General features: G+C 38.2%; 3 protein-coding genes across 3 annotated transcripts; 1 reads left to right on the plus strand and 2 right to left on the minus strand.

Annotated features, from left to right (window-relative positions):
• Window positions 1–3,026: 3,026 nt before the first annotated feature.
• On the minus strand, window positions 3,027–13,400 carry LOC140238460 (TAR DNA-binding protein 43-like). The gene is made up of 6 exons (XM_072318362.1): window positions 13,006–13,400; window positions 12,043–12,209; window positions 11,452–11,589; window positions 10,387–10,581; window positions 9,534–9,639; window positions 3,027–6,504 (listed from the first exon to the last, which is right to left on the minus strand). The coding sequence occupies exons 1-6, from the start codon at window positions 13,259–13,261 to the stop codon at window positions 5,963–5,965; spliced, it is 1,404 nt and encodes a 467-aa protein (XP_072174463.1). The 5' UTR covers window positions 13,262–13,400; the 3' UTR covers window positions 3,027–5,962.
• A 6,092-nt stretch (window positions 13,401–19,492) lies between these two features.
• On the minus strand, window positions 19,493–39,122 carry LOC140238439 (uncharacterized). The gene is made up of 14 exons (XM_072318343.1): window positions 39,107–39,122; window positions 36,029–36,147; window positions 34,658–34,804; window positions 33,830–34,024; window positions 32,659–33,541; window positions 30,916–31,074; window positions 29,707–29,848; window positions 28,798–28,964; window positions 27,885–28,061; window positions 26,776–26,915; window positions 26,304–26,435; window positions 24,776–24,859; window positions 22,657–22,956; window positions 19,493–22,295 (listed from the first exon to the last, which is right to left on the minus strand). Exons 1-14 carry the CDS (start codon window positions 39,120–39,122, stop codon window positions 21,873–21,875), a joined length of 3,084 nt encoding a protein of 1,027 aa, XP_072174444.1. The 3' UTR covers window positions 19,493–21,872.
• Window positions 39,123–39,420: 298 nt separating this feature from the next.
• Window positions 39,421–52,076, plus strand: LOC140239313 (proteasome subunit beta type-6-like). The gene is made up of 6 exons (XM_072319185.1): window positions 39,421–39,528; window positions 43,755–43,822; window positions 44,993–45,124; window positions 46,600–46,729; window positions 47,374–47,518; window positions 49,058–52,076. The coding sequence occupies exons 1-6, from the start codon at window positions 39,430–39,432 to the stop codon at window positions 49,183–49,185; spliced, it is 702 nt and encodes a 233-aa protein (XP_072175286.1). The 5' UTR covers window positions 39,421–39,429; the 3' UTR covers window positions 49,186–52,076.
• Window positions 52,077–52,437: the final 361 nt, after the last annotated feature.

Consider the following 52,437-nt stretch of genomic DNA (forward strand, 5'->3'; position numbering starts at 1 on the left):
AAAAGACCCAATTTCTGAAACGTGCAAGCAAGTGTGTGTGTGTGTATGTGTGTGTGTGTGTGTGTGTAAGAATGTGTATGTATCGGTATGTCAGATGGGCATGTCTGCTGCAGTGAGAAAACACAGTGACCTTACACATGTTCCACTTCAATCCTGCCATTGAGGCTACATGCACTTGTATCTATATCGAAATTTCCAGTTCGACGAGAGGTGGCGCTCTTCGTGTTCAGCCTAGTCAAAGCTTCTTCTTTCTTTCTTTTTTTATTTTTTTTTATTGAAGAATAGTTTGATATTTGAATGTCATACAAATTGTGTGACTTAAAGTCAAGACGGTTATATGACTACAATCGATTATCCAGAAAATAAAATCAACAATCATTACATTTTACACATTCAAGGACACTGTCCATTATACATGTACAGGAATTGGAAATTGTGAAGAGTTTTAATGGGGGATATCCAGTCCAAATATAAGTTAGTCTGATAAGAAAGGGTGAAGTATTACGAGTTCAACAGTATAATTTTGATCAAAATCGGATGAAAATAAGGAAGTTAGGACATTATGAAGTTTCGCTATTTTGGGGAAACAGTTCTTGAACAGTCAACGTGAATAGTTATTATGCAAATGGCAAAGTGAGCATGTCATTCCCTCACAACTTACCACAGTTTGTACATAAAATTTTGAAAGATACAATCTGAGGCATTTTGTATCAATGATCTTGTTCTACGTGATATAATTATTTCATGTATTGTAAATGATTGGTGAGAGGAAGGAAATCGAATACTATTTGAAACAAAAAATGAACACATGAAAATGTTCTATAGATTATTTTGTAGGCTTATTTTGTAAATACAGCTGAATGGGCAAGGTGAATCTATTTGAATACGGAAACAAAACAAAAAATAACCGATTAAAAGCTAACAAACGTGCGACAGAAATTACCCAAGACGTTCTTCACACCCGAAGTACCGGTAACAATGAGGGCGATGACGTTTCCTTCATTTTCTGTAGGCTTGGAAAAGGGTCTAAAATTAAGACTATTTGAGACTGCTGCATTTCGGCCATTTTGTTATAATCCCGTCGACGTTGAGGGCAGCAGTCCCTCCTGCTGCTGCTCACAAGCGTACAACGGTCCTGGCTCTGTACAGTTGGCGCATTGCAGTGAATTTCGCACCTGCCAAGTGAACCGATCGGCACGACGAAACCCTGATTGTTCGTCACATTACTATGATAAATAAGGAAAAAAAAACACCTTTACATGAAAATAATATAGAGTGATTAAAAACTAATTTTGTGTCGTCGATAAGAGTGAATCCTTCTACAAAATATTGCACCTCTTTGCGGGGCGAACACGCTTTTAGAGGGATTTGCTTTTTCATGAACCGCGTGGATTTTTTTTTTCTGTCACGAAACCGCAGTCTTTCTAAAGTAAGGACCTCTCTGAACGTGACTGATGACGAGACTGAGAGGAGCTTTTGAGCGACGAAAAAAAAAAAAAAAAAAAAAATCCGTCAACACTTCACGACCTGATTGTACTTTGGCAAGTTCGTATTAAAATTTTCAACAAAAAGATCTGAATCTTGGGTATGTACATGTAACGTGTTATACATGTGTATGTGCATATTATTAAAACGTGTACTCTGGAGAATTATTAACAGGTGTGAGTAGACTGGGAATTTCTTCTGAAGCGCAAAACGGGAAAATCCCCGATGATCTTGAAACGGGTTTGCTTGCGATAACATCTTACATTAGCTGTACATGTACATAAGTTCAGTGGTGGTTACACGTCTCTCTCTCTCTCCCTCTCTCTTCAAAGACCACAAGATCAAAATATCATGATAAGTGTATTGTACAACGTACATAATAGCCCTACGTATTTGCATCCTGTCATTTATGGACTGGGTATAAATACAGTAAAGGTATGACTTTGGGCTCCAATTTCTTTGATTTCTTTTGTGATTGTGAGTTATTTCTATACATCTTTAGATCTAGTGATGAGTTTTTCAGCACACCTGTACAGTGTAGTCGTATTGCATCATGATTTTGTGTGTGTGTGTGTGTGCGTATGTGTGTGTGTGTGTGTGTAAAAATTCCTGACAATTCATATTGTAATTCTTGCTAAATTATATAAAGTGTATGTAGCATTTGGCCTGCCTCTCACAAGAAGTCGAAATGTTCAAATTACACGAAGGATTTCATAAACAGTCATGATAAACTTTGAAATAAAATCTCGACAGCAAGTACATGTCCATCTCGATGTAAAAACATGATTATCATGACAAGTGAAATTTGATCTTCTGTACTGCTCTGCACTGAACAGATAATTGTGAGCCACAGAACAGTATGAATGTTGTGATCTGTACATTGTGTGACTACATTGATCTATGCTCAAGTACACAAGAAAACAACTCGGGCATTTACCGGAGCACGCATGAAACAATTCACCATAATTTGATCACATCTACTCAGATGAATTTACTGGAATAACAGTCCCACACCCAAACTGCCTTCTTTGCAGTAAAACATTGTTCATCAATTACACAAAGTCAAATACACAGCATCTACAAATAACATCATTGACATCCAAACACAACAAAATCACAACCAATACAAATATCATTAAAATCACACCAAATGTTATATACAGCCCGTTTTTCTGTTCTCCCCTGTAGTTCACTCCCCTACCCACGTCTTCAACAAAAACTCCACACATTCTGACCAACAACCATATATACTTAGACAAAGTCATACATATGTTAATCTGTTACAAAATTGGAACATCAGCATTTACCATCCAACCATATTCACACGTCCTCCAAATGTACTGTTTGAAACCAAACTGTGGTAAGTTGATCATCAGACACTCGGTCTAGGTCACATCACATTACTCCCAGGTCCCCCCCCCCCCCCCCCCCGCCCCATCACTTCTAAACTTTGCAGCTATGAAAAAAAAAAAAAAACCAACCAAAACTGGTCCTATTTTAGGAAAATTTATCATCCATTCCCCCCCCCCCCCCATCTTGAGTAGAAGAGATTGTAATGTAATGTTTACAATGTTCTCGAACTGATACTGATTCGCTGTAATAACAAGTTCCAAAAAGCTGGTATCTATGTACAGGCATCACATAAATGATGTATTCCAACTATGTGTGGGGAAGATCTTTTCTGTTAAAAAATACTTTCAAGAGAAATTTGCTACCTTACTACTAAGTGGGTTCTATCACAATCGGTCCCGTATCACTCGGTTTGGAATCAAGTTTACTGTGGCATTTGAATGTTCATTTGACTTTATTCATTCATTATTTCTTTATTTCTTTATTTTTATTTGAGGAGAGAAAAAACAAGGTTCCTGGAGAGAGAGTTTTTGTAACTAAGGGGTAAGGTGGTGTTTTCTCTTTTCTTGCAAGACTTTTAAGTGCACACAGCTCGGTTATGTTCTATAAATCTTAACCGCACGGTTTAAGACAGACATGAATTACAGCAGTAATGTGTTGTAAACCTTTGTATATATACCACACATGTTATGTACATTGCACTCATGGTAAACACCTCTACACTTAGAAATGCTACTAAATGTTGTCACATTATGTGATCACCACTTCATTACAAATACAGACTCAAATATTGAACATCATGTTACACGGAACTCTTTTTTCCTGTTCACAATCGTCAACATCATCTCCACAGCCTGTACAGTGGGTCCAGTTTATCATTTTCACACAGTATTATGTTGTATAACAATGCAGTTACCACTAGGTCTTCAAAGTTATGGCATCAATACTGTAAAATCATCACATCATATGGAATTGATTTTCTCTCAGGAACATGGCAAGGAAAAACACTTCAAACTTGGGGATCTCATGTTTGCCAATCCAATCAAAGATTACTTGTTGGTAAAAACAGATTCTCAGTCTTATAGAATATTTTCAAAGAGCTTTTATTTGGATTCTACCTATTTTGTGTCGATACCACAATATGCAAATCTTTGCTCCAATATAAGCTAAAATGTTACTCAAGTGAAACACTGGACATGAGATCCCAAGGTCACCCAGCATCAATGCATAGAGAGCATTTCCAATCAAAGATAAGAGAAACACTCACTGTCAGGCTTTACAAATCACTCCAAAACACAGTATCTGTAGCCCTAATTTTGTTTACAGGTCCACCACAATGACACATAGAAGCATCATGGTATCAAATCTGTCAGAAGTTTGTGTAACAAACACTTAACTGCCTTGCCAATCATCTCACGTATCCAATGCAGTCAGAAACATCGACTGTTGAGAACACTTTACAATTCAAATCCACAAGCTTCCTGTATCCAAACTTCATTTCATTTTTTACACAAATTTCACCCGACTAACTGAACAGAGTAATATAATTTCACAGAGCAGCTCGCTAGTATATGGCTGTCTCTTCACCAAACAGCATCACAAGTACTTGACATTCTGTATGCTTTGAACTGGGTTAATGGGTCTATTCAAAATGGGATTTGGATCAGCAATGCTACATTTTCAGACAGCAAGCTATAATGCACAAACACTGACACTCCTCAATGTCAATTACCAACCATCTTCAAAACATATTCTAAATTTAAAATTCACCACAACAGGCATGAAGCATGTCATGTAGCTGCTTGCAACAACACTTTCTGGAGTACTATATAAAACACATCATCATTTAGATAACACTATACAGATCATATGACAACACAGTCAAAATTACACGAGCAAAAACATTTTCACTTCATTCCAGAAGCATGACCAGTGATATGTCCCAGATTTAGAATTCCACTCATGCATGAAACCCACACAATGTGTTCTACACACTGTCATCTCATCAAAACTTGAAATCAAAATGTGGAAGGGATACAAACACCATCCAGTCAAATTTCCCCTCAGACACTTCAATTGTGCACGGATGCAGAACACTTTGTCTGGTTGGATTCATATTGTTTATTTAGAAAAATATATATCACTGTTTGAATAACATGGCATTATAATCATGCAATACTGACAGCAGCTTGAAGTACCATGCAAACAGTTTATTCTGGTCAAAGAATTCATAAATTTCTCTTGGCACTATGTTAGAAAAGAGCTGAAATTGAAAGAGTATTCCTCATAACACAATGGTTTTCTGTGTTATGGAGGAAATTTATAAACTCCTACTTCACTGGTATACTTACCTCTGTGTAATATGAAACAAAAAAACAAACAAAAACATTTTGCTTCAGTATAGAATGCTTATTATCATCTATATTTTGTGAACTCTCTATGCTAATGAAAACATTTAGTAAGCAAGCTAGTCAGTTTCATATCATGAATGGAAATGGTCATGCATGATACAGAAGTGTCTGTAAAAACTTACTCACAGGCTGCTGAAGATAGATGCTGAAGCTTCACAGAACTCCAATGCAGAAATTCTGATCAATTGCCTAACATCTTTTGCTACAGAAGGCTTGTGGAAATGGTCATCAGCAACCGGACACACTATTTGGGGAAGGTTCTTTTGCTTTTTGATGTCACATCACACTTGACTACTCTATGACCACACGTGTGAGATGAAATGGTACAATTTCAATATGATTTCAAAGGAATATCACTGGTATACCAATTACCTACATGTATATGTGATGAACACATGATCTGTCACGGCCGACAAGTAAGCAGGTGCTTAAGATCAATATACACAGTGAATACGGTTTGAACATGGATGCTTTGGTTACCTTCAGAAATTTAAACCATAACCACCTACCAAACCATTAGAAGCCCCCCTCACATAAGGAACCATAGAAAATGAAAGGATGGTTGTTAGGTAGATGCCACTGACAAAACGCTGGGATGCAATCTAACCAACTATAAATCCTTATGACACTGGGTAGTAAAGAAAAGAAGAAAACCCTAAGACTGAGGTCAGCTGAGTGTGTGTGTGTGTGTGTGTGTGACTTATTTGATGTATCCCTCACCATCCTGACTGCTGTTTGTTGGTACTCCCATAAAACTGTCCGCCTGAACCATCCCCACCTGCCTGGGAGGGGTTCCCTGTGCTACCCCACCCTAGGGCAGCCTGTTGCTGTGCCTGAAAGGCTGTAGCATCTGTCTGCATGGCCTGGTTCCCTGGGGTCTGGCCTGTGACTGCCTGTGGAGTGCCAGCATTTGGCTGTGTCATTCCAGCCTGGGCCTGTAGGGCCGCACCCATGTTTCCCCCACCTCCCATTAAAAGGCTGCCTACCATACCAAGCCCGGCTTGGTTCAGGGCAGCTGCTAGCACTGCCTGGTTGAGTTGGTTTTGGTTCATATTACCCCCCTGCCCAATCATTCCCATGGTCTGTCCCATGTTACCCCCCTGAGGGTTATTGGGCATCATCTGCCCCTGTCCCTGATTCATGCTACCAAATCCCCCACCCCCATAGCCCCCACCTCCACCATCATTACCACCTCCACCACCTTGCTTGTTCCTGAAGAAATCATTCTGGAAGCCACCTCGTCCACCTTGGTTGAAGCCTATGCACACATAAACAGATTTTTGTTACAATATTTGTCATCATCATGAAAACTTTCAGCTTCTTAAAGAATCACTCCTACTACTATAAGGGTATTTATAGATCAAAGAGTGCATATCACATCAACAATTCTGTTTCACTCAATCCCAACATGTAGGAAAAAAAAAGAAGAAGTACACAAAGTATCTCTGTCAATGAATTCAGTAATCAACAAATGTAATGAATCAATCATTTTGACAATTTTTCTGTCAATCATTGGTAAATCCTTCTTTATTGCTTCTACATTACAAAATGACTTACAGGACAGAAATCAAGTTTCATTCATCTGCACATGTCTGTATGAAAACAATCATAAAACTAAAAGTTACTTAGAAATTACTTGGATGAAAGAACCCAGTAATGTCCATGTCTAAAAACAGCAGTTAACATAAAATATCCTTGGGAATGATAATAATAGTAACAAGGAAAAGTAGAAATTACGCGGTGCGTAATATATGTCCCCGCCGGAAGTAGCATTATGTAACAAAATGTGCAATATATGTAAAAAATCAAGGTCAAAGGTCAAAGAAGTCAAAGGTCAAAATTCTGTGTAAAAGTTTTGAAGCCTCACCTAGTGCCATCACATAAAGCAAACGGAATCGAAATCGGGTTAGAAATGGCGAAGGAGTAGCATTTTGAAGCAAAATGTACAATATAGGTCAAAGGTCAAGGTCAAAGGTCACAACTGAAATTCTGTGTAGAAGTTTCAAAGCTCCCATGTAGTGCTATCATATAAAGCAAACAGAATCAAAATTGGCTCATAAATGACAGAGAAGTAGCAAATTGAACATTTTGATCACACACGGACGCAGACAGACGGACGGACGGACGGACACACGGACACACACACGTACGGAGCCCGTTTCATAGTCCCCTGCTCGAACTCGTTCGGCGGGGACAAAAATATTGGTCACCTTACAACTGTAGCTAGGACATTTGTTCAATGGAAAGTGCAGATTCAAATGCAATGAAAATATCATGTAGACTGAACTTCAAGGCAACAAGTCCATAGCAAAAACAAAATTTGTCACAGACATAAAACACGCATGCAGTGGCATGCCCACATCATACATGTAAGAATCTGGCAAGAAACAAGCTGCGTGGCATTCATCAAATTGCATCTAGTTTTAAGAATCGAGCCAAAATCTGAACACTGGGGCCATCGTATCAGAGTGTCTTGCACGTTCAACAGGGACTTGCAACAGAAACCAGCTAGTCTCAGGAGTGTCTGAAGCTGGAGAAGTTTCTGCCTACCCAATGTTCTGTAATACACTCAAGGCATGGTATGCTCTGATCTACATTCCTGACAATATAAATCCATTCACTATATTGACGTTGTAGCTTATAAATATCAATGAAAATATAGGCCAGCTGCTGACATCATACTCCTAAGCTGGCTAAGAAGATTTTGTCTGACATGTGGTACTGTATATTTGAAGAATTGGCGAACCAATAAAGAAGGGAAAAAAAAAAAAAAAAAAACTCAAGAGACAGGATTGATTACATGTAAAGCCAAATATCTGCTTTATTAGAATGGGTGGATGAAGATTTGTCTAATTCTTGTTTGTAATTTTTAATTTTCCTTAGATTAACCCTAAAAGGGCCGGGGGGGGGGGGGGGCGGAATCCGCCCCCCCTCGACGTTTCACGCTATAATTCTGTCACGCGAGAAGGCCTCGTCGCGAGGCTTCTTGACTTTCTTCGTTCAAGTCTCGCGCAACTTTTGAGACCAAATTTGCAACGTCCGCGCATATTTTTGCGAAGCCACGCCCATTTTTGTAACGGAATGTCGCCCCAAAACGGGCAAAATTTTGTGATTTTGTGTACATTTCCTATGGAAAACAGTGCTCTGTCATGAAAGTCATAAAAACCTGATTATTTTTACAATTAATCACTTTCATTGATTAATTTTGTGCTAATTATGGTAGAAAAGTGGTCAGTGACAATTTCCAATGAAAAAACAAAGGAAAAGCAAAAGTTGAAAAACAAAGAAATACGTAAGAAATTCTGAAAACAATAAAATACATAAGAATTGAAATGAGTTTTGGAAGTTTTTGTGATGTACAATTCTTGAATATGCTAAAACAGATTTACAGATCAAAAATTAGACCCTCAATGCTGTTGATTAGGCTAAAATATCACCTTGAGCTTAATTTGCATAATTAATTAATCAAAATTAGAAATTGATTGTTTCAAAAAATCTTGCGACACAATCTTGTAGATTATGACGCGGGTCTCACGCATGCAAAATTTAATCGCGATCGCACCACCGATGGCCGAGATCTCGGGGGGGGGGGGGGGGGGGGAATGGATTCCGCCCCCCCCCCCCCCGGGCCTAAAATATAGTAACAGCTTTGCTTTATAATCAATGATTACCAGTATATGACTGAAATGTTTACTAGGTACTGTACTACAAAGATGTTATGTACACAAGTACCTATCCAAAACAATTCTTACTTTGGCTTTCTGAGAACAAGCCATAAATTGTAAATTTTATAATTCATGCAAAGGTTCAAATCTTTATTGAAGACTTACGTTTTTTCAGAAGCCTTTGATTAATTTGTTATCTATTTTTCGTGTGTCTAATCAGTAACAATATCAGGAGCTCTGTTACAGGAATCTGTATGTCAAGTGTGATCTATAAAAGTCCAGGTATAGTAAATTACAATGTAGTACCAGTCTGATGTAAGAGAATATACAGGGGAATCCATAACAATGAGGTTGTTGAGTCTGGCTCTAATTTACCTCGTTATATCTAAGCCTCTCATATCTGTATACTTGGAACACACCCATAAATATGTACACTCTATCAATATTCCCTACTTTGATAGGGTTACATGCATAGTACAATGCAATACTCATAAATATTGATGAATACATCACCTCCACTCAGCCCTTTACCAAACATCCTAAGTTAGTGCAGAAAGGAGACGGGAAAAGAAAATTAAATATTAGGTTCGAAATCAAAATACACACATATCTCCCTACTCACCACCTCCATCATTTCTGCCACCAAACCCAGGCCTGCCTCCCCGCTGATTTGGGTTTTGACCAGCCTTGTTCTTGGGGTCTGCATAATTGATTAAAACGCTGTTGCCCTGCAAGTTGAACACAGAATTTTCATTTCAAATATCTGCGGAACAGCAAGTAATCAAAGTCATACAGAGTTGTCTAGGTCTGTTCATGAGCATGTGAGGAAATGAACTTACCACATGACAAGGCTCATGCCTGAACATTTCATAGAAATATATGAAACTAGAAAAGCACTCTGAGAGCGCAGACCTCCGCCAAGCAGGCAGCTCATTTCCATCACTGATCTTGTTCTTCCATAGAGATATCTGTGATTTCCACCCATACGTACTTATAGCATGCTGGAAGTGTTAATAGTGTGCTGAAAGTCGCCTGATTTCCCAATATAGAAGCCTTTGTTACGTCATAAACCCTCAGCTGCACGGCGCGCCTCACCCTAGCAGAAACTAGAGCACGCACTTTAGTGCACGCATGCAAACCTCAAATACGGTAACGTGCAGCCTGAACTCCCAAGTTCATTGACCCTACCTGGCAAAATATCAAAAATCCTTCATTAATTCCCAAAAAAATTCTCGGATCACTACCAAAAGTTAATTGTTTGTTACTTGTGTCATTCTCAACCTTTCCTGCAAGTTTCATTCCAATCCGTTCACTACTTTTTGAGTTATTTTGCACATGGACAAACTAACTAACTAACAAATGAACAAACAAACCAACAGTAACGAAAACATAACCTCTTCCCTTGGCGGAGGTAACAATGTCATTCCTCTGATACAAGGCAAAAGTGATAAAGAAAGAAAATGAGTGATACTTACTTGAATGATGTGGTCTTGTCCAATCAGGCTCGCAGCAATTTGTGCATTTTCTAATGTCACAAAGGCAAAGCCCCTGAACTCTTTGGGAATGAATACGTCGGTGACCTCGCCAAGCTTGCTGAAGTACTGATAGAGGTCATCCTCTTTTATGTCTGGTGTTAACCGCCCAACAAAGAGTTTCCTCTTTTCAGGATGCTATAAAGACAAAAAAAAATAAAATAAAATAAATAAATAAATAAAAATTAATAGTTCATTATTTTGTATGCTTTTTTTTTCTTATGGAGGTTATAATTGGTTGAATTTTCTCATTAATCAAAGGCAAACTTTGTAAATTGACTCAATAGCTAATATTGCCTACTGGTTTCCATACTGATATGTCCATCAAATAATGATTCCAGTAAATTCTAAAAAGGTTTTATCTCCCACTGAATAGGTATACTCCTGTATCACAATGTCATAGAATGTATGACTCCAAGGGTAAATATTAATTACTTTCTCAATTGCTTTTGGGGGTTTTTAATCAACTTTTGGTTGAAAAGATCATATATCACTCATAAGTATCTTGTTTTACTTTGAAAATAACTACAACAAAAACTATACACTGACACAAAAATTCACGAGTCACAACATCACCAGGCATAGAAACATCAACTGTGCTTACTGGTCTCTAAAGATATGTGTACGTAACACACAGAGGGAGAGAAATGAAAACGCAGTGAATTCCTTGCCATTTTTTTTTTTATAACTTCATTGGTAATTAAACAAGACACTGTATTGGCTGTGGTCACAGTCGACTCCAATTATAACGAATATGGTCATAACAAAAATCTTGCTGCAAAGAAGAAAACTTCAGGGCCCTACATTATCATCATTGTCTTTACACATTCTATTGTTCTGCTTTAAGAAAACTTAAATCTAACAAACCAAAGCTGCTGGTTCAGATGCTCTGTTGTAACGGAAGTCACCTGTACATCATTAAATGCTTTGAATCAAGGAAATTACTGCAACTATCTCGAAGGAAACCAGCAATCAACAGCAAAGTACTGCATGCAAGTTTGTGGTTACCTGTGAATCAGGAAACTTGACTTCACACCATCTGTGATCAATCTCATGCCTCTTGTTGTTTACCGCATTCTGTGCCTCCAAATCTCTGAACCTGATGAACCCAAAACCTTTGGATTTACCTTTGGGATCTGTCTTCAGCTGTGCGAGGAAATAAAATAGAAGAGAAAAAGCAAAGATCGATGGGTTAAACTTGAAGAGTTAACTGGATGGGAGTCATCCAAGACCCAATGAAGAAAGTACATGCAAAGAAAAAATGAGAAAAAAAAATGTATTCTAATGCTACTGAAAATTTAAAGAATTACTTTAATTGTAGAATGCTGTAGTTTTTTTGATGCTTTAAATGAGAAGACTTAAAACTTCATTTGAATTTCTTCATTCTTGAGAAAGCTTAACCCGTTGAGGACGAATCCCGAGTATACTCGGGCAGGTGTCTATAGGAAATGCCCGTTGTAGCAAAATCAAACCGTCCTCAACGGGTTAATACATTCCACTATTTGGTGTAATGCATCCGACTTTAAACTTCTATAGAAAAGTGCAATGCATTTTTTTGTACATATAATTACAACACACAATGAGACAGGACTCCCTTACCTGTGCCATGACCAGTTCTCCATACTGTGAGAAATATTCTTTCATTCCCTCCACTGTCGTGCCAAAGTCCAGGCCCAGGACGATCAAATCTGACGTTCTCTTGTCATCCGTCTTTCTGGTTTTCCCAAGAGGCAACTCTCTCGTGTCATCACCTTTTCTCTTGTTTTCTTATCACAGAAAAAACGAAAGATTTCGAAGAAAATAAAATGCTTTCTGTGATGTTCACTTGTACATGCAAATGCATTTATTTTAGCTCGAGGCTTAAGAATAGCATGAGGGAAATGAAAAGAAAAATTGCTATGAAGAGTACAATGTCTGATCTTGATGATATGCATAAAAAACTTTTTTAATAAAGAACCACAACTTGTCTATGTCAGTATACAAGAGAATGAGATCTGAAACAAGACAAAAGTAGATCTATCAAAATAAAACAATCTCTCAAACTACAAACTCAGTCTGTGTGATTTTCCTACCCTAAAAATGACATACAAACTGACTGTACATTGTAAATGAGATAGGCCTACATAAATTGTACAAGAAGAGAAGGCATAGTTATTAGAATCTATGTTGGTATGTGTACTATAGACTCTATCATAATACTATAACTGTTAGATTAAAATGTCAGCCACTTTCTGGAAAATATGAGACCATCTGTATTTTGTAAACTTTTCATGTTTGTAACAATAAAACCATTACAAAATAGACTGAACAATACAAAAATCCTTAAAATTGGTTTAACAACCCGTGCCATGCCGTGTGGTTATTATGTGGGCCTTGTACCATGTGTACAGTAGCGTCGCATTGCCATTTGCATTGTTCACTTCTCACATGGACTCTACAACAATTTCTAGAAATGAAACATGTCATCGATAATCAAGACTAATTGTAGGCTACTAATTGCACACTTGATTTGTAAGCTGGCAACTTCAAGTCCTACATTTCCTATATTTGGAATTTTAGTACCTTTCGGAAATGTGACAACATAGAGGTAGTTTTGCCATACACCGTCAGGGGCCATGACCCGGCCGTCAACAACTCTCAAACCTCGCATTGTACCAGATTCAGGATTGCGGTATTTCAGTCCAGTGGCCCCGGGAAACTGGGCGACAATAGTGGAGAGGAGTATGGACGCGCCTTCAGGGCTCAAGGGCTCTGCTGGCAGTTCTATGGTGGCATCTGGATCATTTTCGTCCTCTGTAACTTGGATATACTCAGCCATGTTGCCGATGCAAACTTTCTCTGCAGATCTCGAAGATATTCTTAACTGCCAATTCTTACAAAGTATATCAGTATTTCAGTCAAATTCGTCGTGGCAAATTGTAGAATTCACAGATCGAATATCATCCTCTCACACCACGCCGTCATTGCATGCATAAGATTATTCTGAGCATGCGCCAACGGGCGTTCGAATAGATGCGTTTTCCAGACCCTTTAGAGGAGTTACAGGATGCTACCGGATGCGATACCCAATCAGTTACTAGTATTTACAATCGTCCTATTACAGAACATTTGGAAAAGTAGGTCTTCATCTGATCAAAATCATATTTCGAAAATAATGCCGTCGTCGAACAAAATGAAGAGTGCATAATAAAGGAAAACTACCTTTCACTAGTTTTCATTCACTACACCCCTACACCATTTCTTCTTCTGAATACATGCATCTCTACATCTGCTCCTCTTTCCCCTTTACTCCCCCCCCCCCCCATCACCGGATTATTCCCTTCCTTTAAAGAGCCACTCCACAGTATTTTCAAGTTGATTTTAAGCTTTTGGCTAAATCAAATAAACAGAATAGTAGAGGATACATGAAACTTTGAGAAGGAAAATATGAAAAGGATTTCAACAATCTATAAATGTAATTCACCAATACAGTGGAAGATGTCGTGACCGCACATTATGCAAATTAGCCGAAGAGACAGTAACACCATCTTTTCCAATGGCTTGCACACACACTCACACACACACACACACTCACACACACACACACACACACACACACACACACACACACACACACACACACACACACTCACATACACACACGCACACACACACACACACACAGTGACACACACACGCACAAATAGAAAAAAAGAGCATGCAATGGTTGATGACAACTGTTAAACCCATGTACACTTCCTCAGGGTTATTGATATTCGGAGATAAGAAGAAATTGAGGTGTGAATTGTTCTTTTTTTTTGGGGGGGGGGGGGCTCGACAATACAGTGCATGCATTCCCATAATAACAAACAGGGTTACAACGACACTCTCGTTACAACGAAATAAGAAATCAGGTCCGAAATTATAATCTGTATGTTTATATACTTTGCTGTTCAACTATAATGATATTTTGATACAGGCCTAATGAAAGAAAACTGACGGTCCCATTGATTTCGTTGTAACGGAAGTTGCCTGTAAAAACATGTAGCAAAGATTGGTGTGAAGATTGAAAAAAGATTCGTGAGGTACGTAATGACATCAAGACTGGTTACTCCTATTGTTTTATGAAAATTCAAGTGAATGACATTTCATGACTTTCTTGTTGAAAGTATGATTTTGATGAACTTCTCAGGCTGTTTATGTCACTTTACTCTTTTTTTTTGTGGTTATAAGTCAATTTAAACAGGATTAAATGGCACAGCAACAGCACAGTGATTACATTGTGCGGGAACTCTAATATAATAATACAAAATTACTGTTTAACCATTATGTAAGGTGGGGGGGGGGGGGGAGGCTAAAAAAGCCACCCTCGACATTTTCACCATCATTTTAAACCACATATTTTTTTTTTTCTGTTGATGAAATATCACTTTTTTTTTCACATCTTGTGCACACTTTGAGACCCTACTTGCAAAAACAGGAGTACATTTGCAGAGATATATCAAATTTTCATGTCCAATGTAACCAAAAATTGTATAGTTCCAGTGACTTTTGTGTGTAGGCCTACAATGTACAGGTTTTACAAGAAGTATAAGTTGAATGTTTTTTACAATTTTTTTCTCAGATAATATCCCTTTTGGTAATCATGAACAGAAACAATGAAAAACAAACAAACAAAAACAAACAAAACAAAACAAAGAAGCACATAACAAATTAGAAACAAAGAAATACATGTCAAATTTCTAAAAACCAATAATATACATTAAAAAATTCATTTCGATACGGTAACCTTTTTTTTTTTTTAGTTCACGTAAATTAGTTAGTAGGCCTAAATACACCTTGTACAAGAGTTTGTATTTCCCAAAGATCCCCTCCCGGCCTAAAAAATAATAATAAAAAATAAAACAATAAAAAATAATAATCATGATGATGATGATAAAAAATGATGACAATAATAATAATAATAATAACAAGGAAAAGTAGAAATTACGCGGTGCGTAATATATGTCCCCGCCGGAAGTAGCATTTTGTAACAAAATGTGCAATATCTATATAAAAAATCAAGGTCAAAGGTCAAAGAAGTCAAAGGTCAAAATTCTGTGTAGGAGTTTTGAAGCCCTCACCTAGTGCCATCACATAAAGCAAATGGAATCGAAATTGGGTTAGAAATGGCGAAGGAGTAGCATTTTGTAGCCAATGTACAATATAGGTCAAAAATCAAGGTCAAAGGTCAAAGAAGACAAAGGTCAAAATTCTGTGTAGCAGTTTTGAAGCCCTCACCTAGTGCTATCACATAAAGCAAACGGAATCGAAATCGGGTTAGAAATGGCGAAGGAGTAGCATTTTGTAGCAAAATGCACAATATAGGTAAAAAATCAAGGTCAAAGGTCAAAGAAGTCAAAGGTCAAAATTCTGTGTAGAAGTTTTGAAGCCCTCAACTAGTGCCATCATATAAAGCAAACAGAATCAAAATCGGGTTAGAAATGGTGAAGGAGTAGCATTTTGTAGCAAAATGTACAATATAGGTCAAAAATCAAGGTCAAAGGTCAAAGAAGTCAAAGGTCAAAATTCTGTATTGAAGTTTTGAAGCCCTCACCTAGTGCCATCACATAAAGCAAACGGAATCGAAATCGGGTTAGAAATGGCGAAGGAGTAGCATTTTGTAGCAAAATGTACAATATAGGTCAAAAATCAAGGTCAAAGGTCAAAGAAGACAAAGGTCAAAATTCTGTGTAGCAGTTTTGAAGCCCTCACCTAGTGCTATCACATAAAGCAAACGGAATCGAAATCGGGTTAGAAATGGCGAAGGAGTAGCATTTTGTAGCAAAATGCACAATATAGGTAAAAAATCAAGGTCAAAGGTCAAAGAAGTCAAAGGTCAAAATTCTGTGTAGAAGTTTTGAAGCCCTCAACTAGTGCCATCATATAAAGCAAACAGAATCAAAATCGGGTTAGAAATGGTGAAGGAGTAGCATTTTGTAGCAAAATGTACAATATAGGTCAAAAATCAAGGTCAAAGGTCAAAGAAGTCAAAGGTCAAAATTCTGTATTGAAGTTTTGAAGCCCTCACCTAGTGCCATCACATAAAGCAAACGGAATCGAAATCGGGTTAGAAATGGCGAAGGAGTAGCATTTTGTAGCAAAATGTACAATATAGGTCAAAAATCAAGGTCAAAGGTCAAAGAAGACAAAGGTCAAAATTCTGTGTAGCAGTTTTGAAGCCCTCAACTAGTGCCATCATATAAAGCAAACGGAATCGAAATCGGGTTAGAAATGGTGAAGGAGTAGCATTTTGTAGCAAAATGTACAATATAGGTCAAAAATCAAGGTCAAAGGTCAAAGAAGTCAAAGGTCAAAATTCTGTATTGAAGTTTTGAAGCCCTCACCTAGTGCCATCACATAAAGCAAACGGAATCGAAATCGGGTTAGAAATGGCGAAGGAGTAGCATTTTGTAGCAAAATGTACAATATAGGTCAAAGGTCAAGGTCAAAGGTTACAACTGAAATTCTGTGTAGAAGTTTTAAAGCTCCCATGAAGTGCTATCATATAAAGCAAACAGAATCAAAATTGGCTCATAAATGACAGAGAAGTAGCAAATTGAACATTTTGATCACACACGGACGCACACACGGACGGATGGACGGACGGACGGACGGACGCACAGACACACACACGTACAGAGCCCGTTTCATAGTCCCCTGCTCGAACTCGTTCGGCGGGGACAATAATAGTAGTAGTAATAATAATAATAATAATAATAATAATAATGATAAAAAAACACAGGAAATTCACTGTAGTGTTTTGGGTACATGTACATCATAACTATTATTATTTTCACTATAATTTGTATGTTCAGTTGAGCAGCAACATCAACATCATGTCATGGACTTTGGAAAGTTCTACCACTCCTCTGTATCTCACTAGCCTCTATCAAGGAACAACATACTCTAAATCAATGTATACACTGCAGGTCAAAGGCATCAGTCAATCCAAAACTTTATTAATACAACAAAACCTACAGGATGTAGCAACAGAACCAAAAAAAAAAAAAAAAAAAATTAAACATTTTTCTGACACAGTGTATAAACAAAGAAAATTAAACATCCATTTTTTCAATTTGAGAAAGAAATTGTCCACTGTTTCACACTGAGGTTAACTTAGCTTGTAAACACTGATTGGACACTGAGGTTATTAACATTGGTACTGTATCACGTTCAGATTTTTCTATGCATAATAATTCATGAGTTCTTCAGCAAACGTCTGACAAGAATTTCAATTATTTCATGGAAAAACTATTAATTGACAGCACTCCCCTGAAGGAAGAGAGAGAGAGAGGAAAAAATATGGTGCAAGGTTAAAATTCAAGAACATCATGCTTTCTTGGAAAAACTTGTTCCACATATATTCAGTAAACTACAAGGGATTATGCCTTAAAGGAGACCTCCGGATGATTTTCAAATTTGTACATTTGAACAGCTATAACATAGTTATACTGAGGACAGAGTTTCAGAATTTGTGATAATTGTGATAAAGAATAAGAATATTTTGAAAATTTAGAACAAATTTCAATGAACAAGGATGATGACATGGCAGAGTCACCAAAAGAATGCATGAGTTGGGGCTCAAGGAAGCAGAACAAAAGATGAAGGCATGCATAGATTGAATACACAGGTGAACTCGCAAGTAAGCGGTATTGTAATGGAATTACACTGCTACATTTCTGGAATATGTGAACCTCCTATGTCATCATCCTTGTTCAGTGTAATTTGCTTAAGTTTTTTTCAAAGTATTGTTTCTCTACTCAAGAACCATAATAAATTCCACAAATCTATACATGGAGTTGTCGGTTTATGTACTACATGATATGAAATTATGAAAATCGTCTGGAATGTCCCTTTAACATTACAGGGGTATCTCATTACAATGAAGTCATTGAGTATGGCTGACTTACTTGCACCTATTTACATTTGAACCCTCATTATATTCATACACTTGGAACACGTCTACAAATGAACACTGTATGAAATGATCTGCTATGACAGGAGTAGCTTCCAGAGTTAGCTGCCAAAGAGATTACTTCATCAAGTATTCCATACAGAGCAATACTGAAGAACAGGAAAACAGAAAATGTGATGGGAAACTGCTATGGATATTCTTTCAACAACAAAAATTTTTTATTTTTGATACATATTTCTAATGTTTTAGATTTTGATAATCAGGTCTCAAGCAGGACCATCCTTTCACTATATTCTTATTCACTAGGCCAACTGGAGTCCATACACTGTAAAAGTGGATATCTTCGCGCGACTAATTTTTCGCGCTTGGCCAGGTAGAAGAGTTTCGTGTGTTTTTAATTCCGGGGGATCAAGATATCAGCTCTTGGTACATATGGCACGCAAAAAATGTTCACATGCTTTTATTTTCGCGCTAGCTTGTGGTTGGGCATTTAGAAAATTTCAACATGGCGAATGTTTCCACTTTTACAGTAGCATGTAACACACATGAATGCGGGCTGGTCACTGGCGTTAGCCACACACTGGAAACACACAGTGATAAGGCTGACATATTAAAGGACAAGTCCGCCTTCATATACATAAGGATTGAGAGAATGCAGCAATATTAGTAGAACACATCAGTGAAAGCTTGAGGAAAATTGGACAATCCGTTCAAAAGTTACGAATATTTTAAGTACTAGTATCTGCGCAGTCACTGCTGGAAGAGAAGCCTACTACAGTGTATGATGTCACATGCGTACAACTATATAAGGAAAATAAAAAGAGAATTTCACAAAACTTTACTTTTTGAATAAAGTGCACATTTCTTCGACTTGCTACTGACGTATGTTAAGGGTAATATTATTCCCCCTGTCTTCTGAAAGAGAGAAGTCGAGTGTTCTTTTGTTATGCGAGAAAAATGGAAATATGTTGAATTTTCCTTATTCTTTTTTTATATCGTTGTACTCATGTGACATCACAAGCTATAGTAGTTTTTTCATCCAGCCGCGACTGTGCAGAAACTTAAAAAATTCATAACTTTCTAATGGATTGTCCGATTTTGCTCAAACTCTCACTGATGTGTTCTACTAACATTGCTGCATTCACTCAACCCACATGTCTATGAAGGTGAACTTGTCCTTTAAAAGAGTGATTAGTCTACAGCAGTTTGCTGGTTTTGACAGAGCACATGATTTTCCCCTCTGTTTTGTTCAGGGTAAAAGGTCAGTTGTCACCTGACGATTTACCATATCAATTGCAGATTCTCCTGGTATCTGACCTCACTATAATAAGGCTCTCCTGTATACATTTCAGGAAACACATGAACCTTAAATGCCAGCACTGCTCTCATATGACTCAAATTCAGCATGAATCATAACAGTAGACAGAAAAAAGCAAAGAGGAGGTCATCATCAAAAAGTGTTTGCAGGCGATTTCTCAGAACTCAGCGGCTACTTCAGAACCAAAAACAATTTCAAAATGAAAGGAGAGTATTTTGAACTTCAGCTGCAGGTTTTGGTGAGACAACTCAATTGTGTAGAGAAAGAACAAAATTATCATCAACCCTCTACAATATAATATAATACAAACAAACACAAAATGTTGATAAGAGTCATTAAAATGTGACCTCAGTAATGAAATATCATACACATTCAGTGCAATTAGTCTCCTATATTTCTTTCATGTAAAAACATGAAAACATAGGAATATATATAACGGAATGTAGCACAAACAATACCTCTTGTGGTCTGTGGAATAGAGGCATAAAAGTGTGTTTATATCTATGCATCATGGTACAACGATATAGACCAATCACATTTTTACATATTGTGCTTTATTTTTGATCAAATGTCTTTGAATACAATCAAATATATTACACTGTATCCATCAGCTTTATGGCGACCGAGGAGGGCATCCTTCATACATTATCAAGAAAATCAATACGATTATACAATCAACCTCGCATACCTTGATGTCAGAATATCACCTATCTTGAAGGCAATATGTATGTCCCAGTTTTTCCTTTTGTATTTCCTTTTCTGAATAATGGGAAAGTTGAAGTAATTTATACTTGAAGTTTGTTTATCTTGATGGGAAATCCCCAGTCCCATCTTTATTCAACTTACTGTCTTATCCCCCACGTTACTCAACAAAAAATTCTTACATTGCTTAGCTATACAGTCTCAGACGAACAATTCAAGTTCGTGCGTCAAAGATATCATCGCAAAACTTCTTCCCTTTTTTTTTAACGTTTGATCATAAAAACTTCAGGGTCAGCATGGTCTTGCATCCAACGTACGTAACACACTGAATGTAAGAAAAAAATACAAGAGTTATCACAGCGCCATTCTGTACTGACTCCTTGTAAAAATACTGTACCCCTTTACCTACACACACATAAACAGTATTCATGTGGCCATGTCGTGTTACTGGCAGCACATTGCACTGCTAAGAGGGTGTATTTTCTCTCTTCCCCACATGACATGAACATGTGAGCAAAATCTAATGTAGACCGTCACAATGTATTATACTTACAAACCCCCACAAGCACATGCAGACACAATTCAGAATGAATATCCCTAACTATACACAGTCCTGTCGCTGTGATGTACAGAAGTCACCACAGGCTGTGCTTTACATGGTGTCTGGTTGGACTAGAATATCCTGCAACTCTCCTATTGGTTTTCTTCTGATTTTCTGTTTGTTTATGAAGGAATCCAAGTCTTTTAATAAAAAAAAAAAAGAAGAGCATTGAAAGAAAGATGGCCTATTTCCATTCTTCTTATTAACATTCTAATGGTAATCAATTTTGCAAATATGACAAGCAGGCAAACAGTTGGCATTACACACATTATTTTTAACATTAATTAACAATGTCCAAAGTAGGATAAGTTAAGGCAAATTTGATGCAAGCGGACCACAGACTTTGCTCAAATCAAACTGTTTTTGTTCAGTCCTAACTGCTTTGAGGTAAGCGAGATTGACTGCTGTATAATCTACTGCAAAACTTTTCTTCCCTTGTGTGAGGAGCACGCCAGTCTATTTGTGCGATACAGCATGTCATTTTCAACACAGTTGGAGGTGGTGTGCAAGTTGGCACATCATGTAAGTCATGATGTGATTCATTTAGCCAATGAATCATCAAATCAGGTTCCAGTGAGCATCCAGTGAGGCAAAAGGGGTTTACAAACCTCATGGAATTTACATCCTGTATCATAAATAAATTGTGGAAAGCAGTAAAGAAATTGTTTCAGAAATAACACTTTACAAAAACAAAAAGTGATGGATATAATACTGATAGGATACTCTATTTACCCCTTTCATGCACAAGGTTTTAGTGATACTGTTGCATTGTTAATCAACAAAATTACAGGGGCGTGTTTTCCAGACTGTTAGAGTAATTTATAATTTCGCCTATGTCAAATTTTCATCCAGATTACAATAGACTATAAGTCCTATTTCACCAGCTCATCTTCCACAGGAATGTTTTCTGATGCTGTCTCCTCTACATCTTCAACCACCAGCATCATGTGCTCCCCATCACCCTCCTGAATGGAACTGTCTGCCATCACCATGGAGACAGTTTGAGTTGTGCCAGTCCCCTCCTCACCAGCGGAGGTTGCTATGGCGATCTTGTCTCCCTGAGCCTCAGTGGGATCCTCAGCAGTGGTGATGATCATGTTGCCATCGCTGTCTAGAGTGCCGCCTTCAGCTCGCTGCAGGGCGATCTGCTGTGCCTCGCCTGATGTGATGGCAGTGACTGATCCGTCAGGTTGGGTGGCAAGGTTTACCACTACGATGCTGGTCTCTCCATTTTCATCCTGCAATGTTGCTTGCATGGTGGACATGCCATCCTCACCAGAAGGATGTAGTATCACCTGCACAGTACAAAGAGACACTTTTACATTCATACACTGCATTGTATCTATGGGTATTCACACCCATGTTGTCCTCAAAACATGACTGGGAAACAAATAACAAGCACTCTACCTAACAAACATAGCAATGCAGCAATATTTTGATATCACATTAATTATCTGTAAAAGCAGGAAATGTTTACCACTTGATGGAGCAATAAAATTCAGATTGCTGATTTTATTCTACATTATCCTGGTGGAATTAGGGAGAATGCCCTGAAGATCAAATGCTCTTGTATTATATGTAACCTGAATGAGGACAAAGTACTAGAATGTGTCTAACAGACAATCAAACAGATTTATGAGTCCATGGTGTCCTTACCTGAGCATTCTCTGCAGCCAGCTGCTGCAGCACCAGGGCTGCCTGTTCACTGGTGGCTCCCTCCATGGTGATCTGTGTCCCTCCCATACTCTCCTGGATCAGTGCCTCAGCCTGCTCACTGGCTGCCTGTAGAAGGATCTGGGTGGCTTCAGGCAGCGGCTCTGACACCGTCCCACTGTCTGAGGCAGCCTGGACCTGAGCCACTGCTTCCTGCATGGCTGCTGAGGCTGAGTTTGTGGCAAAAGTCGTCCCGTCTGGGAATTGAAGTAGCTGGGTACCTTGGATCTCATTGGACATAGCCTACTCAGAGACATACAGGATAGGAGAATGGGAGTGAGAAAGAGAGGGAGAAGAAGCAGAAGACATGAGAACAAGGGAACAAAAAAAAAAAAAAAAAAGGGGGGGGGGGGGTTAAAATGACATTTATCCTGTTGACGAGGATGGACTGATTTTGCTTTAACACAAATTTCCCATAGACACCTGCCTGAGTATTCTTGGGAGTTGTCTTCACTGATTGTCACTGAGTACTACTGTTAACTGCTTTCCAAGAGTGAAAATTTGAGCATGGGACTATCAGGATAAGGAAGCAGTTTACAAGTTTTATAGCATGTTGATATATGAAGAGTTTGTTTGCAAAAACCGATAAGTCCATATTTGCCAAATGGAGATATTTGCGATTAAAGGTTGAGAAAAATCAAGAGAATAATAAAAAAAAAATTGCTTCTTTTGACCATAACTTCAAAAATGTACCTTTATACGTAGTGACCAATATATCATTTAAAAGGTATTATTTTGTACTGTATGACAGAGACCGTACTTCAAAATCTTCAAAAATGGACTTATCGGTTTTTGCAAACAAACTCTTCATATATTCCCAACTCTTGACAGGGACAGCACCATTTTCAAAATGCATGTGTGTTAGAGAATACTTTTTCATCCAAGTGAATATCATTCTAGGCGTAAATTTTTACCTTTGACCGCTTATGACCAGTACACACGACTGCTCATTGCTGAAATGCATGACCATACTAGCTTGCTGTAATCACACTCACTGATGTAACAACAGCATACTTTAGCAGAGCACACTCAATCAGTTACAAGCGCACACTGAATCACTTTATTTATTGTAAACAATTTGTAAGTTTGCATTCAGTGTGTTTGAAACATTCTGTCGGACATACAGTTGAACCTCTCGTATCCGGACAAGTCGGGACCGGGGCTCATCCGGATAAGGGATTTGGCCGGATACGGGAGACTCAAGGCTTATACATGTACATAACATACAAATGTACTGATGTAGCCCATTGTAGTACCACATGATACTGCAACCTTTTCATTGTTACATTTGGGGATGTTTGGGGATGTTGAAATGTCTGAAGGTAAGCAATTTGGAAGGAAATTTGATGTAATGTATGTTAATCATGTTGGAAGTAATGTAATTCATGTGTGTTTGGGTAGGAGTTGTCAAGGAGATGGGAATCCCCCTTTCCTCCCGTAATTATTTTTAAAAAAATCACGGCGAGATTGCGTCCGTATAATAGAGAGATCCGGATAAAGGGAGACTGGATAACAGAGGTTCAACTGTATTGGCTTTTGAATGAGTTCTACACGTAGCTGACTGGTATTTACCCATACAGGTAAGATAAAAATGAAAAGTAGTTCATAAAACCATTTTATAAAACAAGTTTTGCACAAGTTTACATTTGTAATGCCAGTGGAGATGCAGTTCACTTGCGAGTATTCACATTGTCGTGCAACATGCATAACCTACAGCTGCACCTCATGCATGTTACACCCTGGTAAATACCCTGCATCTGCATCTCCACTAACACACATTCACCTGTGCATTATTTTTATGATAACGAGTTGTTACATGTCTTCACTTTTTTTTTTCTCTCTGAAGAATCTTAAAAATGGCAACAATGAACACAGACATTACCATCACTCCCTGTCTGAAGCACATATTGTTCTGATTACTGTGATACTGAGTCAGCATCTTGCCAAACATACAGATGGACATGGACCTTTAGTGATTTCTCTTAAGTTCTCTTTACAGAAATATGTCTGTCACTGAAATAACGGAGAGATCCCATAGGTCAAGAAAGGTAATGCCACTCACCTGTTGAGCAGCTTGCCGAACAATGTCTCCAGCCACTGTGGTATGAATAACATGTGATTCATCAACTGCCATCTCAACTGGAACCTGTGGTGGTAAAAAAAAAAAAAAAGGAAAAAAAATGACCATGATATCAATAATGAATGTAGGCCTACGTTAGTCTTCTTGAGGCTGCGTTCACATAGAAGTATACATATTCGGGTATTCGGTGCTCGTTTTCGAGGGCACGTGAATAGCTTGAATCGAACGATAGGATTTCCTAACACCGGTTCACATAAGAGGGCACTATTCGAAAGTACTGAATAGCTGCGAATAGTATAGCATAGTGGGAATCGAGCTTGTTCGATTTTCTTGCAGCGTATACCGTCTCTCGTTTGTAGAATCATGACAATATTGGTCTGGATTTGCCCTTTAGCAAAAATAAGCATGTAGGCTGACATTCTGATGCAGTTTAGAAATTGTTAATAAGATTTGCTGGGATGTAGGAGGAAGAAATCCTCACTGCATGGGATGGTGAGTTGACGGTGCGGGTGATGGTGTACTGGGTGCCCGAATAGCGAATAGCGAATAGTGAATAGCGAATACCGAATACCGTATACTTCTATGTGAACGCAGCCTAACAGTCTCTAGATGTAAGATATCCACTGCTGATAAATATCACTCTGACCTCTGACCCCTGACCATTGACCCCTAACTGCCACATTCACTTGTGGCATGCTTTGAAAGTCTAGGCCAGGATCTGAATTATATCACTTCAGCCCACAGTTGACCTAAATACATCTTCAATGGCTTGTATCCGTTATCCTTTATTGACCTGATTCACTTGTAGAGCACATAACTAAAAAATGCCATCACAGCCAGCTAATTCAAACCAGCCAATGACTAGCAAGCTAACTGCTTCGATCTCCACATTTTTTTTTTTCTCACACCTACCTGATAAAATGTATGTGAATACACAATAACAAACAAACAAACAAAATGTTATGCTTGGCTGCAGCAAAAAATGACATTTTGTGACATCTTTATTTTCTTCTAATGTTCAGCTCATTCATGCATGTAAAAACTGTTGTCACAGAGTATCCACAAAGATGAAGAAAGACCAAAACTTTCCTGCACTGCATACCAAGCTACGGTACTAAAGTGGCAATAGAAGTTCATGGCATTTCTTTAAATTTTGGGTCATTTGCAGTCAGCTGAGATGACATTCTGTGCACGAAGCAAAGAAAACAAATAAGCATTCATCTATAAACATCCATACAAGCATACCAAAAAAAAAAAGCCAATGCACTTTGTCACAAATCAGAAGTGTAATGCAGTAACACATGGACTCATAGATGTTAATATCACAACTTTCTCTATGCGCTAGCATGTACTGAAAGAAATGTCATCTTTAGTGAGACTGTACAACCCTCACAACAATGTGCATGCATCAACTCACTAGCTTATACATGATGTATTGAGCTCACACATGTGACATAGACAAGAGTTTTCAGAGACACTATATGTGTACAAGAGAACAAAGAAGACTCACATTTTGCAGGTTGTCGAGAGCAATGAGTGCTTCGGCTGTCATGTCGCCCTCTGCTAGCGTTGGATCTGGCTCAATGGAGACCACAACATTTTGCCCTTGAATTTTAACAGGCTTTTCCATTGGCCAAGGAACCTGGAATAACAACCACAATATTTCATTTACATGAGATACACTTTTGATGGAGAATTTGGCTTATGGGAGACAAGGACACTGGCTGACAGAATAATCATTACCAGTAACATAAAGTACAATCATACAATGTAGATGTAACATGGACAATCTCTGTCTGATGAACAGGTTTTTGGTATTTTTGGTAAAATCAGGATTTCCGTGGTAAAATCAGGATTTCCCTGTCACAAAGGGTAACCATACAGATAACAGAATGCCATATGCATATATCTCATAAACTGTACCTCTATTTGAACTTCATTGCATACTTAACAGAAATGACCATGTTATGCTTAGGTGTTACCTTGATTGTGACTGTTTCCTCAATTGGGGGCGCTGTGTCGATTTGCTCTCCTCTCAAAATGTGGCGCTTCTCATGTCCCTTCAAATAATCACTGCGCGTGAAGCAGTTACTACAGTATCGACATCTATACAACTTGGCTCCTGTAACAAGAGTCGGAAAAGGGAGGGGATGATTTTTAGCATTTGTATATGTCACATATTTTTCAGTCAGAGTTCAAGTGGTTAAGTTGTGAAGATAGACTGGAAATGCAGCAAACTTGACTACCATTCCTGAAAAGTGCATGGGAAAACGTGTTTAAAGAAAATCCCTGCAGTCCTGTGTGGAATAAGTACTATTCTTCGTGCAGAGTTTTTGTTTACAATTCTTTCTCATTATGGTGGATATTTGGCTGAAAACATCTTTTCCACTTTATGATAATTCCACTTCCATTACCAGATATTTAACAGTACAAGTCAATATCTTGTTGTAAATTAATGTTTCTTGTACATTGATTGTGTTTTTGTTTACACAGTTTGGGGTAAGATGAGCATTATAGCATAAACCTGGCCAATATTCTCATGTCAGTGGTAAATTATTCATCCATAAAATCCAATGTCCCAAGAGAGTGATATGTTGTTGAGTTGTTGGCAATAGAATAAATCACCTCAAAGTGTCACTTGTTTGAAAGATGATGATGTCATGACAACATTGACACAGCATTGGGCATTAATTTCTCCTACCCTGTAAATAAACTCTATTATGCTGACAATACTTCAAAACATTACTTGGTTGTAAAATTGGAGTGGGACCAGGCAATCAGAACTATTTCAATGCTGCTATTATCCACTTACTATCCTAAGTGTGGCCAGACTTGGAGTTTGTGAAAGCGATCCCAAAATAATGTGGATTATTCTCAAGGTGCCGTCTAAAGGTCATCTCTTTCCCGTATACATTATCATGGTGGTGTGTGCAGTTGCCATCATGATTATTTGTCTTCTTCAGGCTAAAAATACACAAAAGGTGAATTATTTTCAGGGTTTGTGAACACCATTTTTATTGAATTGCCTGCAATACTCTTATGTGAATAGTTGGGGAATGTATTTTTGTAAAATGGTTATCAAAAGTCTTACCTGTGTGGTAGATTAAATGCCTCTTGTAGTCAATGACAGCAACAAAACGTTTATTGCATCCTGGTTTGGGACACACATATGGCGCATCGTTGCGATGTTTGCGTTCATGGTAAGATCTTGAGCTGCGTCTGCTGAAGGTAGCTGTACAGAATCGACACTGCAGTTTCTCTTTACCCGCTGGAAGGAAGACAGTTGGAAGGTTACAGTGATAAAAATCATTACAAGATTTTATTTTTTCAGACTCTTTATCCTATCACTCATGAGTTATTTCTACTGAGGACATTAAACATATGGTATGGAAAATTATACACCTTGCTTTGAAATGTACGCTTAGCTAAGCTCATCATTTCATGAATACAATTTCCTTTGCAATAACTCCATGAAATTTTCATGTGAAGGACTATATGAACAAAGACAAGAAAATTCAATAGGCTAGCTAAGCTCAGGTTAATACTGATTATGGATTCTCTTAAAAAATAACTGAGCCACAGGTAGTCAATACACAGACCGTACCATGTTAGCAATCATTGGACAGAAATATTTATACCTTCCTCTCTCTCTTTCTTTTTTTTTTTTTTGGGGGGGGGGGAACAAACATGAATTGTACCACTTCCTCAAACTACAACATTCCTAGGTTTAAGTCAACATGCAACTTAACCCGTTGAGGACGAGTCCCGAGTATACTCGGGCAGGTGTCTATGGGAAATGCGTGTTGTAGCAAAATTAAACTGTCCTCAACGGGTGTGCTCACACACTGTAAATAAAGAACTGCAAGCTCAACTTACAACACACCATATAGATATGAAATAAAGGTATTGACTTCAGCTTATACCACATATGCTATCAAGTCATGAAAGATTGTTAGCATCTTTAAACACAATCAGCCAATAGAGGCAAAGATAGATCGACTTACTATCAGAGTGTGCTTCCAATTTGTGATCCTTTAGCTCAGGTCTGGTTTTAAAGGCTCGCCCACACTCATCACAAAGCTCATTTTTCTCTGTGCTGTGAGTCTTCATGTGTTCACGCAGTCTGCCAATTTTGACCCAAGTTTTGCCGCACACTTCACAAGCAAATGGTCTGTAGAAGATGTTAATACAAAGAAAACTTGGTGACCACACTTACACAACAGCTATCAAATTAAGGACAAAAAGCTGATGGATGTAATGACAGCAGCATTTTGTTCTGAAAACCTCTTATCACCTGGTTCAGCTGCAATCATTCAACTGTAATATGCAGTCAAACAGAATGTTTCTACCTGATATGTTCCCATGCATTCACTATGGTACGAATTCACAAACTTTAGCCTGTGGATTATGGAAATTTTGCCAGCATGACTGTCGGTGACAGCTCAAGTACACCAACAAACGTCCTACAATGAACACGCACTTATACATGCAAGTCAAAAGTACACCCTTATATCTACTTTGCCCTTGTGTTAGTCAGTGGACTAAATTTAAACCATGGATTTGCTTTAAACTACCTTTGTGAACTTGCACAGTCTGCAAGTTGTATATCTACCACAAGTGTGTAGCCTTCATTTACCATTTCCATAAAGTTCATTGATCCTGACCACTGAATAAGGAGATACCTCTCTCTCTCTCTGCATAGGGGAAGTACAATGCAATTCTTAATAACTTCAGTCTATTAGACCACATTACATTATCATTGGACATGCAAAGGAAAGAGGTTAGATTACAGACTCTGCAGTGCAAGAAAAATATGTACACTCATCAAGCATTGTCACTGACCTACACTATGTGAATGGGAGATTTGAGACTTCATAAAACCACTATTATTCAATAAAACCATATCTACTCACTTCTCCAGAGTGTGTCTCAGAGCATAGTGATAGTTGAGGGATGCCACTGATGTGTATGCCTTGCTACAGCCAGTCACTGGACATTTGTAGATGTGGCATGGGTCAAGACCATGGAACTCCTCAAGGTGCCTTGCTCTCTCCTCTGTGGGTCAAGGTACAGGATATATAAGAGACTGACCATTACTATATCATATCACATCATATAACACCTGATGCTTTCTCAGTGGTAAATGTCTGGCAAGACTAATTGAAACAAACATTGAATGCATGACACATAAAGCAAATCCTCCTGTCATACACAATGTACTATAATATTCATTACATAAAACTCTCGAGCTGATTTGTACAAAATTACAAACATACTATATTTCCTATGATAAACATGAGGAAATCACATTCCCTGGTCTGAACAATCATACTCATAGCTTACAATCATTTCAGGCTGTATCAATTCTTCTTGTAAGAATCAATGATTTACCAAGAAATAAATCATACAAAAATAAAACAAAGATGATATTAACTTCAAGTTTCATTTTCCTTTGTAGCCCCATAAAGCTTTGGTCAAGACTTCTGATTTCCAGATGAATGGATAACTCTTTGTTTCCAAGGAAGAAAACACATATCTTCATTCACTGTTGACTGTCTGGAGTATGAAAATGAACATATAGAACTGCATCTAAAGATGTAATGAGATTCACCATCACCATGTGGGCTGATATCTGCTGTATCAACCCTGGTTTAATTTGCAGCAGCCATGACTGTGCTCAGATTGAACGATTCTAGCATGGGATCAGGTTTTATTCTTACAAAAAAGGAGAAAAAAATCAAACTACAATAGCACAGTTTAAATTTATATTTTGTCAATGAGCAGAGGTTATTTTGTATCATGTGATATTAGATGAAAAAAAAAAATGTCACTTGACCACAGCATTACCTCAATAACGTATTCATATATGTATTTATATATATATTTTTTTAAACACAAATTTGAATTGAATTATCACACTTTCTGTTGGTAAACAAAAATAGAATCAACTGAATTGATCTTCTCAAAAATCTGTACTAACATCAAGTCTGCAAATTCTATTCATCAATCAAAAGTGAACCCACTTTAATCTAATAATCATTATATTACAGATATTCCCTCTAAGACTATGACACTTTGGCTTTCAACCTTGACCCTTTGACCTACAAGATATGATGATATACCTTTGGCATCAAATGTCTCCATACAGTCGTCTGCTGTGCACTGGTATCGCTTGTACTGTGGGTGACTCCTAATGGTGTGATTCTCAAGGCCTTGTTCCATGGTGAAAGTCTTCTCACAAAACTTGCACTTTACTTGTACTGGGCCCTTGGGAGGTGGCTCTGAGAAAATTAATCAGAATTTTGGTATAAGCAATCAATTTGACCTGAGACAAGCTACCAGTAGGTAAAGAACACTTTTTGGAAGACAAAATATTTGTTAAAGGACAAGTGGGGAGAAAAGTAAATTAAAACAAGCAGTTCAAATGCTAGTCATGTATCAAAACACAGCATCAGCAGCCTTTCATGTGAAACCAAGAGTTTCTTGTTTCACTATTTTCTTAGAAAAGGGCACAATTATTAGGGTATCAGTGTTGCATAAAATTGAAAGAGTATAGAGAATTTGTCTGGTGTGCGTACTAGAAACAAAATGGGGCAGTTCTAAGTTTTCTGCTTTGTGTATATTCAGAGGAACTGTTGAGTCATCGCTGAGCTGCATGGTCATGTTTAAAGGGTCTCTCATATTTCTCACTATGAAGCTGTGAAACACAGTGTATTCATTTATTTGAACATCTAACATTCAGCTCACTTTTTATAATTTGACGACATGTGAAATTGAGGCATCACTTTGCTATTTAACAATGTAAATACTCAAATTTGTTTAAGGACAAGTTCACCTTCATTAACATAAGGACTGAGAGAATGTAGCAATATTAGTAGAACACATCATTGAAAGTTTGAGGAAAATCGGACAATCCGTTCAAAAGTTATGAATTTTTGAAGTTTTTGTGCAGTCACTGCTGGATGAGAAGACTACTGCAGTGTATGATGTCACATGCATACAACAATATAAGGAAAATATAAAGAGAATTTCACAAAATTTCATCTTTTGAAAAAAGTACACATTCCCTTGACTCGTTACTGACATATATTATGGGTAATATTATTCCCATTGCCTTTAGAAAGAGGCAAGTCAAGTGCTCTTTTATTATGCGAAAAAAAGTGAAAATATGTTGAAATTTCTTTACATTTTCTATACTGTTGTACTCATATGACATCACGAGCCTTAGTAGTCTCCTCATCCTGCGGTTCTAACACAAAAATTTTAAAAATTCATAACTTTTGCATTGATTGTCCAATTTTCCTCAAACTTTCACTGATGTGTTCTACTAATATTGCTGCATTCTCTCAATCCTTATGTTTATGAAGGTGAACTTGTCCTTTAAGTCATAGGAAGAGGGGGAAAAATAAATGTACATGTTGTATGTAGTGCCAAGCAGTATAAACTGAGAAGTAAAACATAATACTGTAAAATGAGGAATGTTTGCGTGCATTTTAATTTCGCGAGCGCCAAGATTCGCGAAAATAAAATGCACGCGAAAGTTTTTGTCTACACTGTATGCATTGCACGCCAGGGGCAATTCGCAAAAAAAAATTTCTTGCCACAAAAGAGGCTGTCGGCTCCAATTCGCGAAAATTTCATGCCGCGAATATATCATGTTTTACAGTACTTGAATGTACAAGAACAAATATGATTAGCACACAGCGTTACGACAGTAATGTCAATATTAATATTTCTGATTGAGTACTATACATTTTAAACCTTGTATCAAAGTGCGATGTTGCCAGTGTTCTACAAAGGTGTGCAGTGGTATACAAAGAATACAGCAAGGCAAAAAGCGAAAAAGAATGTGTTGGTAATCTCACCTGTATTGTTGGCTTTTCTGACATGCCTCTCAAGGTGGATGGGTGACCTAAAGGCTCGCTTACAGACATCACATCGGAACTTTTCAGACATAGTCTGCTCACGTTTAGTCATACCAGGATGAGCATCATTGAGGTGGGTTGTGTAGGTCATGAGGAAACGGAAGGCCTCATCACACAGGTTACAGATCAAGTACTGCAGCTTTGGATTTTCATGCTGTTCTCTGTGTAAGTCAAACCATGTCTGTGTTGGGAAGTTATTTGAACAGATCTCACAGTGGAAGGGAAACTTTTCTGGATGTGGTGGAGTTGGGGTGCATTCTGGTGCTGGGGGTACTGCCTGCCGTGCCAACCTCGATGGGAAGTCCTCATCGTCATCGTAGCGTCGCTTCTTGCGCCTGCGACCACGTTTCTTCCTTGGGATGGGTGGCCTTCCATCCTTGCGAGGGCGTCCTCTTGGTCTTTTCACTCCAGAAGGCCATGGGTACGGAGGAGGAAGGGCTGGGGCTGGAAGAGGCTCAGGCACCATCTCATCTCCTTCCTTTCCATCATCAAGAATGCTGGAGCTTGTTTTAGTGCCCTCTACCCTCCCTACATCTAGCATGCTCTCATCAAGTCCCTGCATCTCTGTTGACTGCTGAAAGCCCTCAGCATCCATAGACTCCTCTGTGGTGGTAATTCCACCTTCTTTTTCCTCTTCCTCTTCTTCCTCCTCCTCGTCTTCATCATCATCAAGTTTCTCACCAGCCACCTCCTTTACAACACCACACTGTCTTCTGTGCTTCATGAAGAGAACTGATGACACAAATTTTTGCCCACAAACAACACACTTTCTGCTCCTACCAGCGCTAAGGCCACTCTCCGCAAGTTCATTTGCCATTTTTTCCTGTCAAGAAAGAAATATAGATTTAAAGGATGAATTAAATAGAAGTTTTTTCTTTGTTTGTTTGTTTTTTTAGAAATCAGAGTTCAGACTCTGTGCTGCTACTGTATATATATGAACATGAAGCACAATGTAAATGCCATCATATACTTCAAATCATGCAAATCAAGTGTAAAAGTTGATGTCTGATGTTCTCACAAACTGTTATTTAAGTTTTTTGTTACAAATGTGGTTGTCTGTGAAGTATCCATTCCTATCTACAATATCTCAATCATGAAGGTGAATATCCACCTGTTTTGCTTTATCTTCTTCCAGTTTCTTTTTCTTCTCAGCTTCCAGTTCAGCCTGCTGTTCAGGGGTGAGTTTGATCTTCCTTGGCCGACCTCGCCTTCTCTTGTTTGGATCAGGAGGCGGAGGGGGCGGGGCTTCTTCCTGTTTGATCCCAAGTAGTCCATGCTCTTGTCCTTTCTTGACATCTTTGGTGACCTAAAATAGCGAAGGTGACACTTTTATTTTCTCTTTGGAAATCCCATCCTCTGTGTGAAAAACCAAAAAACTTTACAAGATGAAAAAAAAAAAAAAAGTTGTATACTGTGCTGAGAACTCAGTTTTTTGTTTCTTTCTCTTTCTTTCACATTTTCAGTGGTTCAGATTTGTCATATTTCAGAGATCCTATGAATATAGTTCAAATGCTTCAGTGGCACTACACATTCATTTTATGTCTAAAAAAAGGGAAGGTTTGTATGGGTGGTTGACTTTAATGGATAGTTTACAGCTATTTACATGTACATTACAAATCTATACATTGTAGAAGTGACAGCCGGCTGGTGGCTTATCTTCCATTCTAACTTCAATTTGTGATTCTAACTCTAAATTTATGCATACCAAAGTACCGTTTCTCTCTCTTCTTTCGTTCTTTAAAACAACAACAACAAAGTACCGTATTGAATGTGTTCAGACTGGTAAATTGATTTCTCATAAATCCCTACAGGATGATTTTGTTGTTGTCGTCATCATTATCATTAATCATTATTCATGTGACCAACAAAGGCTTTTCTTTACACTGGGAAATATTCTGAAATGTTAAATCATTAATTTCATCTTCATACAATACTGCACCTCAAAATAGAAGACTTTGCCCTGCTGAACAAGCGTTAGCGTCTGCTCCTCTACGTTGGTTGTGATCTTGACAAATCGAAGCCATCCTGGTATGGAGAAATCATTACTCTCCAGTTGGTGCCACTTGTCATCTTCTTGAGAGTATATCTACAGGGCAGACAGACAGACACACAAAAACACAAAGAAAAACCATAACAACAGAACATTAATCATAGTATGAACACAATGATCAAACATTAAAGGGATTGTACAGTTTTGGTTGAGACCCAATTTCAGGTTTCTAACATTTATGGGTGAGATAATGAGAAACCTCTTATAAAATATGAAAGAGCATGTAATTCCATGAGGAATTCAGCGTTTATTTGATGAAAATTGGTTTTGAAATGGCTGAGATATCCAAAACAGAGCGATTCTAATAAGTGTGGGACCCACACTTTATTACGATCACTTTGTTTTACTTTGTTTTTGGATGTTTCAGTCATACCAAACCCGATTTTCATCAAATAAACTTTGAATTCCTCTTAAAATGGTATGCTCTGTACTATATCATAACTGTTTTCTTGGTATCTCGCAAAAAGTTAAAAGCCCAATTCTCATCTCCACCAATACTGTACCATCCCTTTAAGGGAAGATGTGGAAAATCTGATTACTCTTCTTGATTGATAAGACTGAGCGCTTTTCCTTTATTACAAGGTGGACTTCAGTAATGCATGTTGAATCTCTCTGATGAAGGGTAGACTTCATAACACAACTTGAAGGACTAACTACCTAATTAATCTAAGGTGTCCAAAAATGGCAAGACAAAACTCAAGCAATGACAGTTTGTCCTACATGATAGATTTTCTTTTTCTATTTTTACATCATTTTTTTTTTTTTCAAATACAATGTAGTTTCTTCTGTTTCAAAACCCAGTCAAAAGGAATAAAAATTACCCGATCTGGTTATGGTGAAGTCTACACAAGACGCTCTGGCTAAATTATACTCGAATGAACCAGGAAAAAAATTAAAAAACACACTAAAATCTTTTATTACGACCACTTTGTTTTTGGATATCTCAGCCATTTCAAAACCTATTTTCATCAAATAAACTTTCAATTACCGGTACTTGTTGAATTTGATGTTCTTTTATATTTGAAACAAATGGTTTCTAATCATGGTATCTCACAAAAAGTCAAAACCTGAATCCCTACCTCAACTAAAACTACCAGGTACCGGTACCGGGTATGACATCCCTTTACATTTGATTAAAGTGAAAATATGAGGATGACTGCTCTTTCTAGTGATGGCATACATCTGTACATATTACTTGCACTATGCAGTATGATTTGAATAATCACAGACTGTTCTACGAATTCAGTCGGTGTGCTTTACCTTCCACTGGCCCATTTCCACCTCTTCTTCTGCACCAATATCAGAGAGTTTGCCCTTGAAAGGTCCATAGCGATGGCCTTGACTCAACTCCTGCCTGGCATAAACTTTCACACTGGCTTCTAAAGTGTGATACAAGAAAGAATAAATTGTGTGTGGTTCAGAAAATCAAGGGAAAAACCTACAACAATGCCTATTATGCCATATGTGGTACTCTCATAGCTACACGTGTAGTGTATGGTGTACTGGTACAGTGTATACACATTCTGTGTACACTAGTATGAGCACTGGTGAACAGGAAATGACTCTCATGAATGTTCATTGGCAGAGCTACCAAGTCTCACGCATTCTGCGCGAGACTCGTGCATTTGGGGTCTAGCTGTCTCATGATCTCACGCATGACACCTGTTTTTCTCACGCATCGGGACCATTATGGATAGCTCAAAGGAATAAAGTGATAGTTGCAATTGCAAGGTACATTTTCCCTTTTTCTTTCAAAATAAGTAAAAAAGTAATCATGGTAATAAGTATGCACCGGATCGCACCATTAAGAGCTAAAAACTGAAAAAGCTCCCTGCCGTGAGAGGGGGGTCACCCCCCCCCCCCCCCACCCTCGCTCATGCGATACGTCGAGTCATGAAAATCTCACTCATTAAAATTTTTTGAACTTGGCATCTCTGTGTTGGTCCCCGGTTCTACTAGCTCAAAAGATCCTAAACTCATGTACTGTGCAGAGCTACCAAGTCTCACGCATTCTGCGCGAGACTCCAGCATTTAGGGTCTGTCTCACGATCTCACGCATGGCACCCATTTTTCTCACGCATCAGGTGAAGTCCACAACTTGGGCCAAAATTTAGGAGCATGACAAGTAGCTCAAAGGATTAAAGTGATAGTTGCAATTGAAGGTATATTTCCCTTTTGTCTTTCAAAATAAGTAGAAAATAGTTACTCAAGTATGCACCAGATCCTAATAATTAAAAAAAAAAGCTCCCTACCGTGGGAGGGGGGATACCCCCTATTCAAGCGCATGCATGCGAGCGCCGAGACGCCGAGTCCTGAAAATCTCACTCATAAAATTTTTTTTGAACTTGGCATCACTGTATGAAGAAATTGAAAATTACACAGTATAGTAAGGGTACTAGGTCTCGCGCAGGGACTTAATGATCGCGCATAGCGTAACTGCGTATAGCAAGCAACATTACGCGTAGGACTAAGCGCAAAATTTGCCGATACACCCATGGAATAAAAATACCTGACAACCGCTAAACATGAGAAGAAAGCAGGTAAGAAATTTTGATTTCAAACAAATTTTTCACTAAATTTCCAATTTTTTGGAACAAATTTTTCACTAAATTTCCAATTTTTTACCTTATAATTTACCTACCTTAGCTTAAAATCTTTTTTTAAAGGATGTTGTAGCCTAGACGTGTCGTCTCGCTTGTCTCGTTCGTATGATCGTAACCGATAGAATTCGTAATTTGTTCGATCGATCGTTGATAATATTCTACGAAAGCCGAAGCACGCTAGAGCCGCAGAGAGGGGCAGACACTTTCACGCATGAAACTACATAGGGCAGCTGCGCGATCTTTACATACCCCGAGAAGGTGAACGCATAAAAAAAAGTCCGACATACAAACGGCGACAGCGCACTACTCCGTCATCGTATCATCAGGAGATTCTGGGAGGTGATTTTTCTGCATTTTCGTGATATTCATTGAGAAATTCAGGTACGATTATGGAATAACTTCTATTATAAGAGCATTTCAAATTTTCGTGCGCGATATCTAGACCCCTCAACCATACATATTTTATGATTGATGTCTACGATTACTACACCTCACTTTGTTATGAACTGCATTATTCACCATGACAGCACAGCATCCACCAAGAGAAAACTGTAAGTGTATATCAGCTTGTATAAACTTCATTGGAGAACACGACTATACACAGCCCTTCCACTGTACAGAACTATCAGAAGTTGTACTTTGCACAGCGTCTGGTCAGGCTATGCCTATGGCATAATTAATGGAAAACTGAGATTTATTAAATAAAAATAGAATTTATCATATTATTTTCAATTTTCTTGCATAATAATAAATGTAAGAACAGCTCACTGTCAGAAAATAGGGGGAATAATATTATTACAATATATTACAAGTTGATGGAGTGTTTACTTTTCAAATAAAGTGTCATTTTGTGGAATTTTCTGATTTCTTTCAGACAAATCTTGTCCTGCAGTGGTGGCATCCCAGATTGTTGTTGCTGCAGTTTTCTCATCCAGTGCACAGCAGTGCCAGTGATGTTCATGGTGCATGCATGGCACTGATTTTTTTTTTTTTTTTTAATTAAAATTCTTAATCTTAACTTTTGAAGGGATTGTCCCATTTTCCTTAATCTTCTCTGATGTGCTGCTTTTACTCAATTAAAATACATGTAACACATTGTATTTCGGATAACATTTTCCAATAAATACCCCTGCAACTAGCAAGTGCAAGAACAAGGAGACCCCGCCCAATGCAATATGGCAAGCAAGGAAGATTTAAAATTTAGTTCACAATGCAACTGCCATAAATTTGCGAATCTGTTCATCGTTCCAACGTATTGTCGACGGACTGGCTCTGCTCTGCATACTCTTCCGACCTCAAGATAAAACGAGACTTACGCCTACCCTAACCATACCCGTTCATTCCCTAACCTAACCGGCCCTAGGCCTAACGTGTTAGTAGCCTAGGGAGTGCGGGGATCGGGAGCCGGCGCCCGCCGCCGCAGGTGCCTCGCTGCAGCGCCCGCGGCGGCGCTGAGCTGCGCAAGGCTGACGAGTGCGAGTGATATCGTGAAACTCACCAGTACGCAATACGCATGCGAACGAGGATGGCGCAAATTAACGGTCCATTATCGATGGAACGAGCCTAAACAATCCCCCTTCCATCCGCAGCGATACTCAAAATTTTGGTTTTAAAATTCAGCCTAAAAGTTGTAGATAAGCCACTTCAATATACCAACATAAAATCGTTAACTACGTAAAGTGTTAAATAAAATTTATTCATAATTTCAGTCAGGAGAAATCTTAATAAAACATACCTCCTGAGGACGCCATCTTCGAATAATGGATTTCCCACAATTCCCAAATATTCGCTTTGACGTCGAAGAAAAAGACAGTAGGGGTCTATGTCGAATCGATAAGTTCTCAGATGGATATCGTCCTAAAATTAATAAAAAATGATATATGAATTTAATAAAGTGATGAAACCTCATACATGTAAGGAGAAAATCAAGGCATTGGAAGAAATTGCAATTTTCCGCTGAATTCCGAAGATTGCCGATGAGTGTCGATCACTGATCTCCCCTCGAGATCAGTGGTGTCGATACTACCCGAACGATAAGCGTCAATGAACAAGTACAAGATGGCGCTGCCCATGACAGAAAGGAAAATGCCGGTCTCCTCCTTTTGCGAGGCAAACTCCCAAATTCCAGAATGGTTACGCTCCGAACATCTCACGGGTGTAAGTATTTACAAAGAAATTTGTATTGTGCACGCACTTGCAATTCATGTAACATGTTAGGCAAAATTCTGAAGATATTTCATTCACCTCCGAATTCTCCGATAATGACTGTCAATAATTATCATGGTATGGTATGACGTTTTTATGTGAAGCCAATTTCGGTCACGGAATTACTTTTTTTTTTTTTTTTTTTTTTTTTTTTTGCTGTTGAGTCCTTGCCTTCTTTTAAGCACACATAAAAAAAAATTAGATATTTAATCGTCGAAAATAATTGCATCTGACTGATCTGAGCTGAGTAACGTCAGGATTCTACAGCAGTGTACATACTACAGTGTCCAAATTAACGTTAGAAATTAAGACTAACAGTTAAGACTATGAGTAAGAGATCTAACGTCATGACGTTACGTTAACGTTAATGTTAACGTTAGAAAGAGGTCTAACGTTAGACCCTGCACCACACACCTAACGTTACATTGTATACCCAGTCATTGGGTGTCCGGACAGGTTGTGGGACCGGACGCGTACTGTAAAGTGCGTCTGGTTTGACAATGTCAATGACGCGCCTAACGCGACGTTACATAAGCCATGTCTACACCTATCCAAAAACTTGTAGTTATACTAACTACGAGCGCAAAAATGCGTTCCCCTAACCACAACAAAACTTCGATGCCGTTCACACCTACATGCAGTTAGCAAAACCTCGAGGTAAAGATAACTACGATAGAAAATAAAGGGCGCCTAGTTTGCACATAGGGTTGCGCACTATTGTGGAAAAAACTGAGCGTCGTGGTTAACAAAACTCCGTTCACATCTGTCATAGTTTAATTTTAAGTGCGCTGACACAGCGCACTTAAACTTTGGGAGAGCTACACTGAATTGACGGCCAGCGCATGCGCACACAAACATCTTATCCGTTCATGGATTTGAAATTTGTTCACATGTGATGTGTGCGTATGCGCTGGCCTTAGTAATCAGTGTATGTAGCTCTCCCAAGGTCCTCTCGACCGAGTCACATTCAGTCATCAATTCGAACAGAAAGGGACTATTGGCAGAACCAAATGTTGCCCGAAGCCTGTTTATGTTTTCAATACTTCAACTTAGTTGGTAAGTCTACAAATTGAAGAATTTTTGGATTTTAAGTTGAATTACCCACGATACTAAATCTGTCATGATCCTGAATGCTACAATGCGAAGCCCCATTACGCTATGCATATGGGGCTGCTGGTCGCAGTTAATTGCATGATTACTAAGAAATGAGAGCACTTTGGGGCGAGTAAGTCTCTCAGTGTTAGTTATATGAAAGGTACTTTAACCTGAAACACGGAAATTCAGGGAAACTTTTGAGGTACCAAAACTTTTTATTATCTTTAACACGTGTGCTTGCACGGCATATTATACATACCTAACACATGTTTGCTCAGTCACAAGCAATAATTTACACTCTTTTTGGACAAAAATGTCTTCAGAAAACTTTGTCGTTTGAATATACTCCTCGCTAACATGCAGGTGTTTTCCAAAGTGAACATGTCTCTTTGCGCACACTAGTCACGTAGAACGTTAGGTTACTTTTCAAGAAATGACTGGGGAAAACCAAAATTATGGAGCTGGTTGATGAACTGATTTTCGCAAACTTCTCGTATGGTGAATGATGTTGTGGAGCAAGGGAGGATCGCAAGTGTGTTCAACTCCTGTCTGTCTATGCAGTTGTGAGTGCCAGCTACATGTGTAACGTTCGTTTACGTGTGGCAAGTTGGTACTGGTACACGTGTTTTCATGTTTAATCACTCCCCAAATGATCGGTCTTCTTTGCAAATTAAGCAGAAAATGCAAGTAGCCGTGGAAAATTTGACATTCATGATTTCTTTAAGTGTTATATCTGCGATAAAATGTAGGTGGAAATTGGATTAGAAGAAAATTATTTACCCATTTATGCGGAGAGGCAACCTGATTAACAGGTAATTTTAATGTGCATTGGAACTGATTTTGACATTACTACCCAATAGGCCGGTTTACTACAGAGCTACCAAGTCTCACGCATTCTGCGTGAGACTCAAGCATTTAGGGTCTGTCTCACGATCTCACGCATGGCACCCATTTTTCTCACGCATCTGGTGAAGTCTGCAATTTGGGCCAAAATTAAGGAGCAGAGCTCAAAGTATTAGAGTGATAGTTGCAATTGAAGGTATATTTCCCTTTTGCCTTTCAAAATATAGGTCTAGTAAAAAATAGTCACTTAAGTATGCACCAGATCGCATCATTAAGAGCTAATAATTAAAAAAAGCTCCCTACCATGGGAGGGGGACACCTTCCCCGTTCGCGTGCGCATGCGCACGAGCGCCGAGACGCCGAGTCATAAAAATCTCACTCATAAAATTTTTTTGAACTTGGCATCTCTGTTACTAATGTATGCACAGATCTTTAATTTTGCACACGGCCGCAACCTCGGGCAAACAAAGGATGCGAGCCTGCAACGTCGGCTGCTGCAGCCGTCCCCGACACGTCCCCACATGTAGACTTACGTGTATGTTGTTTACATGTGTGCGATGCATCAACTTCGACTTTACCTCCTGGCATTTCGTGTGGCTCTAAATTATTTCCCAACCTTAGATGAGGGAAAATTCTGCTGTGATCGAACGCAATTTGGACTACAGTATAGTTTCGATTTTATTGAATTTTGGCTTCGATTTTGTCTTCAGTAGTTCTGAAAATGGGTGGAAAACACTGCTGCTACGGAACATACAACAGTATGACCGCATCACTTCAAACTTCAATGATTTTAAGCATTATGATTGATCGTGAAATCTAAACTAGACAACGAATCTTTCATAATCGATATGTTTCCATGGATTTTTTTAAAAGTTAGACTCAGATTGATTAGACTTCATGAAATATAATGACGATTTTGACCTATTTTTCTATTAACAATAACAGTTAGTTTAGGGAGCCTAGCCCTATATAGACTAGATCTAGACGTAGACCTAAAATTAAAAACAAAAACAATGATAGACCTAACCTCCCTGACATTCGCAGTAGGCAGCATTTATTTCCCCCTTGACTTATTCATCACGACCCAGGTCTGGTACGTTGGTTTGTTGAGGTATGTCCGGTCGGCCTAACCTCACTAAGGAAAACACGAAAAGGGCTCGTGTCCGAAACCTCATCAAATTTCAGGCTTGAAACACTCCCATCCACAAAAAGACGGTAGTCCTCAAATGACTTGTATCCCTTTAGGTTTTCCAGTCATAGTCAGTCCGATTGATGATCAACAGGGGTCGCACTTAACTTTTTTTTTTTTTAACTAGCCAGGCGGACTACTTAGAATCAATTTTGACACTGAAGCAATATTTTGGCTGGCCAGACGGACTAGTAACTTCAGAATTTTTCGATTATTAGCTAGTCCGATGTGATTTCGGGTGGCCAATGGCCAGCGGACCATCGCCAATTTCGAACCCTGATCAGGTAGCTGAACACGTCAAAGAGTCCAAAATCTGGAATACTCTCGAAGTTGGATGTAAACCCAGCGAGCTTGTTAGGATCGGAGAACGAGCAGCCTACCAGAGCGAGCTTCTCCTGCAGTGACCGGCCGGTGTCCACCCGGGAGAGGTCGGGATCGATGGGCAAATCCAAATCGACTACGGCAGTTGCACTAGTTCGATGAGTTTCTCCTTGTTGTAGCCGCTTGTGCTCACACCTATATCCCTAAAATATCAGTTAATTCCTTAACTGTCCAATTCTTCCATGGCTTGTTCGAACTTTGGCGAGAACTTGAAGCTGACGCCATCTCAAAGCAAGATTATAGCAAACAAAAGTTGTCGATTATCCGCAGCGAGTAATGATCGTAGACAATACACGCGTGAATGCAAAAACAGTGTGGCGCGCGCGTCCGCTCTTATTTCGCTTGCCCGACTTAGTTACAATCACTAGGGTCGCGTGGGGTTGACATCATTATGCATATCATTAGTAAACCGGTCTCTTAAACGGAGTACCCATTTAAGCGATACCCGATTACGTGGAGAGTACTGTATACTTCACTAATTTGCTTAACCTGTTGAGGATGGACTGATTTTGCTACAACAAACCATAACACGCATTTCCCATGACTCTAGGCGTGACACCTACCCGAGTATACTCCGGACTCATCCTCAATGGGTTAAACATTACCGGTATCTGATGTTATATTCACTGTATGGTCTCACTTTTCCTATGTGTGTGTGTCTTTCATACAGACTACCATTATGGCCGTGGAGTTTGACGGTGGGGTGGTGATTGGAGCAGATTCGAGAACTACCACAGGGTAAAGATGATATTAAATTCTTACATGCAACGATAACCAGTCCTCTAATATGAAAAATGTATCCTAGAAAATATCAATTAAACTTGTTATTTTCTCTCAAGTGCCTGGTTGGTTTTTCTTTTTATAAACAATGTAAAAAATGTATATCCTTTTTCTTCAGGAGTAATTAAAAAAAATGTTTTTGGTTGAATGACTGCCATTCTTTGTGACTGAGAGCCTGGATAAATATTTAATGATGATATAAAATTTTAAACTTGACTTTTCGTTTATTGCAGTTTTGTAAATTGACAATATCTATAGAACCCTTTTATTCCGGTAATACGGAAGTAAAACTACAGTTGTATAACCACAATTTTAAAAGTGAAGCTTTATAGTGTATGCATTCATTGTGGAATGATAGGCACCACAGTCACATGCCTAAGGATATTTGTTGTGGGTCCCACATCATAAAATATTGCTAGAATATCAACTTCTTGTAGCCACAGGCAGTCAGGAAGCAGGATTCTTGTCATTACCATGACACTTTCCATTACAGCAAAATGCACTGTCATAGCAAATGTTAAATATGGAAGGGCCCCTAGATTTGAATGGATACTTTTGTTAATCTGCATAGCTGGAGATTTGCCATCTACATGTAACAGCTGGTGTGAGAGATTTGTAGATATGAAAACTTGACTTAATGCTACAATGCAATAGTCATGTCTCCTTTTGTCAAACCAATTTGTGTCACCTGGTAAAGAGTACACTGTAGTACATTGATCTAATATAAACATACAAACGTACAAGTTTACTAGAACCCTGGCAGCAAAGAGAGGAGCAAATTATTTTTATTTTTTCTCTTTTTTTTTTTTTTGGGGGGGGGGGGGTATAGCTTGAAATGGCAATTGATTAAGTTATGTATATAAATAGCAGCTTATTCTTTGGGACTGTGACATTCAGCAAAGAGTTGTCACTTGATGAGGTCACTTGATGACAGTCCTTGTATAAAGATGTCACATGGAAAAAACAAACAAATGAGTTAAAAAAAAAATGATGCTTTAATCCTTTGGGTCCATGCTTCGTGATTAAACACTGAATGTCACTTTACTCTAGTAGAAGCCTCAATGTACTATAATCCTCTCAAGTCTTAAACACACAGATGATTGTCCATGAAGCCATTTGTACTTTCAGGTCTTACGTAGCCAATCGAGTGACAGACAAGCTGACCAAGGTTCATGACAGAATTTACTGCTGTCGTTCAGGGTCAGCAGCAGACACTCAAGCCATTGCTGACATCGTGTCCTACCTCGTGGAGTTTCACAGGTGAGCCTCACTTATGTTTAATAAACACTCTTTTGATAGTGAATGTGTGGTAAGGTGCTTGTACCTTACAATGTACAGTTAGACACTTTACAAAGGCATAATGAATACTGCTGCGCAATACCTAACCCACCTGTTAACCACCCCTACAGTTTCCAGATATCATCTCTGCTCACAGAACGACAAAATATTACTTCAAATCCCGCAAGCAAACACCAAGGCAGTCGAACACACATTCTCATATGCCTGTTCCATTATCTAGAATACTCTACCACAACACATCTGCTTGTGTATTAGAGAAGAAACTTTCAAAAGGAAAGTGTAGACTAAACCGTTTGAATTGAGTTTTATGCACATTTTTTTATTGTATGTTGTAACAGTGCTCTGATTACGTTTCTGTAAAAGTGCTTTTAAAGATAAGAAACAGTTACTGTTGTTATTATTATTATTATTATTGTTATGATTGTTATTATTATTATTATCATCATCATCATCATCATCATCATCATCATCATCATTACATGCGGTGTTTGCAACTGGACGTTTGCTAGAGCCAACGATATCATTCTATGTTACATCAATTGCATCAAGTGATGTATTGTATTACAGATCATCAACCCGCATAGTATTGCATTATACAGTAGAGTTGGTAGGAAGTTCTGAATGCATATATACGCCTTGATGTAGTGGGGTTTATGAGTGTTGTACTCTAATCTATATTGTAACATAAAACATAAACAATGTTCTTGAAGGGTGGTACCCCTAAAGAGGATGCACAAGATAATTAACCAATGTGAGAAGTTTATTGTCCTATACGTTGCTGGCATTCTTGATGGTAAAACCTTCTTTCTGTTGCCCACCTAGGCAGTGTAATTTGTTGAAGGCAGGTATGTTGCTCACATCAGTGAGGAAAACTATTCACTGAGAGAAATTTTTTAATATACAGGCAGTATAATTTGGAGAGGATTTCCTCATTATGTCAAAAAGATAAACACCCGTAATGCTTTTCGGATATCATTGCGAAAATATCTGTTATCAATATAACAATGATCCCCTATGAAAACATGTAAATAATTATGTACATATAACAATTTCTTCTGTAAATATTGTAAATACATTATATTATAATCTATATCATTAAAAGGACTGGCCTCGACTAGCCTGCACGCTATCGCCAGTTCTTTTTTGCCAAACTATAACTATTAATTGTTGTGACTTTGTTGACGATGTTTGTTTGTTTGTTTGGTAAATAAATCTCATTTCATTTCATTTCATTTCATTTCATTTCATTTCATTTCATTTCATTTCATTTCATTTCATTTCATTTCATTTCATTTCATTTCATTTCAAATATAAAAGTGGGAAACATTGATATATCATAACAGACTTGCTAGCAATGAGTCCTTTGCTATGTGAGCTTCTGCTGTTAATATTGTAACATAGAATTCAGTCTCTACCACTTTTTTTCATTTCACCAGTATCAATCAGAATGAGCCACCTCTTGTGCACACGGCTGCCAACCTGTTCAGAAATCGTTGCTATGACTACCGAGACCAACTCGTCGCTGGCATCATTGTCGGAGGATGGGACAAAGAAAAAGGAGGACAGGTGAGAAGGAAGGAGGATTTACTCTTCCAGTGCCCAAAGATCTGGTAGTCGTTCAATAAGCAAATGGCTATCATGCAGAATTGTAGATGAGGCAAATATGAAAGTATTAGAAAGTTCTCGTACCATAACTATCCATGATCATGAGGTTTTTAGTTTAAAAGTGATTGGAGCATCACTGCCTGGTGATAGAAACAAGTAATCTTTGTTTTTGCCTGCTACTTCTAAAACATCTCAATGGAAGAATTTCATGAATTTGAATGATCATGCAGTACCTGCTGCATGCTATACAGATTAGAACCAACACTTGCTGTTGGGCGGATGTCCGGTGGTCTAGTGGAGATGACGCATGTCAGGATATCAGAAGGTTGTAGGTTCGAATCCTGCTCAAGTATGTATGCCCATGATTTCTTTTGTCATGGCTACTACTAAAACACTGATCAATTCAGTGCTTATTTACGTTGATGTAGGGCAACTTGGCAATCATTTGCAATAGCATTAGCACTAGCCGTAAACTTGAAATCGCCTATTGTAGCATCATTCTCAGCCCCAATTGTGGTGTTATATGAAAATATATATGTCTTTAGTTGTGTATGATATTGAAGAAATAAGTTTCTGTGTATATTTCTGTTCTTCTTGTATAATAGGTATACTCTGTGCCTATTGGGGGTATGTTTGTCAGACAACCTGTAGCCATTAGTGGATCAGGTAGTACATACATCTATGGCTATGTGGATGGTAACTACAAAGAAGGCATGCAAAAGGAAGAATGTTTGAAGTTTGTTGCAAATGGTAAGTCTTAGTATTCTTTTGTTTCGCAGCGTATCTTAGATATGGCTGGTTTGCAGCCAGTATTTGTTTTCTTGTGAGTAGTGGTTTTCAGTATCTGTTGTTTACCATATTATACTTATAAAATAAAACCAGTGGAATATTCATGCTACACATTTCCCTTTCAGCTCTTCCTATTTTTCCAGGCTGGGCATTTTCTATGAAAAATAAGTTTGTGGAACTGTCTTTGTATTTTCTGTATACAATGTAGATTATTCCAGTCCTGTAACATCACTGATTATTGTACGTAGCTTTCTTACCCAGTAATGATTTCATGGATTTAACCAAAACAATAAGAAACCATAATCTTGGAACAAATTATTTGATATACCTCAAACTTCCCTGTTGTGTTCTAATCTTTTGGCAGTCACTGAATCCAAATCCCCCTACATACATACATACCAGTAATTACCCAAAAAGTGTGTGTACTTTGCAACTGATTGACAATTGCCCTACAATTGTACATCGACGTATTATATTTACGTCAATGTAGGGCAATATGTCAATCAGTTGCAATGAAAACATCTTGACGGAAGAATTTCATGAATTTCAAGAAGTGTGTGTACTGTCTTGAAATACATGTAGCACCTGAACTACACCTGTGTTTGGAATTTCATTTATTCAGTCTCTTAACACTTATTATCTTCTTCATCAGAAAAGTGATGGCATATTTTGCAGCTAGTGATGATAGTATTTCCCGAATATCTTCGATCATGTGGTTTTTTGTTGTTGTTTTTTTAATCAAGACTAAAAACAAGCATCTCATTTTGCCAAAGAGCTGTACAGATTCCCTCCAGATATAAAGTTATTGCAAATCTTTCAATGGAAGTGTCCATTATCCAGTGGGCTTGTACATAACCTCACTGTCACTCATGCTGTATTTCAAAGAATTTTGTGGTACTGGAAGTATTTGAGTTGATTTGAAATGAATTGAATTGCCTGTTGTGCCATTTTCCTGGTAATGCAAAGCTACACACGTTGTATGAGGTGAAGTGATTTTGACATCTCATCAGATGAGTCATTCTAGCTGAGAAAATGAATTTATAATGACATCCATGAACTCAAGAATGAATGGAAAAAACATTCATGAACAGGACACTTCCAAAGTGAAGATTTGGTCAGGTCTAGAGTTCTGAATCCCCTCAATGGCTCAAACAAGTATCTTCAGACTGTTTGTTTTCAGTAGCATTTAGGCTGTCTGTGAGATTGCATTAAAAATGCTCTAAACTTACCAATGGTAATTTCCAAGGTGACATTTTGTCATTATCTGAATACACAGAAACAAATTGTCAAAATTGAAGAAAACATCAAATCATGCACCAAACATGATTTTTGATTGTATATTTGTACATACTAAATACTGGTCACACATGGGAGTAATTTGTAAAAATGCTGCAATTGTTAGTATACTTCCTGTCAGGAAAATTTTCTGAAAATTAGACAAGGATTGTTTGAAGTTATCATACTTTACCAGTACCCATTATGTCTTGTCTTTCTTTCCAGCTCTTGCCTTGGCAATGCTTCGAGATGGTTCAAGTGGTGGTATCATTCGCCTGGCTGTCATTGACAAAGATGGTGTTGAAAGAAAAACAATCCTTGGAAATGAATTGCCTCGTTTCTATGAAGGTTAAAACTGTCTGTTCTAGGAAAAGGCCATAACAATGTTTTGTTCACAGTTTTTTTCATAATTTAAACCAACCAAGACTTATTGTCACACCATTCCATGCAATTTGTATGGTGCACTTATTCCACATCATCTTCAACCATCCAAAGCTTTGATTTCTGACATTGCAATGATATCGGGACAGTGTACCAATACTGATGAGACTTCCGTTTGTTCCTTTTCATATGTGTCCCTTTTGTTAGATGATAGCAAAATTGTATTCAGAATGTGACAAGAGTCCTGTGGATTCGATAATAATTGAAGCAGACTTAAAATTAATGTGAGATTACTGATCCATTGCTTTCTTGACAGAGAATGTCATTGATGAAATAGAGATAATCACAAAATGGGGCAATCCAAGTCATCAAATCAGGCTTCAAAGTAAGATTGCAGACCTAGGCTTATATCTTGCATTCCGTGGCCATATGCTTTATTCATGGAATGGTGTGACAAGTTTGTTGGTGTGTTGTACGTGGTTAAACTTATGTGAAATTGTAATTATGACAGATTTTTGTAAAAATCATCAAATGTTAAATTAGAAAATGAAGCAGTTACTTGTAGACTACTAACCTAGATAGAAACAGTTTGTTGTTGTACACGATATCTCATGCATACACTCAGTATAGTATTTCACTTCAATGTTGGCCCTAAAGCCATTCTAAGACAGTCTTCTGACATTCCTCTAACACAGCTCTAATATTTGGTAGGACTGGATAAATACAGGCATGTCACACCATTGACATCTTTGGAGACTGCAAAATGGAAAGAACTCACCAGAGCTGCTGACTTTCAGTCAGGAGTTAATATCAATCTGTGTCAGGCTTTATTTAGAGCTTTGACTCAGCCAAGTTCTCCCTTGTGTGAGGTTGACTTCAAATTAGGTGAGGGATGATGTCCATGCTATTTGTCAAAGAAATATTTTATTCACAGCTACCCTGGCTTAGAAAATATTGTGGGAACATCTACTGAATCCCTCTAATGACGGCTTTTTTTTTTTTTGAGTCACACACAGGTTCTGCCTTCATCATTGCTATAATTGTTGCTTTATGTGCAAAAGTGAATGAGACGTCATATGTCTGTAGCTTACCAAAATACTTTTGCAGTGTTTAAATATTAGCAAAAGAACATTGTGAGATGTTATCAGCCACCAGTCTTGTGATGCTCAATGTACTCTAGAAAACTTCAAAGGCAGAAGTTGGGGGTTTGTACTTTTGTTGTTTGCTTATTATGACTTCTTTTTCTGTGTTTCACAATGCTACTAAAGTTAATAAAACTTTGCTATTTACTGTAGGAAGAAAGACACAGAAATAACATGATTGTCATAGTCAAAACCAAAGCAACGATTTAAGCCTCAAAAATCCTTCTGTGTGTATGCTGTATTGGGACTACCTTCAAGTATTGACTTCAAATGAGTATCTATAAGGAGCACAAGGTTGTAGCTCTCAGTGCATGTATAGAGTGTAAAGTGCCCTGTGTCTTCTGTTGCTAGTGACAGTCACAGGAAGTGGCTCTAATGTGTATACTGTCAGGCTTACCAAACAGCTGTTTCTTATTCACAGCTGTCACTATCATTCATAAGTCATTTTCTCCCCTCAGTGCTTGCTATACTTGACTCCTAGGGTGCTTGACAAACCACACTTTGTTTCTCCTCTTGATCATAGCTGGCCTTAGTTGATCACACCTTGCCCTTTGGTAATCTTTGCTACCTGTAAATCTTCTATACCAGTGGGAAGCACAGCATCCCGTGCTTGGGATGGTGATAGTAGAGTTCCATTATTAAGCACACAGATATTATGTTCTCTCATATGCATGATTAACCCTAACTAGGCCGGGCTATTTAGGTAGTTGATAGAGCCGGGTGGGGGGAGGCCTCCCAGGCCCCCCTCCAGATCTTGGCCATCGACCGCGCGATCGCGACGAAAATTGGCACACACATTGCCTATGATGTAATCTAAAATACCATGAAGTTAATTTTTCAAAAAAATTATCATTTATGCTAAATTATGCTAATTTATGCATAATGATGCATGAAATCAGACTATTTGGTATAAATCACAAAATAAAGCTCAAAACAGGCACATTTTTTGTGTAAATATTCTTTTTAGTGTCCTTAGCAAATGTAATACAAAAAATTGTGATATCAGAAAAAAATCTTAAGTATTTTATTGTTTTTTGAATTTCTTATGTATTTCTCTGTTTTTTCGACTTCATGTTTTTCATTGTTTTTTCGATGAAATTTGTCCGCAACATCGCTCCGAACAAGAAAATATGTTATTCATTGATTTTAATCAATAAAACACCAAAATAATCATGCTTTTATGAAATTTGCCTGTAAGCACAGTTTGCATTGAAATTCTACACGAATTCACGTTTTTTAGCAATTTTTGGTCTGACATGCACGTTCATATTTATGCGTAACTTGGGAACCACGCACCTGGGCGTCGCAAATTTGGTGTCAAAAAGATGTGGGAGACTCGAAAGAAAAAAGTCACGAAACGTCGCGGCGATAGCTTTTTGCGACTGTGATACATCGCGCGGAACGTCGAGGGGGGGCCTCGGAAACTTGGCAGTGTGTGTGATTTTTTGGCTAGAATATGGGAAAAACCATACATTGCATTGCAAAGTGGGAAAAGGAGCCAGGAATTCTTCAACTGAGATGACTAGGAAGCATTACTAGGTGAAAATAAAATCCTCCCCCAACATTGGCTTCATGCAAACAGAGTCTATGTCAAGGTACATACAATACTCTGTACTTTGTTCGAATCTATATAAATGTGCTGAATGCAGCTTGCTTTCTAGGGTCTGTGTTGTGACTGTCCTATACAGTGTACTTTATATTAAATAGCAAACAGAACTCCATATTTGCTGCCACGAGTTGTCTTCTTTTAGCCTTATCGGTTGTTTATACATTGAAAATCTCTTCTAGTGTTCTCAAGTGATGCATATGGCTAACTTCATGTGTGCCAACATACACAAAGATGTTCACTATAGATGACAGTATGGTACAGAGAGAATGCTCCGTTTGGTGGCAGGTGAGGAAACGGGAGGTTGCTGCAGGGTATTTATGTGGTGAGAAAGAATACAGCATTGTGCAAGGAACATTGCTTCTGTTGGTTGCGGAGTACGTGAGTTAGCGTTTTACAGGGCCAGGGAGGCTGCACACGATGGTCGGAGGGTAGAATAACTCGGATGTGACTGCGTGTGTGTGCGTGTGTGTGTG

This window comes from Diadema setosum, chromosome 15 (assembly GCF_964275005.1).
Source record: "Diadema setosum chromosome 15, eeDiaSeto1, whole genome shotgun sequence".
NCBI classification, from domain to species: Eukaryota; Metazoa; Echinodermata; class Echinoidea; order Diadematoida; family Diadematidae; genus Diadema; species Diadema setosum.

Coding starts and splice junctions, on each gene's coding strand:
- LOC140238439 (XM_072318343.1), bottom strand. Junction 34,025..34,657: donor GCAAAGTCTTCTATTTTGAG/GTGCAGTATTGT, acceptor TCGCTATTTTAG/GTCACCAAAGATGTCAAGAA. Junction 28,965..29,706: donor CTGAGACACACTCTGGAGAA/GTGAGTAGATAT, acceptor CATCTTCTACAG/ACCATTTGCTTGTGAAGTGT.
- LOC140238460 (XM_072318362.1), bottom strand. CDS start 13,261: ATGGCTGAGTATATCCAAGTTACAGAGGACGAAAATGATCCAGATGCC. Junction 12,210..13,005: donor TGTTGTCACATTTCCGAAAG/GTACTAAAATTC, acceptor TTCTGTGATAAG/AAAACAAGAGAAAAGGTGAT. Junction 6,505..9,533: donor TGGCAGAAATGATGGAGGTG/GTGAGTAGGGAG, acceptor ATGTGTGCATAG/GCTTCAACCAAGGTGGACGA.
- LOC140239313 (XM_072319185.1), top strand. CDS start 39,430: ATGGCGCTGCCCATGACAGAAAGGAAAATGCCGGTCTCCTCCTTTTGC. Junction 43,823..44,992: donor GATTCGAGAACTACCACAGG/GTAAAGATGATA, acceptor TTGTACTTTCAG/GTCTTACGTAGCCAATCGAG. Junction 45,125..46,599: donor TACCTCGTGGAGTTTCACAG/GTGAGCCTCACT, acceptor TCATTTCACCAG/TATCAATCAGAATGAGCCAC.